Source organism: Amblyomma maculatum, chromosome 11 (genome assembly GCF_055883805.1).
Source record: "Amblyomma maculatum isolate TAMU_Amacu chromosome 11, ASM5588380v1, whole genome shotgun sequence".
NCBI lineage: Eukaryota > Metazoa > Arthropoda > Arachnida > Ixodida > Ixodidae > Amblyomma > Amblyomma maculatum.
In genome coordinates this window covers 113,162,199-113,234,074 of record NC_139354.1, presented here as the reverse complement: position 1 = coordinate 113,234,074, position 71,876 = coordinate 113,162,199, and the positions used below count along the sequence as shown (strand labels likewise).

General features: G+C 46.3%; 3 protein-coding genes across 3 annotated transcripts; 1 reads left to right on the top strand and 2 right to left on the bottom strand.

The window, feature by feature from the left end:
- The first annotated feature begins 43,699 nt into the window (after positions 1 to 43,699).
- LOC146174693 (THAP domain-containing protein 11-like) lies at positions 43,700 to 45,482 on the top strand. The gene is made up of 3 exons (XM_084585592.1): positions 43,700 to 44,020; positions 44,978 to 45,139; positions 45,320 to 45,482. The coding sequence occupies exons 1-3, from the start codon at positions 43,839 to 43,841 to the stop codon at positions 45,402 to 45,404; spliced, it is 429 nt and encodes a 142-aa protein (XP_084441718.1). The 5' UTR covers positions 43,700 to 43,838; the 3' UTR covers positions 45,405 to 45,482.
- A 4,355-nt stretch (positions 45,483 to 49,837) lies between these two features.
- Positions 49,838 to 51,295, bottom strand: LOC146174692 (uncharacterized). The gene is made up of 3 exons (XM_084585436.1): positions 50,626 to 51,295; positions 50,329 to 50,393; positions 49,838 to 50,224 (listed from the first exon to the last, which is right to left on the bottom strand). The coding sequence occupies exons 1-3, from the start codon at positions 50,789 to 50,791 to the stop codon at positions 49,838 to 49,840; spliced, it is 618 nt and encodes a 205-aa protein (XP_084441562.1). The 5' UTR covers positions 50,792 to 51,295.
- Positions 51,296 to 51,337: 42 nt separating this feature from the next.
- On the bottom strand, positions 51,338 to 52,981 carry LOC146174691 (uncharacterized). Its single transcript, XM_084583893.1, has 2 exons — positions 52,637 to 52,981; positions 51,338 to 51,667 (listed from the first exon to the last, which is right to left on the bottom strand). Exons 1-2 carry the CDS (start codon positions 52,832 to 52,834, stop codon positions 51,428 to 51,430), a joined length of 438 nt encoding a protein of 145 aa, XP_084440019.1. The 5' UTR covers positions 52,835 to 52,981; the 3' UTR covers positions 51,338 to 51,427.
- Positions 52,982 to 71,876: the final 18,895 nt, after the last annotated feature.

The window sequence follows — 71,876 nt, the reverse complement described above, 5'->3', positions numbered from 1 at the left end:
AGCCCCTCGCTGACGAGGAGCCCATCGGCCGAGGCTTGACGACGGCCTCTATCGCCACCGTTCACGGTTTCTAAACACCACCTTACAACCTATCGTCACGGTACCGATGACATCTTTGGTATGGGGGCTAGGGATTCGGGGTACCAACACCTCGTTAAACAAGGTGACCCTACGGGGTCACTGTATTAAAGTTCAAAAGTGGCTCATATGACGCGCAGCAAAATGACTAAAGGAAAAAAAAAAAACGTAAAAACTTAGTTTTTAATCTGTATCATGTAAAGGGTAACTCCAGAGAGTTTTCGACATTCGCACCTTGTGGTGAAAATTTGAGTGTAGACTTTCCTCTCTGCCCTGAAGCATTATGCCTAATTTGGGCGCCGCGCGACATTTCCATCGTGAACTACTCAATTTTAAAATACGCACTTTTCATGACTTCAGTTCAGACGATTTCCGCGGGAAACACTGCGTTTGTAACGTCGCAAATGTAATGTGATAGTCAGCACTCAGCCATCGACATGCACCAGTGCGTTGTGCGACGAAGACAAAGAAGAAGTACACTGGGCTCGCCGTTGCAAAGTCCTCTGCTCACAGCTCTCCATCTGAGCGTCAATAAACGCCCTATTACAATTGGCGGAGGTGCCGGAAACGATCCCATCCAAACTGGAATTGCGAAACCGTACACTGCCCTCTACGACCGCCATGCAAGACGAGTCCACTTCGACGCTGCCGGCCGTTCCACCCACGATCATGTGTTCTGGCGTCGTGCGCCAGCGTGACCCTTGCATCTTCAGTGGCACAGCCGATCAAGATGTCGACGACTGGCTGTCATCGTATGAAAGAGTAAGCAGCTACAACAAGTGGGATGACTCATACAAGCTCAGTAACGTCATATTCTATCTGACGGACGTGGCGAACCTCTGGTTTCGCAACCATGAAGCTGACCTGTCATCTTGGTCGACGTTTAAAAAGAATTTCGCGGAAGTGTTCGGCCGCCCGGCAGTGCGTAAGCTTCGTGCCGAACAACGTTTACACAATCGTGTTCAGCGCGCTGATGAGACCTTTACCAGTTACATAGAAGACATCGTTGATCTCTGCAAACGAGTCGACCCGGCCATGCCGGAAGCGAACAAAATCCGCTTCATCCTCGAGGGCATTACTGAGGACGCCTTCCAGATGCTGGTAGCGAAAGATCCCACCAGCGTTAGTGAAATCGTCAAGCTTTGCCAGAGCTACGACGAGCTCCGCAAGCGGCGCGCTTCTAGGCGCCGCTCCAGTGTGTGCGACGAAGGCGTATCCGCATTAGCCCTGGGTGGTTCGCCAAATTCTGAAGGGAGCCCGCTGAATCAACAGATCAAAGATTTTATTCGTGAAGAGGTCGCACGTCAACTCTCACTCCTTCCCCATTTTCAAGACTCGGGCCGCCTCGTTCCTGAACTGGCTCCATCTTTGGCCCCTACTATACGCCGTGCCGTGCAAGAACACGTCGCCGATGTCTTGCCGTCCAACCCCGTGCTGCCGCCTGTGACGGCACCTCTCACGTATGCCCAAGTAACGGCTAGGCCACCACCTTCGCCCACGTCTGGCTCCTACGTGCAGGTCCCTGCCTACCGTTCACCGCCGCATGCTGAGCCTTCGCTCCAAGCCCCGCCCTCAAGGTTCCGCCCACATCCTATGAAACCTTGGCGTACTACGGACAACCTTCCGATTTGCTATGCCTGCGGTCGCCCGGGCCACGTTGCACGCCTTTGTCGCCAGCGCCTTCAACCTTCACAGCCTGACATTCGACTTTACCCGTACGATACCGACTCACGCTCGCAAATGATTCCGCCCGGTTCTCAATTTGTCTCACAAGATCGCCAAACCTATGCCACTCGTCGATCACATTCTCCTCGGCGCCGATCGCTTTCTCCAATGCTGCGACGTCCTACCAGCACCGTTGAGGGAAACTAACAGTCGCAGTTCCGGGGGCAAGAACTGCGCTTGTTTCGAATTCCTCAAGTCCTCCGCGACGTCCCGCTAATGTTATCAAAGTTTCTGTAGAAGGCGCCACAGTTCTCGCTCTCGTCGATACCGGTGCAGCCGTCTCCGTCATCAGTGAAGCACTCTGCCGCCGAATTCGCAAAGTTACCACTCCGATTTCTGACTTTTCGCTCCGCACCGCCTCATCACAGCACATTCACCCCACCGCATCTTGCACAGCCCGTGTGCTCATTCAAGACGTCTTGTACCCCATCGAGTTTATTGTTCTGCCGAACTGCTCGCATGATATCATCCTCGGATACGATTTTCTATCGACTCATCAGGCCGTTATTGACTGTGCTCGTGCGCAAATTGCCTTGGCCCCCCTCTGTGATGCCCCCTTTTGTGATACCCCTCCCCGCACTGCAAAACTTCTCGTCGCCCATGACACCGACATTCCTCCGTTTTCTGCTGCCCTCGTACCACTGTCTTGTGAGTGGGTAACTCCTTTGACTGCGATTTTTACACCTTCCGAAGCCGCCTCCCGTCATCCCTGCCTCCTTTTTCCGTTCGCAGTTCTCGAAATTCAAGACGGCAAGAGTGCACTTTACGCCTCGAACCCATTTTCTTGCCCAGCAGTTCTGCTCCGTGGCGAATGCATTGGACGTCTTGAAGAGCTTGATCCCGGTCATATCACCACTCTTGCTGACTCAACCCCCTCCTTCGACGTTAGTCTGTGCTCTTACGATGTTGCGACCGCTTCGACACCCTCCGACGTTTTCCAACATGCTATTGCTGCTGATCTTCCACTTGCGCAACGTGATCAACTTGTCGCCCTCTTGCAGAACTTCGCTTCTTCATTCGACCTTCCTCAAACTCACTTGGGCCGCACGTCTGTCGTAGAGCACACCATCGACACCGGTAAAACCGCACCTTTGCGCCAGCGCCCCTATCGCGTGTCGGCTTCGGAGCGCCAAGTAATTGCTGATCATGTAGACGACATGCTCCGTCGTGGTGTCATTCGGCCATCCCACAGTCCCTGGGCGTCTCCAGTTGTGTTGGTACCTAAGAAAGATGGCTCCTTCCGGTTTTGTGTCGACTACCGCCGGCTCAACAAGGTCACGCGCAAGGACGTCTATCCTCTGCCACGCATCGATGACGCACTGGACTGCTTGCAGGGCGCCGAGTTTTTCTCCTCGTTGGATTTACGATCTGGCTACTGGCAGGTGCCAATGGATGACGCTGACCGCTCTAAAACTGCCTTCATCACACCAGATGGATTATATGAATTCAACGTCATGCCCTTTGGGCTTTGCAACGCCCCGGCCACATTTGAACGCCTCATGGACACTGTGCTTCGCGGATTCAAGTGGCGAACCTGTCTTTGCTATCTCGATGATATCGTAGTCTTTTCTACCGATTTTCAATCGCACCTGCTCCGACTGAAGGACGTTCTCACTTGTCTCGCTACCGCCGGCCTCCAACTGAATCTGAAGAAGTGCCGCTTTGCTGCTCGCCGACTAGCTATTCTAGGTCATGTCGTTTCTAAGGATGGCATTCTTCCCGATCCCACCAAACTTCGTGCAGTTGCCGAATTCCCACGCCCAAAATCACTGAAGCAGCTACGAAGTTTCATCGGCCTGTGCTCCTACTTTCGCCGCTTCATCTTAAATTTCGCCTCTATTATTGCTCCTCTCATCCAGCTCCTCTCCGGTAGCTCCGACCTTTCCGCCTGGACACCTGCTTGTGATGACGCCTTCAACACTTTACGCCGTCTTTTGGTTTCGCCTCCCATCCTCCGCCACTTCGACCCGAATGCGCCAACTGAGATTCACACTGACGCTAGCGGTATTGGGATAGGCGCCGTTCTCACCCAACGCAAACCTGGTATCCGAGACTATGTGGTGGCGTACGCAAGCCGCACCTTGACCAAGGCAGAGTCCAATTATTCTGTTACGGAAAGAGAATGCTTGGCCATTATTTGGGCCATCGGCAAATTCCGTCCGTATGTCTATGGCCGACCATTCTATGTGGTCACTGATCATCACGCTCTGTGCTGGCTGGCGTCCCTCAAGGACCCGTCCGGCCGCCTTGCTCGCTGGGCTCTTCGCCTCCAAGAGTATGACATTCGTGTCATATATCGCTCAGGCCTCAAGCATACTGACGCGGACGCTCTTTCGCGCTCACCGCTGCCTCCCTCTTCGTTGTCTGATGAGGTCTGCGCCTACGATTTGTCTTCGCTTGCCACTATCGACATGGCCACGGAACAGCGGCGCGACCCATGGATATCTACACTTCTGGACTTTCTTTCAAGTAACTCTCCAGGTCGTTTGTCTAGGGCGCTTGCCCGCCAAGCTCACCATTTTTCAATTCTTGACGGGCTGCTCTATCGCCGCAATTATCTTCACGACGGACGGAAATGGCTTTTAGTCATCCCCCGTCATCTCCGCGCCGAAATTTGTGCTGCTTTCCATACTGATCCGCAGTGCGCCCACGGCGGAGTGTTGAAAACCTACACACGCTTGCGTCTACGCTTCTTCTGGCGTGGAATGTACCGCTTTGTCCGCCATTTTGTCCGCTCTTGCCAGTCTTGCCAACGCCGAAAAACTCCTCTCAAGTCTCCTGCTTCGTTGCAGCCGTTGCCCTGTCCTGCCCGTCCGTTTGATCGTGTCGGCATAGATCTATACGGTCCCCTTCCTACAACTTCAGCTGGCAACCGCTGGATTATCGTGGCAGTGGATCATCTGACCCGCTACACTGAGACATCATCATTGCCCTCTGCTTCCGCACGCGAAGTGGCTGCCTTTATTCTGAAAAACCTGGTCCTCCGCCATGGTGCCCCTCGCGAACAGCTCAGTGACCGCGGACGCGTTTTCTTATCAGACGCTCTTGAGGCTCTCCTGAAAGAATGCCGCATCATACACCGCACCGCTACCTCGTACCACCCTCAGACGAATGGACTGACAGAACGTTTCAACCGCACTCTCGGTGACATGCTGGCTATGTACGTGAACACCGACCATTCCAATTGGGACCAAGTTCTACCGTTTGTTACTTACGCATATAACACCGCGAAACAGGCCACTACTGGATTCTCTCCATTCTTTCTCCTTTACGGGCGCGAGCCACCCTGTACTATGGACACACTTTTTCCCTACCGCCCTGACGTTTCCGAATCTTCCCCGCTATCCGATGCCGTCACGTACGCAGAAGAATGCCGTCAGCTCGCCCGCTCTCTCACAGCAGAAAATCAGTGGCAACAAAAATACCTCCGTGATACCGGCGAAGCTTCGTCATATCTCCCGAACTCTCTGGTGTGGCTCTGGGTGCCCTCCACAACCCCTGGCCTTTCAAAGAAGTTTGTTGCTCGCTACCACGGGCCATATAGGGTTCTCCAGCAAACATCTGCAGTCAACTACGTAGTTGAGCCCGTCACGCCCTCTGCGGACTTGCGTCGCCGTGGTCGTGAAACAGTTCACGTGAACCGATTGAAGCCATTCTATGACCCCGCTGTGCTTTCCGCGCCATGAGTCGCCAGGATGGCTCCTTTTTTTTACCCGGGGGGAAAATGTAATGTGATAGTCAGCACTCAGCCATCGACATGCACCAGTGCGTTGTGCGACGAAGACAAAGAAGAAGTACACTGGGCTCGCCGTTGCAAAGTCCTCTGCTCACAGCTCTCCATCTGAGCGTCAATAAACGCCCTATTACACAAATAATATACGCACATTGCAGCGCTCTCCACACTTAATATAGAAGGCAGGTATTGGGCCAGATAAGGCCTTTTATGCACTGCGGCATGATTTCTAGTCTAATAAGGGAGTAATTACTCAGCGACATCCACCCAAGCGCAGCCATACGGCTGTAAAGGAAAGCTGTGAAAGTCTTTATTTTGAGTGATTTTGCAACACTACGTGTGCCGTCACTGATTCATTAACTAGAATGTCTTTTCTGGGCAAGAGTAATATTTTCGGTTTTGATTTCCTCTTATTTATTTTTGAAAGACTGTTCTACATTGAATTTATAAAAACGGTTTGCTGTGCCGGAATCAGGGCGAGGACAGCAACGGAATCAATATCTCAAAATGATGAAAAGCCATCGAGTTGCCTGTAAATCCAATCCAAGAATGCATGCGTGTAGTTCACAATTTTCATCTCATACATACGCATGGCACCTCAGCAGAAAATGCTATCATGTAAGAAATCATTGTGCACCGGCTTCATTTCGACACTTACAAACCGCATGGCTGCAGCAATATAACGCAGCTTTACGACTTCGAATCCTATATGCCGTAGCGTATATATATATATATATATATATATATATATATATATATATATATATATATATATATATATATATATATATATATATATATATATATATATATATATATATATACATTGTTAAGGAAAGAACACAGCGGTAAACGCTAGTTCACTCTTAGACGCACACCACACACCGCACACCACAGAACGAAGTTAGCTAGGCTTGAGCGTCGTCTTCTTCCCTACTTCACATCAGCACGTCGTCGTCGTCTCGATATACTGTGCTCCGTAACAGTTTTCCCCGCGCCGAAGAAGCACCGTCCCGGTGCGTCCTACACAGGTGAACTCGAATGATATGGTTTTAGACGGGCGACATGCACGAGTTCTGGATGAGGGGCTGTGGAAGGATTCTTGGGCTGTAAAGGGGCGATCTCATAGGTCACATCGGTGACTTGCCGCAAGACGGAGTAGGAGCCCACGTAACGAGGCAAAAGTTTTTCACACATACCTACACGGCGAGTCGGGTGCCAAAGAAGTGCGAGGGAACCAGGAGTGTAGTGAACGTCTCGGTGATGAAGGTCGTAACGACGTTTTTGAGAGCGCTGAGACGCTCCAAGACGCTCTCGAGCTATGTGGCGGGCAGCATCAGCGCGGGCGATGGCATCCGAAGCGTAGCTGCAGGAAGAGTCGTCAAGAGGCAGCAAGGTGTCGAATGGGAGTAAAGGGTCACGGCCGAAGAGTAGGTAAAAGGGAGAGTATCCGGCGGTGTCATGGCGTGAGGAGTTATAGGCGAACGTGACGAAAGGTAAGGAGACATCCCAGTCACGATGGTGATCGGACCCATACATAGACAGCATGTTGGTCAGAGTGCGAATGAGGCGCTCAGTAAGACCATTCGTTTGCGGATGGTAGGCCGCGGTGAACTGGTGACGAGTAGCGCATGAGCGGAGAAGGTCATGAACCACTTGAGAGAGGAAACAGCGGCCACGATCTGTGAGCAGTTGACGTGGAGCGCCATGAATCAAGATGACATCATGCAGAAGAAAGTCGGCAACGTCGGAGGCGCAGCTGGTAGGGATAGCCCTGGTTACAGCATATCGGGTGGTATAATCAGTCGCCACAGCAATCCTCTTGTTTCCAAAAGTCGATGTCGGAAGAGGCCCAAGAAGGTCGAGGCCCACACGAGAAAACGGCTCTGTCGGCACTGGAATTGGTTGCAAGGGCCCACTAGGTTGAAGCGAGGTTATCTTACGGCGCTGACACAGCTCACAAGCGGCGACGTAGCGACGGACAGAGCGGTAGACCAGGCCAGAAAAATCTGCGTCGCACACTGTCATAAGTGCGTGTGACTCCCAAGTGTCCTGCTGTAGGAACGTCGTGAAGTTGGGCGAGGACACTAGAGCGCAGATGAGCCGGAACGACCAGTAAAAGGTCCGCGCCATCTGGACGCATATTGCGTCTGTATAATATCTCGTTACGGAGTACAAACATGCTGGCGGAAGAATCGGGGATGTTGCGCAGCTGGTCAATAATTGGTTGCAGGGAAGGATCACGACGCTGTTCGGAGCCGATATTGATAAAGTCCGAGATGGACAAAACATAGTCGTCAGCAGTATGGTCGGACAAATCAGGAGGATCTACGGGATGGCGGGACAAACAGTCAGCGTCTTGGTGCAAGTGGCCGGACTTGTACACCACAGTAAATTCATACTCTTGTATTCGTAAGACCCAGCGACCTAAGCGGCCAGTGGGGTACTTAAGTGAGGACAGCCAACACAAAGCATGATGATCAGTCACTACACAGAAGGACCGCCCAAACAAATAAGGGCGGAATTTGGTCAGCGTCCAAACAAGTGCAAGGCATTCCCGCTCTGTGATTGAATAATTGCGCTCAGAGGACGAAAGCAGGTGGCTAGCATAAGCAATGACGCGGGAGGAACCATGCTGGGACTGGGCAAGGATAGCACCAATACCATGTCCGCTAGCGTCGGTGCGCAGTTCGGTAGGTGCAGAAGGATCGAAGTGCGCCAGAAAAGGTGGGGTGGTGAGGGCGGAAATAAGTGTCGTGAAGGCATAGGCTTGGTCAGAACCCCATGTGAAAGGTACGTTTTTTTGCAGAAGAGAGGTAAGTGGGCGAGCGATGTCTGCGAAGTTTCGAATGAAGCGGCGGAAGTAAGAACAAAGGCCAAGGAAGCTTCGCACGTCACTTGAGCTACGTGGGGTAGGGAAGTCGCGCACGGCTCGAACTTTGTCAGAGTCGGGCTGCACACCATTTGCGTCAACCAAATGACCCAAGACTTTGATTTGGCGCCGGCCGAAGCTGCATTTTTTGGCGTTCAATTGAAGACCGGCGCGGCGGAAAACGTTCAGGACCATAGAAAGGCGATCAAGGTGGGTTGCGAACGTGGAAGAGAAAACGACGACGTCATCCAGGTAGCATAAACATGTTGTCCATTTAAAGCCACGGAGGAGTGAGTCCATCATGCGCTCGAATGTTGCAGGAGCGTTACAGAGTCCAAATGGCATCACCTTGAATTGATAGTCCTTCGGGGTGACAAATGCGGTTTTCTCGCGATCCCGTTCGTCGACAGCAATTTGCCAGTAGCCTGAACGCATGTCGATAGAAGAAAAATAGCTGGCACCATGCAAGCAGTCAAGCGCGTCATCAATTCGCGGAAGAGGGTAAACATCCTTCTTTGTTATTTGATTAAGGTGGCGATAGTCGACACAAAATCTCCAACTTAGGTCTTTCTTTTTGACCAATGTGACAGGAGACGCCCAGGGACTGCAGGAAGGCTCAATAACATTTTGCGCCAGCATCTTGTCCACTTCTTTTTGTATAACATGCCGCTCAGTAAGGGAAACACGATAAGGCCGTCTGTGGATGGGGTTGGCGTCACCCGTATTGATTCGATGTGTCACAGCGGATGTTTGGCCCAATGTTCGGTCACCGAAATCAAATATATCGCTGTACGACAGCAAAAGGTCGCAGAGAGCTTTGGCTTGGTCATCTGGAAGATCCGCGGCTATCATGCCTGAAAAGAGGTTCGAATGAGAAGAAGCCGATATATGCTGCTCCGACAGATACTGAGGGGTTAGAGCCGCAATTTCGCAGTCCGCCAAAGGAAACAGATCAGCGAGTGCGATACCATGGGGTAAAACTTGAGTCGAACGGCTGAAGTTCAGTACGGGAAGATAGGTGCGGTTAGCAGTGACAGTCACGACGGTATGGGAAAGTATGACGTTGTGACGGAGAACAACATCGGTAATTGGGCAAGTGACGTATGTGCCGTCAGGAACTGCGGGGATTGGGGCCAGCGGGACATAAATAGCAGCTTCGGGTGGTAGGCGAACAAATTCGGCGGATCGGAGGCGGGGCTTGACATCGGTGTTTTCGGAGCAGTAGGGCAGGTCTAAGCGAAGAAGACCAGTTGAACAATCGATCAGGGCAGAATGAGCCGTTAAAAAGTCGATGCCGAGGATCACGTCGTGAGGGCAGCGGTCGATAACAGTGAAGAGGACAGGGGTAGTGCGACCGGAAATACTCACGCGCGCAGTGCACAGTTCCACGACGGCAGCGACGCTTCCATCGGCAACACGAACGGCGGATGAAGCGGCGGGTGTGACAACCTTTTTGAGAAGGCGGCGAAAGGATGAGCTGAGGACTGAAATTTGGGCACCAGTGTCAATGAGGGCAGTAACAGGGGCACCATCCACATAGATGTCTAGAAGGTTGCGGCGATGAGCGAGGGTCAGCAGAGGATTTTCGGGCCGGGTCGTCAATGCAGCGTCACCTCCGGGAGCTGCATTGGTTAGTTTTCCGGATGAGAGCCGGAGAAGTGGGGAGATGTGGAACGACGAGATTGGGGCGAGCGGGACCTCCGGGTCTGAGGAGACGGCGAGCGGCTGGGCATGCGCGGTGCTGGCGAGTTAAATTCACGAGTGCGCGTATCACGGACATAGGTTGGGTGTGGAACATATTCGGCGCTGCGATCAGAATAGTAGCGAGGTCGAGGTGGCGGGACCCAACGGCTGCGGCAATGGCGGGAAATGTGGCCGACACGTGAGCAGTTGAAGCAGATGGGTCGGTCATCCGAGGTTCGCCATTCGTCCGGGTTGCGGTAGCGGTAGCGATACCGCGTCTGAAAGGGCGTGGCAGGAGCCGCAGTAGCTACGACAGGAACATTAGGTTGGAGCGAGGGCTGTGCGGAAGGTTGGCCGGAGTTGAAGCCCACGTCCGCGTTGAGGCCCACATTTGCGAACTCCTGGCGAACGACAGATTGGATTAAGGCTATAGTAGCATCCGCTGGTTGAGGAGCGAGCGCAACGGGTGTCATAGCCTCTATCTCTCGACGAACAGTCCTGGTCAAGTTGGAGGGATGAGATGGCTGCTGTAAGGTTGGACTATCTTCGAAACGAGGACGTAGCAGCTGTGTTTGGCAAGCGTTCGAAGCGGTGAGTAATACGGCGGTGTTTTGCTTGTTCAAACTGGCGGCAAACTTGGATAACTGAGTCGACCGTTGGACAATCTTTGCAAAGCAGCAGATTATAAACATCGTCTGCAATTCCCTTTAATATGTGGCCCACCTTGTCTATTTCGGACATGGCGCTGTCCACCTTTCGGCATAGTGCTAGAATGTCTTGGATATAAGACAAGTATGATTCCGTCGAAGACTGGGCACGGGATGCGAGGTCTTTTTGTGCGCCAAGCTTGCGTCCGATCGGCTTGCCAAATAGGTCTCGAAGTTTCTCCTTGCACATCTCCCGCGATGTGATATCGTCTTCATGCGTCTCGAACCAGACGCGCGCCGTACCTGCCAGATAGAAGATTACGTTGGCGAGCATGAGGGTCGCGTCCCAACGGTTGTGCTTGCTGACCCGCTCGTACATGACGAGCCAGTCTTCTAAGGCGATGTGGTCGGTGCCGCAAAAGGTGCCTGGATCGCGAGGCTGCGTCATGACGACGGTGGGAACTGATGATGCCGCTGAAGAAGGTGTCACGTCTTATTGCATAGTGATTGTACCAATCTGGCGGCCACTACGGAGATCCAGGTTTGGCGACTTACGTACTTCCAGCAATCCTCCACCAAATGTTAAGGAAAGAACACAGCGGTAAACGCTAGTTCACTCTTAGACGCACACCACACACCGCACACCACAGAACGAAGTTAGCTAGGCTTGAGCGTCGTCTTCTTCACTACTTCACATCAGCACGTCGTCGTCGTCTCGATATACTGTGCTCCGTAACAATATATCCGAAGTGCAAAGGCGTTGGATCCAGATTAAGAAAATAACTGAAGATGGTCACGGTGAAAAACACTTTAATATTGACGTTTCGGCCGGGGACCGGCCTTCGTCGGAGTGAGCAAATCTGAAGTTGAGAAAATGTTTTTAAGCCAGCATCTATTAAGAAATATGATTCGTAACAGAGCACAGAGCACACACTGCGCGTTTACGCTAGTTACATTCTGCCCAGATCTGCGAAGCGACGTCGGCAGGTTGGAAACGTAGCCTTCGTTTGTAGTTGTAACAGACAAGCATGTAAAATCAACGCCCTTCTGCGCAATCACTGCCGCAAATCGAGACATGTTTTGTTCGGATTTGAGTGGCTGCCACCGCACCGCGTTCTCGCGGCTGACGGTCTCCACTCCAACTTCGAAGGAGTAGGTAGCGCTAATAGTGAGCCACCTTCGGAGGCTATCCTTCTTGCCATCCAGCAGCCATTCCTCGTTTTCGTGGTGCGGTTCGGCCGTTGGTGCTCCTGCTGAAATTGATTGGGTCGTTGCTGGTTCTGCTGAAAATGACACTGGTTCAGCTGCTGATCAGTCATTGCCTGGTACCCTTTTGGGACACGGATCAGCCTCAGATGCGCAGCTGGATTCAACGTAGCACTGGCCTTCTGCATTGCCCGGCCTTCCCCCGCCAAGTACCTAAAACTCGGCATTGCCTACTGCAGCTTACCTATTGAGCCTATATGGAACCGCCGGGCTTCACACCCCCTTGAGCTGCGTCCATTACAGCGGGCCCTTCCAACATGCAGACGGAAGCAGTTGGGGCCCAACCTCCCCATAAACGACTGCGAGGTAAGCATACTTCAACCCATTATTCGGGGCCACGCAGCCCTTCTCCACGTCGTCGAACGTCTAGTTCTACTGTTCCTCGTTCCTACAAGTCATTTAGTGCTCCTGTCGCCACCACTCGTGCCCCTCCAGTTCCTGCGCTTCAACCGTGTGCAAGCCCAGCTGCGGTGTCCAAGTTTCCTACACAGAACTGAATTGGTCCTAAGCATTCTTCCGGTACCACCCTTTCTACTGGCCTTAATAGCAATTTCTTTCGAGCTCGCAAATATTTAAGAAGAAAGTCCGCTCTAATCTGCATGTGTCTACTTTAATGACGTACTGACCTAGCTGCATTCCCTGCTCCTAAAGGTCTCTCCATATTTAAGAAGCCTGCTGTAGATCTTTACTCTGCCAACCGTGCGACATGGGATAATACTTTGAAGAAAGCCTCCCTAGAGCTTACTCGTGCCACTTTGAGAATTCTGCTAAATTATTGTTAAATACAGAAAACCAGATACTTTCTCAATCGAGATGGTCAGATCAAGAAATTGCGTTGTTGAACACATACCGTCTAAAAACAGAAGCTGAAATCGGCGTGGTAAAAGCAAAAAGGCTTTTTCGTGATGTTTTGCCCATGTCTGAGTATTCACGGCCTTTGGAAGTAGATGAAAGAACCTTAAAAATATCAAATAAACCAGCGAATTTCTATAATATAATCAATCTGTCTAGCTCTAACTTATCCAGTGAGGAGATTAGTGCTTTGTAACGAGGGTTGAATTTTTTGTCCCATGCACCGGTGGTTTTGATGAATTTCAAGTTTTGAAAGACTTGGATAATTTCGCCAGATATCTGCGACTACGCGAATACTTTTATCATCGAACTGCTTTAAACAACACGATTTGCCGTTCAGTGTGAACAAAGAGGTGGAAACCTCCAAGCCAACGCGACAGATGCCTTCATCTTTACATAAAGACAGTGCAAAACCACATCCTTGGCGCCTTTAACAGGTAGCGTCGGTTTAAGCGCAATATATCAGCCCGAGAAAGGAACGCGAGTAAGAAATTGGCGAACAGCGACATAGGCATCAAGCCCGTCGACAAGGGTGGTGTGATCGTCATCATGAACACGACTGACTACATCGCGGAGGCTCACATGCAGTTGGCTGATTCCATGTTTTATAAGAAACTGGTAAATGATCCCACTGAACAGTTGTATTCAATCATCAAAGAAGCTATTCACAAACTGTGCAAAGAAAATAGGAACACTGATAACGACAAGCATCCATTCTTGCACTAAGCCCGATTCAAGGCAGATTCTATCTTTTGCCGAAGGTGCACAAGCCTGGCGTCACTGGACAACCAATTGTCTCAGGCATAGGAACTGCAACGGAAAATCTTTCTCGCTTTGTCGATTCCCTCATCAGCCATATTCTCTCCACTTTTTCTTACATAAAAGACAGCAACCACTTTTTGCGCGAAAGTATTGACCTTCACGTCCCTTGTGGCTCTCTCCTCGCTACTTTAGACGTCTGTTCGCTATACGCAAACATACCCCACGAAGATGGTATTCAATCCGTATAGCATAGCTATGAATCTTCATGCACTAACGATCGCGTCGATGGAGTAACCATTGCTGCTTTGCTGAAATTAATTCTTGAGCTGAACAAGTTTGAATTTAACAACGACTATTCCGTTCAAATCAGCGGCACGTCATGGGCACACAAATCGGGCCTAACCATGCACACATTTTCATGGGCGTATTAGAAAACAAGTTCTTGTCCGATTGCTCACTCAAGACTTTAAATTATAAACGCTATATAGACGACACATTCTTTATATGGGAGCATGGTGAGACTGAACTTCTTTCTTTCATTGCTGCTTAATCACGTACACAGTTCGATATCGTTTTCGCACGTTTAATCAGCTGATCGTATTACATTTCTGGGCGTGACTGTGCTCTTACAAGATAGCAAGCTAGTCACAACGCTCTACAGAAAACCTACAGATCCTTCACCTCCATTGCAGCCACGTAAAACTTTGCAAGAAGAGTATTCCTTTGGCCAACCACTCCGCTACAAACGAATCTACTCCGGTCAGTCTGGTTTCAACCATAACTGTTTGGCCTGAAAGAGGCATTAATTGAAAAAAGTGCCCCGCTTTACTAATTCACGACGCGTTTGCACGTGCGGATTAGCTTCATCGAATGGCATTCTTGGACACATGCCATCGCCCTAACTCAGTCCGACAAACAAGCTTGATACTAACGCATTCGGCTTCTATTCCTAATGTGACTGGCACCCTTCGCAAGCATCACATCATCGGACAAAGCGAACGTCTTAAAGTGATATTCCCTGATCCGCCTAGGGTAGTCTATAGGCGATCAAAAAGTTTACGTGACATGCTAACTTCTAAAACTTCAGACATCTTGGAAGGCTTTCACCCGTGTAATAAGCCAAGATGCAAATTTTGTGCACAGATGACCACCTTAGTAACATGTACTAGCACCGCCTCAAAGTATCAGAATAAAATAAGTGGTACCTTCTGCTGCGACACTCCAAACGTAATCTATCTGTTGGAGTGCTCAGTGTGCAATAAAAATACATAGGGCAAACCGAAACGTCCTACTGTTTACGCTTCAACAATCATAAGGCTCACTGCACATCTTCCCCCAATCTTCCGCTTTACAAGCAAGTGAGCATCCTCGGCCATTCATTAGACAAAATAAGAGTAGCCATTTTATAGTCCGGTATTAGGACGCATCATGATAGAGGAGCCCGTGAGTCATATCTTGAGGTCTTGAGGTTTTACTTGAGGTCAACTTTTATTGTTCTTGACAACCTGCCTTATTTGCAGCGCGATGGCATTTGTATTGGGTCCTGCGTGGCTCCCACCCTGTGTGACATTTTTTTATCTAAGGTCGACAAAGTTTTAGATAAGCATTTTAATGGGGGAAGGATTTTAAAGATTTTTAGATATTGTTACGGGGTAGTTCAGCTTGTAGCAGAGGGCGGACACCGAAGACAAGGCTTTCCAACGGACGTTCTCTGTAGGCACCAGCCGACGCTGTTGAACGTCGTCTTCTCTCCAAAAACTCACGAGTGTCTTCTTCTTCTTTCCTTATGCGTATGCGTTCTTCTTTCCTTATGCGTATGCGTTCTTCTTTCCTTATGCGTATGCGTTCTTCTTTCCTTATGCGTTGCACCGCCTAATGTGACACTACCCCGGCGGCTGAAAAGCACCGTCCCGGTGCGTACTAGCGTCCAAACCAGGGTCCATGTAGTACGGTTTTAGGCGTGCAACATGGACCGTCTCGGTGCGTGGTGTAGAAGCATGGCGGACGGGATGCAAGGGCGCAATTTCGTATGTCACTGGTGTCACTTGTCGTAAAATACGGTAGGGTCCTGTATACCGGGGCACAAGTTTTTCCGAGAGGCCAACGCGGCGAGCTGGAGTCCAGAGCAGCACGAGAGAGCCGCAAGAATACTCGGTGTTGCGATGACAAGAATCATAGCGACGTTTCTGGGAGTGCTGAGAGGCTGCGAGTCGGTTGCGAGCAACAACGCGGGCAGCATCAGCTCGGGCTATGGCGTCACGAGCATATGAGCTGGCAGTGGTGACAGACGGGAGCAGGCTGTCAAAAGGAAGCAGAGGTTCACGGCCGTATAAAAGATAGAAGGGGGAGTAGCAGGTAGTGTCGTGACGCGACGAATTGTAAGCGAATGTCACAAATGGCAGCGTTATGTCCCAGTCGCGGTGGTTATCAGAAACGTACATAGACAACATGTCAGTCAGTGTCCGGTTAAGGCGTTCGGTAAGCCCGTTCGTCTGTGGATGGTAGGCGGTCGTGAACGAATGACGAACGTTGCACAGCCGTAGGATCTCGTCGACTATACGAGCCAGAAAGCAACGGCCACGGTCGGTGAGCAGTTGGCGGGGAGCTCCATGGACGAGTATAACGTCGTTGAGGAGGAAAGCAGCGACATCAGTTGCACAACTGGTTGGTATTGCTCGTGTGACTGCGTAGCGTGTTGTGTAATCAGTGGCCACCGCAATCCATTTGTTCCCGATGCGGACAGTGGAAAAGGCCCTAGAAGATCCAGACCCACTCGAGAAAATAGGTCTATGGGGATGTCGATTGGCTGCAGAAGTCCAGCTGGTAAAAGTGATGGCTTTTTCCGGCGTTGACAGCGGTCACAAGCAGCTACGCGATATCATCATCAGCCTGAATATATCCACTGCAGGGCGAAGGCCTCTCCCATATTTCTCCACTTAACCCGGTTCTGTGCTAGCTGCATCCACTTGACCCCTGCGAACTTCTTAATCTCATCCGCCCACCTAACTTTCTGCCGCCCCCTGCTACGCTTTCCTTCCCTTGGAATCCAGTTTGTTACCCTCAGCGACCATCGGTTATCCTCTCTTCGCACTGCATGTCCTGCCCATGACCATTTCTTTTTCTTAATTTCTACTAGAATGTCGGTAACTTGAGTTATTTCTCTGACCCACTCTGCACGCTTTCTATCTCTTAATGTTACCCCTACCATTTTTCGTTCCATAGCCCTCTGGGTTGTCCTCAACTTAAGTAGAACTCTCTTGGTTAGCCTCCACGTTTCAGCCCCATAGGTGAGTACAGGCAAGATGCAACTGTTGTATACTTTCCTCTTGAGCGATACCGGTAAGCTGCTAGTCATAATCTGCGAGTGCTTGCCAAATGCGCTCCATCCCAATCGTATTCTTCTTGTTATTTCCTTTTCGTGGTCCGGGTCTGCGGTTACTACCTGTCCTAAGTAGACATATTCGCCTACTACTTCCAGTATTTCGCTACCTAATGTAAACTGCTGTTCCTTCCCGAGGCTGTTGAACATTACCTTAGTCTTCTGCATATTGATTTTCAAGCCTACCTTTCTACTTTTCCTGTCTAGGTCATCAATCATTATTTGCAGTTCATCCCCCGAGTTGCTTAGCAAGGCAATGTCATCAGCAAATCGCAGATTACTGAGGTATTCTCCATCTACCCTTATCCCTAACTGCTCCCATTCCAAGTCTCTGAATACTTCCTCTAAACAAGCTGTGAATAGTACTGGGGAGATTGTGTCTCCTTGCCTAACACCTCTCTTTATGGGAATTTTGTTGCTTTCTTTATGCAGAACTATGGTTGCTGTGCAGCCGCTATATATATCTTCCAGCACTTTCACGTATGGCTCGTCTACCCCCTGATTTCGCAATGCCTGCATTACCGCCGAGGTTTCAACTGAGTCAAATGCTTTTTCGTAATCAATGAATGCTATGTATAAGGGCTGGTTATATTCCGAGCATTTTTCTATCACCTGATTGATGGTATGGATATGATCGAGAGTAGAGTACCGTTTCCGAAACCCTGCTTGATCCTTTGCTTGATTGCAGTCTAAGGTTGTCCTGATTCTATTAGCGATTACCGTAGTAAATACCTTATACGTAACAGACAGTAAGCTGATTGGTCTGAAATTTTTAAGGTCCTTAGTCCCCTTTCTTGTGAATGAGGATAATGTTTGCATTCTTCCATGGTTCCGGTACCGTCGATGACACCAGGCACTGCGTATACAGGGTGGCCAGCTTTTCTAGCACGATATCCCCCCCGTCCTTCAGCAAATCTGTAGTTATCTGATCCTCTCCAGCTGATTTTCCCCTTTTCATAGTTTCTAGTGCTTTCTTGACCTCGTCCTTCGTCACTGGTGGAACGTCTGACTGTTTTTCCTTACCGCCAATCTCATTACGGTCCTGACTACTTTGGCTACTGTAGAGATATGTATAGAACTCCTCGGCTACTTTGACTATCTTTTCCATATTAGTGATGACGTTGCCCGCCTTGTCCCTTATCGCATACATCTGGTTTTTGCCTATGCCCAATTTCTTCTTTACCGCTTTAAGGCTTCCCCCGTTCTTTACAGCATGCTCAATTTTCTCCATGTTATACTTCCTAATATCGGCCACCTTGCGCTTATTGATTAGCTTTGATATCTCGGCCAATTCGATCTGGTCTGTTGGATTGCGAGCTTTCATACTCTGGCGTTTATTAATCAAATCTTTCGTCTCCTTTGACAGCTTACCGGTATCCTCTCTAACTATCCTACCGCCTACTTCTACCGCGCACTCAGTAATGATATCTCTGAAATTATTGTTTCTTGCCTCTAGGGTAATGTCGCCATCCTGAGTTAGAGCTGAAAACCTATTCTGTAGCGAGATCCTGAACTCTTCTGCCCTCCCCCTCACCGCTAATTCGTTGATGGGTTTCTTTCTTACCAATCTGTTGCGTTCCTTCTTCACATTTAGGCTAATTCGGGACCTCACCATCCTGTGGTCACTGCATCGCACTTTCCCGATTACCTCTACATCTTGCATAATGGCGGGGGTTGAACACAGTATGAATTTCGTTTTTAGTCTCTCCGTTAGGACTTTTCAATGTCCATTCCCGGTTCTTCCGTTTGCTGAAGAAGGTATTCATGATTCGTAAGTTATTGCGCTCTGCAAACTCAACTGGTAACTCCCCCCTGCTATTCCTAGAACCAATGCCATAGTAACCTACTACCTTGTCTCCTGCCTGTTTTTTCCCTACCTTGGCATTGAAATCGCCCATTAGTACAGTATACTGCGTCTTTACTTTTCGTATTGCCGATTCTACATCTTCGTAGAGGCTTTCAACTGCCTGGTCATCATAACTACATGTAGGTGCATAGGCCTGTACAACCTTCAGTTTATACCGCTTATTAAGCCGAATTACGATGCCTGCAACCCTCTCATTAATACTATAGAATTCATCTATATTACCCGCTATATACTTATTGACAAGGAAACCTACTCCTAGTTGTCGCCTCTCTGGTAAGCCTCGATAACACAGTACATGCCCATCTTTCAGTACAGTATGTGCCTCATTCGGCCTCCTAACCTCACTAAGCCTTATGACATCCCATTTCATGCCCTCTAGTTCCTCTAACAGCCCTGCTAAGCTAGCTTCACTAGCTAGGGTTCTAGCATTAAACGTTGCCAGGGTCAGTTTCCAATGGCGGCCTGTCCAGCGGAGCCAGACTTTCTTAGCACCCCCTGCGGCGTCATAGGTCTGACCGCCGCCGTGGTCAGTTGTTCCGCAGCCGCTGGTGACTGAGGGCCGGGGTTTTATGGAGCTTATCATAGGAGGTTGCGGCCAATTACTGCACCAGAGTGGCCAACTCCTGTTCCGGGGAGGGAGTGCGTTGCCGGAGGTGTTCACCGGCATCAGGTCGCACCCCAAACCTGTTTATGCAATTCCATCAACACGCGGATTTTTTTTTTCTTTCATCCGGTGGAGAATTGCACGGCACCGGGATTTGAACCCCGGTCCTCTTGCATGCGAGGCGGATGTTCTACCGCTACGCCACCGCTGCAGTGCTACGCGATATAGGCCTGGCCAAAAGAACCGACGACGCACACTGTCGTATGTGCGAGAGACGCCTAAATGACCCGCTGGAGGAACGTTGTGAAGCTGTTGAAGGACGGCTGAGCGTAGGTGCTGAGGGACTACTAGTAGAAGGTCGGGACCATCAGGTCGCATATTGTGCCGGTATAAGGTGCCGTCGTGGAGCACAAACAAACGAAGAGAAGGGTCATCGCAATCGGCGCTGAGGCGATTGATAATTTCGCGAAGCTGAGGGTCCTGGCGTTGCTCATGGCGAATGTTGGAGAAATCAGAAATAGAGAGCACGCAAGCGTCATTGTCACATTCAGGTTGGCTTGGCGGGTCGACTGGATGACGGGACAGGCAATCGGCGTCTCGATGCAACTGGCCAGACTTATAAACTACTGAAAAATTGTACTCCTGAAGGCGCAAGGCCCAACGTCCAGGGCGGCCAGTAGGCTCTTTGAGTGTAGAAAGCCAACACAGTGCGTGGTGGTCAGTGACTACTGTGAATGGCCGCCCATAGAAGTAAGGGCGGAACTTTGTAATGGCCCAAACTAGGGCTAAGCACTCACGTTCAGTGATGGAATAATTTTGTTCGGCCGCAGAGAGGAGTCGGCTGGCATAGGCGATGACGCGGGGTAACCCGAGCTGACGTTGTGCGAGAACGGCACCAATTCCATGACCACTTGCGTCGGTGCGCACATCTGTGGGCGCTGACGGATGGAAGTGAGCCACCACTGGCTGACTGGTGAGGTGGGCAATAAGAGCGACGAAGGCGGCCGATTGTTCGTGGCCCCAGGTAAAGGAGACCTCTTTTTTCAGAAGCTGCATGAGCGGACGGGCTATTTCTGCGAAGTTTGGTACAAATTGCCGGAAATATGAGCAAAGACAGAGGAAGCTACGCACGTCGCTGCTAGATTTCGGTTTAGGGAAATCCCTTACAGCGCGAATTTTGTCGGGATCCGGCTGGATGCCATGGGTGTTGACTAAATGCCCTAGGACCTTGAGTTCCCGGCGACCAAAGGTACACTTCTTGGAGTTCAACTGAAGGCCAGCTCGTCGGAAGACGCCAAGAATAGCCGAAAAACGATGGAGGTGGCCTTCAAAGGTTGATGAAAATACGATGACGTCATCGAGGTAGCACAGACATGTGGTCCATTTGAGCCCGCGTAATAGAGAGTCCATCATACGCTCGAATGTTGCAGGGGCATCACATAAGCCGAAAGGCATCACCTTGAATTGGTAGAGGCCATCCGGGGTGACAAAAGCCGTCTTTTCACGATCTCTTTCGTCAACAGAGATCTGCCAATATCCAGAACGGAGATCGATGGAGGAGAAGTAGTTAGCACCATGCAGGCAGTCGAGAGCGTCATCGATCCTTGGAAGAGGGTACACGTCTTTCTTTTTTATCTTGTTTAGGTGTCGATAATCAACGCAAAACCTCCAGCTGTTGTCTTTCTTTTTGACGAGTACTATCGGAGACGCCCAGAGGCTGCTCGACGGCTCAATAATGTTGCTTGCCAACATTTTCTCTACTTCGTCCTGAATGATCCTGCGTTCGGAAAGAGCAACTCTGTAAGGCTGTCGATGAATAGGTCGGGCATCTCCAGTATCAATACGATGTGTGACGACGGACGTTTGGCCCAGGGATCCGTGACCGAAATCAAAAATGTCGCTGAATGACCGCAAAAGGTCGGCAAGGGCGCTAGCATATTCGGGACGCAGGTCAGAGGCAACCAAGGCTGAGATGCGGTCCTCCGGACTATGTGATGGGACAGGTTGTGCAGGTACGTCGGCGTGACGGTCGGACAGCGCTGCAGAAATGGTAAAGGTGGACAAAGGCGACAGCTCGGCAAGGAAAATGCACTCCGGGAGAACTTGTGAAGACATGCTGAAGTTGAGTACGGGAATGTAGGTGAGGTTATTCTCGACGTGTACAATGTTATGAGGTAGGACGATGTTGCGCTGTAGAGTGACGTCGACGATGGGGTTGACAACGTATTCGCCGTCAGGAAGGGAGGGAAAAGGTGACATGGGCACGTATACTGCTGCCTTGGGAGGTAGGCGAGTAAATGTACTGGAGCGGAGGCGAGGCTGGGATTGGTCAGCACTGGGGTCGTGAACACAATAGGGCAGGGTTAGGCGCAGAAGTCCGGCGGAACAGTCAATGAGAGCGGAATGGGCTGTTAAAAAGTCTAGGCCTAAATTACGTCTTGAGGACAAGTATTAAGGACGGCGAAGAGCACAGTGACATAGTGGCCGGCGATGCTAACGCGTGCAGTGCACATTCCGATGATGGCAGCAGTTTTTCCATCAGCAACGCGAACTGTAGAGGTGTTAGCGGGCGTAAGAACTTTTTTGAGGCGCTGGCGGAACGACGAACTAAGAACTGAAATATGAGCTCCAGTGTCAATGAGAGCGGGCACAGGGACTCGACCTACGAGGACATTGATCAGGTTGCGGCGTGGTGCGATGGTCGAAACACAGTTGGCTGTCCGGGTTGGTAACGCAGCGTCACGTCCGGGCGCTGCGTTGCCTAGTTTCCCGAGTAGGTGCCTTGGTACGTTGGGGACAAGCTGCGGCGACGAGTAGGTGATCGGGAATGGTGAGCTTGAGGCGATGGAGAACGGCTAGGACGACGGTCTTGCTCTGTGTTCTCAGTACGAAGATGTGCTGGGGTGACAGAAACGCGTCGTGGTGCATAATAGTTATGGCGGGCAGGGCTGTAATAGGGTTGAGGGGGGGGGGGGGGGTAGCCGGACGACTGCGGCAACAGCGGGATGTATGGCCAGCTCGACAGCAGACGAAGCAAATAGGCCTATCGTCAGATGTGCGCCACTCCGCAGGATTGCGGGTAGGGTAGCGTGGTGTGTAGGGCGGGGTTGTGGCAGCAGCAGCAACCACTTGGATTGGCTGTGGTGCAGGGGGTGGTGGGGCAGGATTTGAAACGAGGCCCACATTAGCGAATTCTTGGCTTGATACAGGTAGCCTGTATCATAGCTATTGTTGCCTGTGCAGGAGGTGACGTATGTGTAACAGGAGTCAAGGCCTCGATTTCTCTGCGGACGATGGTAGTGAGGTTATTCTGACCTGAAGGCTGCTGTAACGTGGGCAAGTCGTCACATGAGGATGTAGTCGCCGTGTTGGGAAGGCGCTGAAACCGATGGACGATGCGGCGCTGCTTCGCCTGTTCGAAACGGCGACAGACTTGCAGGACTGAGTCCACCGTAGAGCAGTCTTTGCAGAGAAGTATATTGAATGCGTCATCGGCGATACCCTTAAGTATATGGCCCACTTTATCATCTTCGGTCATGGAGGTATTCACCTTTCGACACAATGCGATAACATCCTGTATGTAGGCCAGGTATGACTCGGTTGACGACTGAGCCCGAGTAGCCAGGTCTTTTTTGGCTGCCAGAGCTCGCCCAATTGGTTTGCCGAATAAGTCCTGCAGTTTTTGTTTGCAGATGTCCCACGTAGGCATCTCCTGTTCGTGATTGGTAAACCAGGTCTTCGCCGTTCCCGCCAGATAGAAGATGATGTTTGCCAGCATTATGCTAGCATCCCAGCGGTTATTCTTGCTGCACCTTTCATATTCGTCGAGCCAATCTTCAACGTCCTTGTTGTTTTCGCCGTTAAAGATAGGCGGATGACGGATTTTGGTAAAAACCATGGGGGCAGCTGGAGTTTCCGTAGCGGGTGATGCGTCCTGGGATGCCATGCTTACTGCGGTAGTCGGTGGGGTGAGCTCAGGGAGATGACGTCCACTGCGCAAATCCAGGTTTCTGGCGTGAAAGTACGAGGAGCTGTGGCAAGGGGAATCGAAAGTACCTCCACCAAGGTGTTGCGGGGTAGTTCAGCTTGTAGCAGAGGGCGGACACCGAAGACAAGGCTTTCCAACAGACGTTCTCTGTAGGCACCAGCCAATGTTACTAGACTAGGTTAGTTTTCAAACTGCGGTGTTAGGCGCGGGACTGCGCTCCACGCGTGCTAATCGGTGGCGCTGTAGTCGCAACAGGCTCTTAGCTGCAAGAGGCTCCCAACTCCGGCAAGGCAGTCAACCCAGTCACGTAGTTATCGAGGCCGCGGCGTTCAGTCAAGTCGTGAAGTTTTTGCGTGTGTTCTGTGAGAGTGTGACGATTTCGCGGTTTGTGCGGCATAATATACGCACAGTGTAACTATGCCGACGTGCTGCTTGCCCGGCTGCACGAGCGGTTATCGGAAAGACAAAAGCAGCTCAGACCGGCATTTCTTTTTCGCTCCGAGCGATGAAGGACTTCTCGCCGCATGGAATAGAGCTGTTCCACGTGCAGACAAGAACCTTTCTGCGAAGTCACGAGTGTGCGACCTTCATTTCCATCATCAAGATATCCAGAAAACCTACGTTCACATAATCGAGGGCAAAACGGTAGAAATTCCTCGTGGTAAGTGGAGCCTTACCAAGAATGCCGTCCCGAAGGTTTTTCCCAACCTGCCGTCGTACTTATCAAAGCCACCAGAAAAAAGGCGCAGGGAAAGGCGAGGAGACGCTATGGTGGCGCATAAAGCTCATGAAGAACATCGAGGCGACTTCGAAAAATCTGAAGATGGGCTCTGCTTTTCGGGATCTCCCGGCGTTGATTTGCCAACTATCGACGACCTGAAATGTATTCAGTTGCCTCCCCACTGGCGAGTGATAACGCTTCACGACAGTAACGTTGAGTTTATTGCATTTTTCTCTTTGAAACTTGTAGAGAACGCATTGCAAATTGAAAAATGTGTTGTCGTAAGCAGTGACCTGTTGGCTACGGCAAGCGCCTACGGTTGTGCAGCGACAGCTTTCTCAAGTGTGACCGTCCTCTCGCCGGATGACCTGGCGGCTTTCCTGAGAAAAGTTGACAAGCTTCATGTTTGTGAGGGATGTCGAGGCCCTTGCAGCCACTGGAGTTCATCTAAGTGCAAGGTGCTGTCACCACAGCCTGTGTGTGCGTCCTGCCGGGTTCGCAAAAAAAGGCTCCTGAGAGAAGGCACGCGAAAACGAAGTGGAATTGCCCGAAGACATAACAAAGTGAGGAACTTACAGAAAAAGCTTATGAGAGCTGCTTCAAAAAAGTTTCCTTCATGCAAAGCATCAAGGAATTGAAAAATCAGCTCACAGTTCAAAAGACCAACTCGATTAACGAGGCATTGAGTTCACTCCCTCCTCTTCAGCAGCTGGCATTCCAAACATCACTTAAGCAATTGCAAACAAAGAGTCCTAGAGGGGTGAGATACTCCAGAACATGGTCATTGAACTGCCTGCTCCTCCGGATAGCAAGTCCAAAAGCCTACAACATGATCCGGAATATGAAACTGCTCCCCTTACCAACTTGCAGCCGATTAAGTCAGATTATTTCAGGAGTGCCAACCGACTATGGATACAACGAGGTTGCCCTAAAGACAATCCGAACTTTCTTCAAAGACAAATCGATTGTTGAGAGGCGTGGCACACTTATACTAGATGAAGTCAAGCTGAGACAATCAGTTGAATTCAATAAGTCAACATATAAATTTGATGGCTTCATTGACTTTGGAACTATCACAGCACAAGGCAATGCTGTGGCAGCAGACCATGCTCTGGTGATTATGTTTGTGCCGCTCTTTCATAAGTGGGTGCAGCCAGTTGCAAGCGCCTCACATTGTGAAGTGCGTGCGAAATAACCTGTTGACTCCCACTTTTGCAAAGGTATGATATATTTATTTTCCTAATAACTTATTCACATTACCGCATACTGTTTAGTATTGCTGTTCTGAACGATTTCAATACTTTATTTTTCACAGGCTGGCTCAGATCTGATAAACTTTGGTCATTATCGGCTACTTCACAACACTGAAAAGTACAAGCAGTTGAAGATTGTACCAAAACTCACTGCATCTCATGTAAATCCAGGGAAGATAGAGAAAATGAATGTCCGGCTGGCAACTCAGGTATGGTACCAGCACCTTTATATGCCTGTCACGTAGTCTCTTACCATATACAAAAGGCATTATTTACTCAACTCGTCATGCATCTGAAGACATCATATTTTTATGTTCTAATTTCAGTTGTTTAGCAGGAGTGTGGCCATTGGCATGAAGTTTTATCGAGAACAACACCACCCAGAGTTCCATGATACAGTGGGCACAGAGAGCTTCACTCTCCGTATGAACAACTTGTTTGACGCGCTCAATGCAAGGTGTCCTGAACAACACCACCCAGAGTTCCATGATACAGTGGGCACAGAGAGCTTCACTCTCCGTATGAACAACTTGTTTGACGCGCTCAATGCAAGGTGTCCTGCTGAAGGCATCCGGAAAGGTTCTTCTAAAATCAAGGTGAGGCAAGCTTGAATTTCCCGCTTACATCTTGTAAAAGGGAATTATTCTAACAAACATACTTTGCTTTATTGCAGGTAATTAAAGACTTCCTTGAAATGCTTGATGCCACTGAGAGGAGCAGCATTGCACAAAACACTAGAATGTTTGCCTCCCAAATGACTATGGAGTCCCTCAGAGTGACACTGTCGTCAGTCTTGGATATAATTGCTCTTCTCCATAATCAGAATGTTACATATGTGCTCACTGCGAAACTAAATCAGGACCCTTTAGAGGTATGTGTAGAAATGCCTTTTCCTTTGTTTTAGATATCTTGTGTACAACCACTAAAAACTATGTGCCACTGATATCATGAAAAGCGCGATGATTTAGAAATTCTCGCATCCAAACCAATCTGGTCTTTTTAAGCTAATAAGTTTGCATGTACTTTCTGTGTTTTCAGTACTTTCTAACTTTTGGTCATTGCTATGTAAGCTGCACAGTTGCGTGTACTTGTAATCTACATGTCTAATTTTTTTTTCTATTTCTAGCGCTTCTTTGGAGTTGTGAGATGCTTTGGAGGGCATGAAGATCACCCCACAATTACTCGTTTTGGACAGATTTTTAGACTTCTTAGCCTCTACACACCTCTCAAGGTGGCCATAAAAGGCAACTGCACAGGTGAAGTGGACCCTGTCCTTGTTGCGGTTGACGAAAACTTCAACAGCATGAGGCTGGACGCACTTTCCAAGAAACAAGCCCATGAGAAAGAGCTGAGGAAGATTATCAGTCAGATTGACTTGAAAGAAGCAACGACTGACGACAGGCTCCAGCACAGTTATAGCCGCCCCACTGCGAAAGAGAGTGCCCTGTATTATCTTGCAGGGTACATTGCTAAGAAAATTCGCAAGTTCAGTACATGTGATGATTGCCTGATGACCTGTGTGTCAACGCAGTATGTGCCTCCAGCCGCTGTACTGACCGAAATGAGGTCATTCAAGCCTGGCGCTCTGCAGCATCCATCGGGTGCTTTGTCCAGCATGATCAATGCTATCGAATGTGTCATTGAAGAAAAGGCGAAGACTAATGAGGTTTTCGGAGATCTGTTTTGGTCTATTTTAGAGCAACTTTCAAAAATGGCTCTGGTTAAAGTAGGATGCAGCCTTCATTACGAAGAGCTGAGTGCTCGCGTCATCAAATTCTATTTGACTACTCGTATGTATTTTTATTCCAAGTTCGTTCAACAGCATCAGAGCTCCAGCATACAAGTAAAGGCAGCCAGGAAGCGAGCCAAGCTTCTGCAGTGTTTCTCTGAAACTGCTGCAAGGTTGTACGCACAGTACAAGGCCATGTACTATGTCTTTTATTATGACCTTGCGTAATAAAAGGATTGTGTGCCCAAGGCCAGTGTATATAGTATCTGGTCCGCATGTTGCATGTTATGCACGATTTCTGAGAAAGAATGTGTGCCAAGTGTAAATGCTGTGCTTTGCTGAATTAAGGAATGAAATATTTTGCAAAATTATATTTCATTTGGCGAGCGCCGGCTATTTCCCTGTATTCTAGCACGCTTGAATATGCAGAAAAAAGACGACCAAGCCGGAGGTAAGAAGCGAGGTGAATGATGGCCCTCTCCTTGTCTCGCTACACTCGTTTGCTATAGGTAGCTGCAAACAATTCGAATGGCGGTAAAGATGCTCTAAGAATTACCTACTGCGGTAGCCCAGTTGGTGTCGTCGCGCTACTAATTCTGAGATCGCGATTGTAATTCTCGGCCGCATTTCGGCGAGGCGGAGGGCACGCGTGTGTTGCGTTTAAGTGGAAACTCGGGCCAAAACCACTAGTGCCGTCGCGCTACTAATCCCGAGATCGCGGTTTTCATTCTCGGCCGCATTTCCGGGAGGCGGAGGGCACGAGTGTGCTGCGATTAAGTGGAAACTTGGGCCAAAACGCCTAAATATTCGCAGTATATTCGCAGTCGAGCAGCGAAACCACTCCTTTGCCATGCAGACGATGCGAAGTTCTTGGAGCCTGATTTGACGCCACTGCCATCTCACGGCGGAGCAGGAAAGTGTGCCATTTGCTATGCATGGCTGGAATGGGGAGTTTGAAAACTAACCTAGTCTAGTAACATTGGCACCAGCCGACGCTGTTGAACGTCGTCTTCTCTCCAAAAACTCACGAGAGTCTTCTTCTTCTTTCCTTATGCGTATGCGTTCTTCTTTCCTTATGCGTTGCACCGCCTAATGTGACAATATGTTGACGACTTTTTAGTGCTTTTAAGAAAACAGACTACCTTCACCTACCCCTCTACAGTATGTGAAGTTTTAATAGCTTTCAAAAAGCATGGACTTGGGCTAAATTTTACCCATGAACTACCTGACTCATCTGTTTTACAGTTTTTAGATCTCGAACTTACATTCTGCGAAACACACGTTTGTTGGTCTTACTTCCCTCGAGCGAAAAAAGATCTGCTGCCATATGACTCGGCGCATTCCAAGACTGTGAAGAGAGGGATAGCATTGCAATGCATGGAATCTGCTCTCAAGAAATCGTACCCGCATCGAATGCAAAATAGCTTCCTTAATCAGATAAGCCGACTTTTAGCGGCGGGGTTCCCCTCTTCGATCTTGATTGCTGTATGTGAGACCCTCCTCCAGAAGTTGAAGCATGGAACAGGAAAGAGCGGCTGTAATCGGGAAAAGGCCGAAAAACCTTTGGTTGTGCCGTACCTACACAAGACCACTCACAACCTAAAAAAAGTGGCCAACAGGCACGGTGTGCCGGTTGTGTTTTCGGCACCCAGTAAGCTGGGAGGGCTATGCCCCCTCATCTGTGGCCAGAAAAAGAGTGGGTGCCAAATTAATCATAAACGTCGTTTTGTGACCTGTTCCACGGGAGTGGTCTACGCTATTTCCTTGACGTGCGGGAAGGTGTATATCGGCCAAACCGGCCGTTGCATCAATGATCGATTAGGGGACCATTCAAGAAATGTTAAGAATTTTAAAGACAAGTACGCAGTGGTTGCGCGGCCCGATTTAATGAGACAAAGATTCTCGGCAAGAGCATTGATAAGACAGCACGTCTCAGCTTGGAAGCCTTTCATATCACGAAATATGGCAACAGATGCATTAGCAAGCCTTCGATATCTCTCCTAAACGCTGAGGTCTGTTTTTTAGATGCGACTAATATGTTCACCCCTTGAGCATCTTGTTTTTTTTTGTGTTTTTCGTTCTTTTCCCAGTGTCTCTTGCTCGCACGTGCGTTACTGAAACTCCTTATCTTATGTAAGCTGCTGTGTATATAGGTGTTGCCTTGCTCCAATAAAAATCAGTTGACAGTCGGCGCTTGTGTCTCGTCTCTTGTCCTTAGTGGTCGTGTGTGTTTGCGCTCTTTCAAAGTTTTCCAAAAATGAATCATAGTCTGCCAGACATGAAAATTAATTTTGTAGGAGGCAAACCAGTAAATGTTACAGTAAGTTTACGGTCAACATTATTTCTGTTAACTACGCCGCACAATATCTTTAGCAAGCCTGATAAAGACGACGCCACCACAGTGCGAGCCCATTGGAACACATCTGGCGCCTTGCTGGAAAGGCTGGCACCTTCACAGCTTGTAAGTTGTAGTCCCATCAGCTTTTGCGGTGGCCGGATATCGTAAGTTAGGGATGTGGCTTCGCTTCCTCTTTTATCACTGCGAGGCACATTTTGTTTCCGTGCTCAGTATTATAATACCTGTTTCTTTTTTTTTAAAGCCCACTGATGAGGAAACATTATGGGCATTTATACGGGTCATCATACGTCTACAGGCGGCACAGATGAAGCGAAGTTTTTCTTGCCGTAAACTTTCATAGAGGAGAAAAGCTAGCACGGATTATTATATTTCTGTGCTATTGAGAATCCCACCTTCTTATCGGCAGTTCGCGTTCTCTCTTCTGGATTTTGAGTCAGTCGCATAGTCCGCGATTTGTTTTAGATCATCGCTCAAAAACCGAATATTCAGTCACTGTTTTTTCCCATCAGAGATTCGGTACGTTTCTATATTGCCCAGATCCGCGCTAAGTGGCATGATTATCTCGTTATGCTTGGATAAGATACGCGAAATGCAGGCGCCCCCCCAAAAAAACGCGAAGAAAAGGTGGCGAAACGGTGCAATATACTCGATAGCGAGTCACTATTTACTACCATGCCGCACGCGTTCCAACGCGTGCTCGCTCTCAAGCAGCGGAGCTCCGCTGCGAAACATGCAGATTTACGACGTGTAAACTGCAAAGCTCTCCAGTACTGCCGAGTAGGGTTCATAAAACGACCGGCTTTACGATACCAATCTGTTACACATGGCGCTCTCTTTTCTCTGCGCGTTCTAAGGCCCACATCTCACCCCGTGAGTCTTCGTCCTTCCTGCTGCGTTATACTTTTCTGAGCCAGCTTCTTTACACGCTGTGCAAGAAAGCTTTTATCGTTTTCTGGAGGGGAACAGCCCACGAACCCTCGATGTGAAGCCCATTGTAGTTGCACCGTCCCTGTCGGACCCATTCTAAGCTGACGGTGTCGTTCCGTTGTCGCAGTCCTTGTTGGGGCCACCGACGATGGGAGCCTCATGTCTTCTAGGACGATGTTCGGTGCAGCAATAGCTGGTGACAGATGGAGGAACCCTGTAGCATTCCGCTGGGAAAAACTTACACCGCTACTTTCGCAGCCAGACGCTGCTTCTGGTTGGCGACAGAAGCAGTGAATACCGCTGTGAATACCCTTGCAGTGATAATCCACACTGAAGATTTCCTCGTTATGATCATGCACCACTTGAACTGCGCGGAATGCTTCGTACAGAGCTACGCTGTCATGCCTCGTTCGCTGCATGTCAGACTGAAGCCGGCTGAACGAGCGGCTGGGATTGAACGTACGGTCATAAGTGGAGTGTGCGTTTCCCTGCCGCTTCACTGCCGCTTCACTGCCCTCTTCGGATATGACAGCATGTCAGACTGAGCGCTAGCTTCCAGTCTCTAGTGGAGTGTTTGTATACGAGTGTTGATACTTCGAACTTCACTTTAACAAGGGTGCTAAACTGGGCGAATCGGTGCGTTTGCATTTCGCGAACGTAGAGCAAACAAAAAGCAAGAAACAAAGAGTTGACGCACACGAGCGCTTACTCAAAAGGAATTTTTATTGAAAAGGCTAACGGAGTGTATACTGTGATAAAAAAGAACGCAACAGAAAACATGAAAACAGAAGACGAAGGAATAAATGATATGGAAAAAGCAAGTATAGAAAAAAGAAAAAAAAAATGCGACTCTAGTCACTGACTCACAGTAAGCAATCTCAATTTTTGTTCAATTGATACAGGTTTAACTACACACTGATATGATTAACTTCAATAATTTTTTAGGAGAGTAGATCTGCAGGCCAGTTGATATGACATCCGGAGACACAGGATAGAGGGAGACAATGACGCGGTCTTCTCTCGTGCGCCGATTACGGGCTTTGCCAAGCACAACAGTTTTATGAAAAAAAGAAGGGGCGGTATTTGCTTTCGTGCTAACGCTTAGGCGGGTCTATACTCGCTTTAACAGTCTACTAACAAACACAGAACTTTTAGTGGAGAAGAAAACGGATTCCTTTGATTGTGGAGCACTAGCCGGCTGAACGAGCGGCTGGGATTGAACGTACGGTCATAAGTGGAGTGTGCGTTTCCCTGCCGCTTCACTGCCGCTTCACTGCCCTCTTCGGATATGACAGCAGTGTGTAGTAGCAAACATGTGAGTGCTGGTTTTACAAGTTACAGAATCAGGTCACCGAACTGTTCGTTCTGCGAGTATATTATGACGCTGGTGCAGTAAGCTCCTTTATGATTTCGCCGGCTTCAGCCAGAGGTTGACGCCACGCGATTCAGTGCACCATGCATTCGCAACCGCAGATAACGATAATTAGAATAACTCACTATGAGTCACCATGTTTATAGCGCTGGTTTTTCAGCACATGAAAATTGCGCCAGCATATTGGTCTAACCAAAACGGTCGTGTTGTTTAATGCGTACGCGTATAGCGTGAGAATATCGAAATTATAAATATTTAACGATAATAGAAAACCAGCGGAAAGAAACATCGCAGGTGTAACGTTAACAGATGAAAAACTAACTCGTAATGGGTTTTCTCGGAAAGAGCAAATTCTGGATGATTTACCCGAAGTTATAAAAAAAAAAAGAATTGATATTCATCAGTAGTGGTATGTAAGAAACGTTAATAACAACAGTGGTGCAGTCACAGATGGTGCACTTGTAGCCGAGAAAGACGATTATATACAGAGCGGCATAAATCTTGTGCAGTATTGTGGTAGCGAGCAGTACAAACGAAATGGTTTGTTTGATACCGCGCCGATATATCAGAATCTACCCGGTTCACTTTAATATGAACTAAAGCGGAAAGCCAAACGCAACGACGCCGACATATGTCGGCCAGGCGGAGACAGAGCTCCGTAGCGCCGGCGCTTGGAAAAAAAGGGACACCGACCACAGAGTCTGCTGCGCGTAACTACGTTGTGCCGAACACACTTGTCTCCCTTGGGATTTCCAATAGCTCAAGGTAAGGTTCGCCCTCGCTAAGAAGGCGCCCTTTTCTCCTGATTAGGAGCCATTGTCGATGAAAGAGCAGACGCTCTTTTGCGTCGACGGGATGTAGTCGTGGCAGACGGGTGGGCTTTGACGAAGCAGCCTGAGAAACTTATTCCTTATTTAGCCAGCCTGGTAACGTAGGCAAGGAAGAAAAGCCAAAGGATCTGATGTAAAGGTTCTTCACACATTTGTTTCAATTTTCAAGCAAAAGCTTCGCTACGCTAGGTAAAGCAGTCGCCGCTCAAGCCTCAGTTTGACTTTCAAGTGACCTTGAAAGACACTGCGCTTTCTTTTCCTATACGCCAATTTACAATTGAAGCGAAAGCTTTACTAAGCTAGGCAAAAGCCGGTCGTCGCGTGGTACTGAATTTTCTTTCAGAGTGACCTTGACCTAATTAGGCGTGGGTGTCCACGATTCCGTGGGGTCCACCCCAAAGAATGCTGTGCCTTCTTTTCTTTAAAACCTAACATGAACGGAAATGATTGTGGTTAAAACATTTATTAACCAATTGAGGGTTACAGAGAGGTGATTGGGATTGAGCCTTATTGGCCTCCTCGCCTCACAATACCAGGTGCAGCCCCTATTCCAGAGCCTCACTGGCAAGCAATACCGGCTGCGTCTGTTGAACCTTTTTGAGCCTTGAGGTCTCGACAGCCGATCAGGGCCGCCTCCCTGTCCTCTCTCATTGGATTCGGGTTGGGAGGAATAGATGAGTTTGATTGGCACGCCCAGAACATGTGGAAGGTGTCAGCCACCTCCCCACAATACTGGCACGTGCCATCAAAGGAGTATTGGTATTGGGAGTACTGGTGAAAAGTTTGATGAGGAGGCGCTCATCAGCGCAATGCATTCCCTTACAAGGGGCCAGGTAGTGCCTCGGCTCCTCCTTGTAGTAATCGATGATGTCTTTGAATGTAGGGACCAGATTGTTTGATTGGGAGTAGGCTTCTAAGTACAGGGGCATAACCCGCGGAGAGAGTGCGCAGGCGGCCTGATCAGCCTGTTCGTTTCCTTTGAGTCCATGGTGAGCGGGGCCAAAAGGAAGTTATGCGACGTTGGGTCTATATATCGGCAGCTAGACTGCAGTGTGCCCAGGGAAAACGGGGGAGCCCACCCCATCATAGGCCAAAGTGAAGAGGAAAGGAGGAAACAACTATTCTCTGCAGTCCATGACATATACGCTTGCATCAATGTTAAATAATTTTGATCACCGAAAAATTAATATCACTCGTATGTCAAAGAAAGGCCTTCGAAGTGTTTTTATTTGATTATGACTGTATTCTAGTGTTTCCCCGATGTCTCTCGTGCTTGACTGTTGATTTGGTGTTTGTGTACAATTTTGTGTTTTCTTACTCTCGACTCTTTCTCTCTTTATCATGCCTGTATATAACAAGCGTGTAGTTGATTTTGTAAACTGTGCAGTGTATGCAAAGCAGAATGTGTATATCATTGTGAACTGAAGTGTTTAAAATATGCTTGTTTTTGTACTCCTCGATGTACGCCCGCCGTTGCTGTCATCATTTGTAGGGGTAGCCGCCTCGTCTAGCTGCCGCGAACGGTAGCTTTTTGTGGCTGCTCCTTCCTTGCACACAAGGAAAATAAAATGAATTTGAATTTGAAAAAAAAGGAGACAAGACCGCGCCTTGAGGTTTTCCCCTCGAGACGATGGTGTATGGCCCGTGTTCTGAATCCTGTAGGCATATGTAGGCTTGACAGTTAAAAAAAAGTATCATGTAATGGAATGTTTTGTGACCAGAATTGGTGTGACGGATGTGATCGAGGATTACTTCGTGCTTGACGTTGTCGAACGCGCATTCAGGAACGAAGGCCAGGACCACCTTGTCATTGTGAAGAAATTTGACAGGACCTAATATGTCGTGGCGGAGCTGCACAAGTATGTCTTGCGATGATTTAGGGGGCTGTAATCGAACATGGTGTCTGCAAAAATGCGCTGTGTTTCGAGAAATTTGGAGAGTCTGTGACGCAACATCGTCTCCATCAACTTGACGACACAAGAAGTGAGAGAGTTGAAGGAGAATGTTCTCCACATCAGAAGGTTTGCTGGCCTTCAGGATGAAGGTCACGAGAGCCAACTTCCCATTGGGAGGGACGGGAGGGTAACGGGGAAGCAGCCCTGCATTGGAAGTGGAAAGCAAGGTGTCCGTGTGCTATGTGATGTTAGTCCACGTTGCGGCTAAGATGAAGCACAACGTCTTAGCCGCAATGTTGGCAAAGCACTTCCATCACTAAAGTATTTACTGAGTGTCTTTTAGACACTCATTTTACGTAAACTTGAGTACTCAGCATCAATATAAGTAGAACATCATAAAAATTACATTCCATTCATTCTCTTTACAGCAGAACTGCGAGCGTAACTGGTACGAAAACTATCCTTCATCTGCAATTTCTCGCGTTCCTTTGTTCATGAATATTTTTCCACCATTCTTATCGTACGATGAACGTAGTTCCCCCTCCCCCCCCCCATTTCATGATATTACGGATCGACTATGCCCATCAGCTTAGGATGCCATTCTGCAGAATAAAACATATTTCTATTTTATTTTACGCCGTACATTTGTCGAGTGCAATCAGCTGCCTACTTCACTGAGACTAAATGATGATTACTGATTATTTTAAGAATGTATAATCTAACATTGCGTAGCCAGCAACCGTTAGTAAAATTACCCTCATATTTTTATGTTTTACTGCATTACTCAGTATAACCACACACATGTGAAATGCCTTATGACCCTAAGGCGTTTTTCAATTGTAAAAGAAGGCGAGGTCGAGACGGCGAGGTCGTGACGGCAAGGACAGCGAAGCCTTGTCTAGCGTTTTAATCCGATCACGAACCCAGGCGCGCGCCGGAGCCGGCGCCGCGAGACGATGATGATGGTATGTACAAATGAAAGAAGAAGATCATGGCCTGTACAAATGAAAGAAGGTCCACAGAAGGCTCACACAATGAATAAATACCACAAGAATCGGGCCTAGTCGGTTGTTCATAGTGGTTGATCATTATCCGTGTTGATCAATTATATGAATATAGGTTACTACAAATGATGTATTTTTCGAAGGCATCCGTTGCCGAATTTTATTCTTCCTTAGCATCTTTGGAGATGCATCGTGATAACATGCACACAAGGAGTACTAATGCATGGAATGTACCACGTTTTCGCACTGATTATAAATTACAAATGCTATCTTACAACCTGCCCCATGTTTTAAACATTTATCAAACTACAACAGGATACACAAAAGCCGAGCTGCGCAAAATATTTTGTTTAAATGTGATTTTATGCTTCTGTTTGTAGATAGCTGAATGTTTACTCAGTTGACATTTTTCTCTTAAATTATTGCGCATTTTACCTGTTTTCACCTTTATGCCATTTAATGTAAAGCTTATTATTGAGTTTGCATGTGCATTTAATTATTTTATTGAATGTGACTACTGTATGTATGACAGATTTGGAGATTTCCTTCACCACTCGTCTGCTGCTGCTTGTATGGGTTTCCTGGACGCTGTCAAGCTGCGAAGGCAGCTTTGATCCGGGAAACCCTCCAGTTGAACCTGGAAATAAACTTATTATTGTATTGTATTGTATTGTTCGCGTTCCGTGGTGTTGGGGTTATCGCCGTTCTATGTGTTAGCGCGGGGAACCACTATGAAATACCACTGCCGCAAAGTAAAATATTATCTGTTTGGAAGGAAATTATAATAACTGCGCTTATGCTTGAAAATATTGCCGTAAATCAAAAGGTAAAGATGTGAAATAGCGCATAAAGATGTGCACAGAATTGATTTTATGCTCGAAAAGAACATAAGATATACTGTAGGTATTATTGATGAGGTAAATGTCCGTACATGAATAGAAGAGATTATTTTTTTTTTTTTAGTTCTGAAAGCGAGAGGCGTGCACCGTTTATGCCATTAGAGCTGGGAGGAGTATTTAAAAGAACTTTACAGCCATAGTTCGGGAATGAGAAAGTATCGTTCAAGACTATGCTAGAATGACATGTTTTATGTATCTTGTATAGAGCCCGAACGTAGGGGATATGAAAACCTGGAAAACTATGAATTTGGGATATTGCTTTAAATTTAACAAGCAGCTACTTTGTTGACCAACTTGAAGTTAATATTTCTGACCCAGCCACTGCCTGCCTTTTTCAGAAGGGCGCTCTGCGCATGCGCGCCTTTCCCGGTTTAAAACGAACAACCAATCCCAGATGCGCATGCACAGCTCCTGGCCTCCGCAATCAGCGCCGCGGGAGCTGATCTCGGAGGCCATGTGCAGTTAATATTCGTGACAGGCGTATGCGACAGATGGCAGTAGCTGTCAAGAACAAAAATCGTTTTTTTCCAACTGGCTGAGTCTCTCAAGGGCGGCAAGTTTCAACCAGTAGCAGGCGAATTGTCAACCACTCCCAGAGGACGCCACATTTTGAGAGAGAAAAAAAAAAGTGGATAGTGGTGTTTCCTATGAATCTGTTTTAGCGCCACTGCTTTTCATTATACATACTAATGAACTCCCAAACTGTCTCACTAATTCTAATTGCATTCTTTGTGCTAGTAATACGACTATATTTTCCGGGGTATCAATATTTCTAACCTTTCGTCTAAATTAGGCGAAGACCTTTATCGAATTGGACTGCGGTATGCGTAAAAAATTTACTTCAGATTAATCTTCAGGAAACTAATTTCATGGTGTTTTAATTAAGCAACAAAAATATCAGTTACCCGAAAGGTTCATACTAATACTTACGCTACATATGCACCAGATGTAGCCATTTTTCATGAAATTGTCCTTCTAGCGTAACTTAAGTTGTACCCCCATATTACATCTGTAACGTCTAAACGTGCCTTTTAGAATTCGTGTATCGTTTATAATACGTCGCTATTTTCAGAGGCATGTCTTTCTCTTTATTATTATTTGGTACACAGCCTTCTCATTTATTGCTTATCATCGTGAGGAAGTACAACACTCACATTTCTTGCCTTCACCATTTGCAAAATAAAGAAATTCAAATAATCACCTTTACTCCATTCCAGTTGACTATATTAAATAGACACTGTAACCTAAACATTCTTTCTCTCGACCTTCAACTTAAAATTAATTTGCCACTGCATATATATTGCCCTGGTAATTACGAATTAAACGCAGTTGCTTTGACACCGCTACCTGTCAACACAAATATAGCAATGCTTTCAGAACATGCTAACCTACTTTTTTTCAAAGATCTCTGCTAATTATGGTGAGCAATCATGTTATTTTCGTCGATACTCATCTGGAATTCTTAACCATTCACCTGAAATCCTTACGCACCTCCCGCTCATTTCATCAGTCATTGAAGAGCTAATTACGCTGTTATAGTGAATATTTTCCTATTTAATGCTAGTATCTGATATATTATGCCCCTTAGCGATGAATATGGCTTCATGACCTTATCACTTTGCACTTTTTTAGGCAACATTGATAACATTCCTTTCCTTTTTCGATATATTCCTTGATAGTGGTATTGATGACTGTAATCATTGCTTACATATGTTTTATATGCTTCTCGATGCACACGGTAACGACGAATTTCGTTCATATATTTCTCGCAATTTTTATTTTGTGCAATCAAGTCATTTATGTGCACTCACTTTACCTTTTTGTTTTACTGCCTTACCATAAAATTTTAGTAGATGCATTCACTCACAGGAGGTCCCGTTTACGGTTACTACCTTAAGACCTCGTTTTGTTTTTTGAGGTGTTTCGTATATACCAAATGAAGACAAAAAATCATTCAATCAATTATTCAAAGAACATACACACTGTGTTTATACTGTGCAAGCCGAGATTTTCTTATATGCCCTGCCACAGAACATAAGTATCAATGCATTACAATTAGGCAAAACTGAAGGAGTATCCAAAATATCTCCGGAGCGTGAGAAAATGAAGTGTTAGCTATGCTTTCGCGGTTGTTGCTCTCGTGCTTATTAACAGAGAGATTTAGCTTACCGTGATCCGCGATCCGCCACCGTGGCTCTCTACCGCGCGTGGGCGGGGCGATCAAGCTGATTGGTTCCGACGCGGCAGGTCTGTGTGCCGACATTCAGTATGTGGCGCCATCTGTCGGCGTCAAGGGGGGTCTGGGCATGAGCAGTGGAACGCGCGGTGGCGGATCCCAGTAGCGGATCGCGGATCACGGTAAGCTAAAACTCTCTAATGACGCGAGAGAATCGGTAGCTTTTGTGGAGGCGGTTTGAGCTGCTTGCGTCGGAACTTTTGGCGCTTTACCTACAAAAGGCCATGTGAAGATAGACCTAAGATGGCTTAGTGTGCGCATACTGTTACCGGAATAACTGAACAGAACGCTCCTAGCTAGAAATGAAGGGCGGGAACAAGACGCCTTAGGTTTATGAACCACATGCGCAGCGCATGTATTAGGGATATCGGTTTCCACGCCCGCGAAATAGGAAAAATAAGTATGTTTTAGGCGCAAACATTAAAAACAACATTTTCGGGCAGGCGACAATCTTGTATGTCGCCAATTTTCTCTCATAGTGTACATGCACTGAAAACACGTACAAAAAGATGCGCGTAATCCGCTCTCTAGTTATCATAATCGTCATCGGCCTTTGAGCGGTACTAGTAATTGCTGCCTCAACTGCAAAACAAGGTACCGAGCATTGACGTCGGCGTTGCCTTTCCTGTCGGTGCACAGAAAATTATCCTTGAGACTCACCTCTAGCTTTTCGCTTCGCGGCTACGAATCCCTTCTACTAAAACATGTGCGTCTCCAAGAAATATTAGATTATGAATACTTCGCAGCATGATGTCCGTCAAAATTCAATAATTCCTCTTTGATCTCTTCCTCTTTGTCTCAAGCGAGTTAAGCCCGGAGCCAAACGCCATTAGTATGGCTATTTATCCACGCAGTGCTCCACAAATTGCTCGTCTCTCTGAAGCGGAAAAATGCAAGTATACATACCTTCATCCCGTTTACCCAGCCTTGTTTTTTCTAAGGACAGACTGATCATGTGCACTTCGTTAAGTAATTTTTTTTTATTCCGTAACCTATCGCTTTCCACCAAGCGGAGGGATGGTTATAGAGCGTCATCAATTGAAACACTGTCGTTCATCATGATGGAACTTGAAACTTTCGTGCCTGGCATAACGAGGGTTACTATCCGGGTTATTGTGAATCTATATCCTTCAGGCACGTCCTTGGATGCCTCAGTTTCCACCATAGGCGAGAATGGTGGTGTGTCGTCGTCGCTGGGTTCCGTCGACTCGTGTAGCCCAGTAGTGGAGCGTAGCGTGACCCTTGCAAACATAAAACTTTAAAAATACAGCAATAAAATACTCCATCATTAAACCTTTCAATGAGCATGATCTAAGCAAAGTATCTTGAGGAGTGATCAACTAAGAAACTATGATGTTTAGGCTTGAGATGACTGCAGTACGATCCAAAAAACTTCTTATACCCATCTAAATTATTCGCCACACTCAATTGCAAACCAATGCTGCCGACCAAGTACACATTTCGTAAAATTAGGGGAGATCTTGTCAAAGGACGATCAACATAAACGCGCAAAGGACGTCGCAGGAGGCCCATGATAAGGAACTCCTGATCCATGGCGACAAGGTGAATTTCAGGGCTAACATTATAAGTAGAGCGATTTCCTAATGGCTTAATTCCTACCTCCACATTGCCGTGCCTCAATAGAACCCCAAGGAGGGATTAAACATAAAACGGTGTAATAGTCAACCAGAACGGGTCCTGCTTTCAAGCTTCCTTCTATTCCAGCCTCGCGCTCGTAGTTCCAGTCATCTTTGGCGTCTTCTTCTATGCGGCATATCTATTAACAAATACGCAGGTGTGCACAATTTGAAAAACAAGGCATTGCATCTGCTAGATATAAATTTATTTTATTCGACTCAAACTTGGCATATAGCAAGCGTCTATTCGAACACTTTCAAAGATTCCTAAAGATTGCAGTTTGTAATAGAAAACAATATTTGGGAGAGCAAACTCTCAGCCATTTCGGCCGTAATTAACTGGAGAAACTCATTAACTTACAGTACTACTAACCAAACGTTTTCCCTTAGATTTTTGATTAATTAAGTTTAATGGTTGATGCCAGTATAAGAGCCGACGACAGCACAGTGCCGTACCAGTTTTCGGAAGTGATTAAAAATCACTTCCTGAAGTCTTGAAAGTGAAGAATTCCGATGTGCACTTCTAGTGTTTTGTCCTTGCAGTATACCCTAGAAGAACATTCACCGCCAGTGGATTTCGAATCCAGGCCGTGCCTAAGAGAGGAGCTTCAACGTCTGCTGCCCTAGAACACTGCGTAGTTTATGTTGCCGTTTTTCTTTAATGTTCATCACTCCCTATCCTTCCCGCTGTGTTTCGAATGTTGTCTTCATCTCCCCTGACAAACATCTACTAAATACCTTACTTAGGCTGGCTTTACAAACAGAAACTTTAAAGCATCTCTTAACTAATTAGCTAAAAGCATTTGACTCAGTTGAAACATCGGCGGTGATGCAGGCATTGCGAGATCAGGGGGTAGACGAGCCATACGTGAAAGTGCTGGAAGATATATATAGTGGCTGCACAGCAACCATAGTTCTGCATAAAGAAAGTAACAAAATTTTCATAAAGAAAGGTGTTAGGCAAGGAGACACAATCTCCCCAGTACTATTCACAGCTTGCGTAGAGGAAGTATTCAGAGACTTGGAATGGGAGCAGTTAGGGATAAGGGTAGATGGAGAATACCTCAGTAATCTGCGATTTGCTGATGACATTGCCTTGCTGAGTAACTCGGGGGATGAACTGCAAATAATGATTGATGACCTAGACAGGAAAAGTAGAAAGGTAGGCTTGAAAATCAATATGCAGAAGGCTAAGGTAATGTTCAACAGCCTCGGGAAGGAACAGCAGTTTACATTAGGTAGCGAAGTACTGGAAGTAGTAGACGAATATGTCTACTTAGGACAGGTAGTAACCGCAGATCCGGACCATGAAAAAGGAAATAACAAGAAGAATAAGATTGGGAGGGAGCGCATTTGGCAAGCACTCGCAGATTATGACTAGCAGCTTACCGGTATCACTCAAGAGAAAAGTATACAACAGTTGCATTTTACCTGTACTCACCTATGGGGCTGAAACGTGGAGGCTAACCAAGAGAGTTCTACTTAAGTTGAGGACAACCCAGAGGGCTATGGAACGAAAAATGGTAGGAGTAACATTAAGAGATAGGATGTGTGCAGAGTGGGTGAGAGAAATAACTCAAGTTACCGACATCCTAGTGGAAATTAAGAAGAAGAAATGGGCATGGGCAGGACATGCGAAGAGAGGATAACCGATGGTCGCTTAGGGTAACAAACTGGATTCCAAGGGAAAGAAAGCGTAGCAGGGGGCGGCAGAAAGTTAGGTGGGCGGATGAGGTTAAGAAGTTCGCAGGGGTCAAGTGGATGCAGCTAGCACAAAACCAGGTTAAGTGGAAAAATATGGGAGAGGCCTTCGCCCTGCAGTGGGTATAGTCAGGCTGATGATGATGATAAGCCTTAAAATACATGGAAAAGCAAGGTTAAGCACAGCAAAACTTATAGCAAAAGTGTAAACAGACAGTGTATATCCATGCATAACAGCACTGAACAGCCGCTTAATGTTCTTTTAACGCTGCAGGACTTTAGAAAGTGAGTAAATATTTTTCGTTAGAAAAACTGCTACGGCATTGTGTTTCCCACCAATTTGAAATCATTAATAATCACGACATACGAGAGGTCACAAACCAAGGATGATGTGGAAAGGCTAGAAAACACAACACGAGGTTTTTGTTTTTGCGCTTATTTCGCGCGCTATCTTACGTGATGAACCAATACCTGCTTGTCCAAATTCCCCCCCCCCCCCCCCCCCCCCTGTCAATCGGTATTCGTCCTAACAACCCAGTTCGACATATAAAGCACTAAATAAGAAAGTTGAGCTACTATCCACGTTTTTGAAGAGATTTTGTCGTAAACTATGTTCGCGTCGATTGCAGTTAAGATTGCTCCAGAAAATATGTTTTGTATTAAGTATTCTTTATCTTTACGTCTTTTTTGAAAGCGCTAACTGAAGCTCTGGGAATATATTTCATTTTCCCTTCACATATGCGCCGGCACTCAATACATGTTCAATATTTATTCTCCCCTTCAGGATAGCATGTGCTAAGCAGAGATTATCAGCCAAAAATCGACTGTGGACATCTATGGCCATGTCAGCCTCAGACGCTTAATTCTATTACCTTCCCTTTGACTTGTTTTCCTCCCGCACATGCATATTAAACAAAAGGTAAAAGACTTGCGCAAAAAGTAGATGAAGAAAGAGACGTGACGACAAGACAGAGCGCACTCTGTCTTGTCGTCACGTCTCTTTCTTCATTTACTTTTTGCGCAAGTCTTTTACCTTTTGCTAATATGAACCAACTCGCCCAGAAGAAAGTACTTATTGCATATTAAACACAAGCCTATCACAATTTAAGAAGAGGCACTTTCAGCGTTGTTAAATATACTTCGGCAATAGACCATAGCCGGTCTGCGATGAAACTGCTGTTCGGTGCTCTGTCAACCTTTCTGCTTAGTACGTTCAGTTAGGCGCATGTAGTTTGCCAAACGAAAGAACAGTGGTTCGCAGTTTTTTACCTGCGTGCCTCGAATTTATCTTGCGTTTCTTGTATCAGCCTGGTTTCAATTCTGCAGATGCTCTTCAGCTTCTCAGGAGGCGTGATCAAAACGCCGAGATCACATTCCTGTGCCACATTTTACACTTGGTGCGAAGGGCAATGAATGGGGATTGAAACCCATCGCTTCCTGAATTCCTTCAACCTGTCACTAGTTTGTTACCCCGAAAATAAGGGTTAAATTCGTTAATGAGCGAGGGTAGTCCACATTGACCAAATGCTCCACATGGTCTCATAGACGGGTTTCCATGGTGTGCGGACATTTTCCAACTTTCGCACGCAGGCTTGTTTTATTAAAATGCTGCACTTTCCTTGCTAAGACTGGTGCTGACTCTGACTGAGAACTTATTTTTGAAACAAGACTCATATAGGGAGCCCAAGCTCAAGTTTGTCGGCGCGACGCCAGCGCCACAGCGGCGAGCCGTGGAAAGTCGGGACGTCGCCGGAGCAGACGCTCTGCTAGTTTTGTTTGCACGTGCGGCGGCAGAGTTGCGCGAGGCACAATATTCGCGATGACTGAAGTGGTCCCGCCAAAGCGAAGTGGTGGTACGAGGTATTGTTGTGTCGTGGGCTGTCACAACAATACACGGAACACTAAAGGACGTGATCCACCAGTAAAACTATATAGATTCCCGGGCAAGTGGTACGAGAAAGAAAGGCGGCAAGCGTGGGTTACTGCAGTAAGGAGAGTCAAGTAAGTACTGCCGGTTTTATCTCGCTTAATGTTCTGGCTGTTGCAGCCTTTTGCTTTCTTTGTCTGCACCCACTCAACTTAGTAACGGAGGGCATGAATGCACGCCACGACTGCTGTAACTATTGCTCACATTCCCTTCTTCCTGTAACAGTGTTGTAAAAGTGGAGTTAGGGTTGCGTGGAGAGAACATCGCGTTTTGATAACAAGTATTTTATAAGCCATCGCTACTCGCAGTTTTCTTTCATTCTCCAGTAAACATATGTCCAGGCTGTTAAATATGCAGGATGGCGTTCATCTTTAAGGAACAGACGAGGCTGCGGGCGAGGGACGCCCGGCGCTTTCGATGTTTTTCTTCGGCCAGTTCGCGCAGCGCGTTCTAAACGATGTTTAGTAAATTTTGCGTTATACTACAGCGTATATGTTGTCGAAGGCTCAGCTGCATGCACTTACTTCTTGAGAACGCTGTTTATTCATGTTGAAACTGATTGACGTGTAATGTAAGCTTTTTCATTTGTTTCTTAATTTACTTCGTGTTTTTTTTTTTTTTTTTTAGAATTGCGCAGACAAATTACTTGGTTTTTCAGTGTTGCTACCTTTCGATTTGTGCACATTAGTCTGAACATACTTATGCAGTACATAAATATAAAGACTAGGGTCCCATAATCAGCAGACTGCACAGAGAACCCCGATGGATCGTTACAATAAAAGAAAACAACATAATTAGCTAATGGTTATTTATACAAAACAAAGGTAATAACACATTTATTAGACGTATAATAAGCATAAAAAATCAGCAATTCAACAAATACATCTTCAAGTTATTCTTAAATAACAAGATTTTTTTGACACTGTTTCACACATAAATATTGTTGCACTTAACAAACTACAACTATTAGATTAGCAGAAACTTAATTACATAACTGAAAATTAAAAGCCATTATATTTTTTCTTGTCCAGTCCTGACCGCACTGCGTGGGAGCCCAAGGCACATACACGAATCTGCAGTACTCATTTTGTGGGAAACTGCAGGAGTGATGTTAGCGAACATCCTGCCTACATCCCAACCATTTTCCCACCAGCGTACAGAAAGAAGGCACCTGACCAGGAAAGGGCACAAAGGTATGAAAGCAAAGGTGAAGCTTAAATTGTAAACTACAAGCATGGATATCTTGTCAGCATACCGAGTTCCCTTATTGATGTACAAAATGAGTAAATGTTCATATTACATTTATTTAAGCCATGCCCACTATTATATGATTCCATGGCTGGCATTGATCATGCTCGAACTGTGCAATGCAGGTGGCAAAGGCGTTTCAACCAGGCAACCTCGTCCAGGCATCTCGATGCAGCAGCTGAACATCCGTCGCTGCCACAAATGATGTAGAGACGACACAGGTGTCAGAAACGTCTCCTTCAGAAAAGCTACAGCTTGACCAAACAATAGTGGATTTCACTGACGCCTGTCTGGAAACAAGCACAAGCCCTTTACCCCACAGCACCAATGCTTCAGATCCTTTGGTGCATGCATGTGGCTCAAGAAATGATGGCCAACACACTACAAAGAGTGATGCTGTAAGGCCATCCTTTAATTACAGGGGAATGTAAACAGTGCATCTGCCTCTGCTATCACTATTTCTTTTCATTAATGCTCTTTCAACTGACTCATGCAGTGGTAAAAATTCGACTAGTGTCCCATTTTTACCCCCCCCCCCCATTTTTTTTTCAGACAAGCCAGACTGAAGAATGTGCAACTTCAGGCAAGCTGAGCATACTTCTTTCGGCAACAAATGACACCGAGGCATCAACTCAAGTCGAACACAAAGAAATGAGCAACAAGGTTGGCCTTTTTTTTTTTTTTTGCAATCTTGCCCTAAGGAAAATCATATGAAGTGTTTTCTTCCAGAAACTGGAGGAGGCTCTTGCCTTTACACTGTGACATTGTCTTGCTTGTAACAAACAAAAAAGACATTGCAGTTCACTGGCAGTATTATGAAACATTAATTTTGAATTTCCTTTTTCTGCCTAATTTACTTAGTTTTACATATCATGGCAACATGAATTTTCTTTTGCAATGAATGCTTTTAGTTGCAGTATAGGGAAAATATTTTTAATTTGTTATTGCATCTTCTAATTGCCCTTTCTTTTTCATTTCATCTTAATGCTTTCTTGTTTGTCTTTCTCCTGAAGGTCGCAAGCACAGATGGAAATTGGAAGAGGAGCTGCGGATTTCGTGGCTTTGAGTCCCTAAAGGAAAAGGAAGAGGCACTACAAGATTTGTGTGGTGTAACGCTGCAAGTCTTTTGCCTTCTCTTGAACTTGTTGCCTCTACCAAAGTACAGATACAATGCCATATCAACTGAAGACAAGCTTTGCTTGTTCCTCACCAAGCTCCGACTTGGGATAACATACAGTGCCTTGGGAGCAATGTTCGGCATCACAGCCACAATGACATCAACTGTGTTTAGGAAAACACTCAGTATTTTAAGTGTTTCTCTGAAGAATTGGGTGTTTATGCCATCACGAGACATAATCAAACTTTCTCTGCCTGCCCCATTTAAAGAGAAATATCCAAATTGCACGCTAATAATAGACTGCACTGAGATCCGAACAGAAATGCCCTCGAATCCTGATTGTCAGCACATGCTGTATTCTCATTATAAGGGGGGATACACTTTAAAGGTCTTAATAGGAATCATTCCCAACGGCATGATAAGTTTTATATCCAAGGTGTATGGAGGGCGGCATACTGATTCATTCATCACTCAGGACTCGGGCTTTTTGCCGCTTCTCAAACCAGGCGATTTAGTTCTGAGCGACAAAGGGTTCCCAAGCATTCGTACAACCATGGAAGGCAAAGGTGCTGTGCTGCTCACGCCTCCCTTTAATTCAGGAGGAGCTCAAATGTCAGAAGAAAATATGGAAAAAACGTACAAGATTGCTTCTGTACGCATACATGTAGAAAGGGTCATACAAAGGTTGAAGATTTATCATATCCTCAGTAACAGAGTACCTCTAAGCCTGGTGCCGCATATGAACAAAGTCATTTCAGTTTCTGCTGCTCTTGTGAATATGCAGGTGCCAATTATTAAGGAGTAGAAGTGTTTAGCTTCATGCTGTGCCCATGCAAGATTTGTGATTTCATGTTAGGAGAAAATGTGTTACAACAATGTGTGGCTCGGATGATGAAAGGAGCCAACAGTCTGGGCGCCCAAGGTAAACATAGCGGATATCTTTTTTTTTATTGTTTTTGTAGCTGATATTGGCCAGAATTAGTTGTGTAATGAGTTTAGGGAGAAAGATAATTAAATGAAAAGTGGAAGAAAAACAATGGGCTGACCATAAACTCATTACACGACTAATTATGGTCAATATCAACTACAAAATAATTTAAAAAAAAAACATCCCATACGTTTACCTTGGACTCCCAGACTGTTGGCTCCTTTCATTGTATTACAATGAGCCCCTCACTTCCCCTTCAATTTTCGGATGATGAAAGGGTACATTAAAGCACCAATGAGTTTTTGGTGACTGACTCAATTTTTGTAATGATGCCTTTCACACTGTTGATGCATGCATTTATTGATACATTCAGCTGTACAAAGCTGTCAAATTCTGTAATGAAAGCACTAGTAAAAGGCAGTGTGCAGCACACATCACAACACAAGTTTATTGCACTTCAACATGCAAGCACGCTCGGCGCTTGTGAAACACTTAAATGACAAATGATGACTAAATTGCGATGAAAACAGAGCATGTGTGTCTATCTGACAAAAAGGTTACGACAAAAATGTCCAGTTCACTAATGATACACAAAAAAAAAAACTTTTGTGCAATATTCATTTCGTAACCACTGTACTTTTGAAAGCACTTTGATTTGATAAAGCATGAAGGTTATTTCTCCCTCAGTGCCTGTATTGTTTCAGTGAGTGAAAACACATGACAATGCCATATGTTAACAATACATTTTGTTGACATTTCATTCCTCATGAAAATGCTTTGGGCTGGTAATTTAGATCACAACATATTGAAGTGCAAGATGTAGTACCTGCCACATGTTTTATTAATGTCTGTTCTACTGGATTATATTTAGCGTGTCTAGTAACCCCTCAGGTTTCATGATTGCTCGTGGGTATGTGACAAATGGTGTGCATGGAAGATATCCGTAGCATATAGTTGCGTGAGATGAGTGTCGCCAAGTATGAGTGAAATCTCAGTAACTTGCATCACTGCAAGGACCTTAATTGTACTAACATCATCACCCTCCGTTCACTCCATAACTCCCCTTTTTTTTTCCTTTCTCCAGTTTATAGTAGACAAGGGTCTTTACCGCCGGCCATCCTCTCCATCTTTGAATAAATAAATTTCCCTCTCAGAGGTACTTTGCTCGGCTGCTGACTGTGGCCGCAGTAGCCTGTGTACTGTGTGTTGTCAGTGCAAGTTAAAAAATGTCGAAATTTTCTTCAGCCCTTCACTATTGGTGCCCATCATAGCCTCAAAAAAATCCTATCAATCTCTGTACTTAGTCTGATATCTGAGAAGAGAGCAGTGCTGTCTACATAAAAATTAAAAAGAACTTTGCCTGTCGAATGAGGCCTTGGAGAAAGCCAAACACTGCTGATGCGGTAGTGTATTTAGGAATTGATTGCCTTTTCTGCAGGTTCGAAAGAATGATGTCATGTAGGTGGCAAAAACCATGAGTAGTAAGCGAGCTGGTCAGGGTTACATGTCAACCTTGTCATTGTCTTTTTTCACTGAATTCCTTCATGATTTCTTAAGAGTTACTACAACAAATGGTGATGTTGCCATATTGTGTGTTTGCACAATTACTAGTATTAGCTGCTACCACTTGAAGTAGATAAACTGTTCTTTGAAAGTAACCAACAGATGCAAGTGACCAACTTGCATCCGTCAAAGCATAAAACGTCAAAATTTTTACAGATGCATGTGTTCAACATGTCACAGCAGCCAAAGAAGCAGACACTTTACTTTATCAATGACATGAAAGACTCGTATAACAAAATGTGAAAGATGTATCTTACACAAATGCTAATTATCACAGCTCTAAATGTCTAAAGGAGTAAAAAAGTAAAAAGATGTATCTTAAACAAATGTTAAATATCACAGCTCTAAATGCCACAAGGAGTGAAAAAATCAAAGCTGATTCTTCTTTATCTCTCCTCACTCAGTAAATTTATCACTTTGTGTTTATCTGATATTGCACAGAACCAGAATGCAGAAGACAAAAAAACTTGTGAGTGCTGGCTTAAAGAGCAAACAGAAACTGCGAGATTAACACTTTTTCATCCTTTCAATTAATCAGAGTTGCTTCTGAAAGTCTTGTGACAAGTAGCAGCTACCACACATTTCTGCTTGCCATCAGTCAAATGCCATCGCGTATAGCAAACCACAACATGCAATAATGAAAATTGTAAATGTTCACAAAGCTCCAGTTGAAAGCGAAATGAGCACCTGACAATATCATACCAACTCTAGCGGGCAATGATGTCTAGCATGATGCTTAAACAAAATAACTGCCAAAGCAAATGAGGCCACTTAGATCACCCAGACTAGCAGTTGTGCAGCGCAATATTTGTTCATAAGCCAGGTACAGCCACAATTACAAAGAACACAAATTCTGTTAAAAAGGCAAATAAAAGTACCAAATGCATAAATATTTACTGGTACAGGACAACTATAAAATGTTCGGTCTACAAATAATTCGACTTGAACAAAGCAAAAATCGTAAGAACATAAATATTTAGAAAGCCAAATATGCAAAGCAGCAGAAACGTAAAAAAAAAAACAAAGCATTGCAACCTAGAACAAAGAATTAATAAGGAACTTGAAATAAAAGTATTCAATTTTAGGTATTAGATTCCATAGGAAGGGCTCATCTCGAATGACCTTAACCATTACAGAATGTTTTGGGGTGTAGACATACAACAGGGCCCATCGGAGATTGAGAACATACAATTGCACCTGAATTTGGGTATAATATGTATGTGTCTTCTTCAGTTCAATGATGTCATCAATGAATGTCAAGTACGGAAGGTAGCTGCTCCTTTCCTCGTAGTTTATGAATAGCTGGTTTCTGCACTTGTACGTGCATTTAATTTCAATTAGCACTGTTTCTCCATTTATCTTTGTCGGGCCGTCTGGACTGCAGCATATCCATGGCTGCTCCGGGAGCACCACAAGTCCAGTCTAGAAAATGGGGAGTTGGAATTTGCTCTTAAATTGAAATGACCGAAAATGGGAAAGTGGGCATGCACGAAGTAACTCATGTCATGTAAAACAATATAACTTACCTGCACAATACGTACGCCGAGCTTTTCTTGAAGCTCTTCACGTGCTGCGGCTTCTGTCTTGATGCCTAGTGAAATATATTTACATGTAAAATGTCAGTGCAAATGCATTAGGAAAATTTTTTTTCTTTCATTTATTATCTCTTTTATTTTCTTCTTACATATTCCTTTGTGCCCTGATGAAATAAACAGCATTATAAAAAATTAGCTTTAAAACTTCAGCTTTTTCTCGTAGTGCATCTTTGCCACCAATAAAATTAATGCATTTTTTTATACATTCGATGGTGTTTTAGAACATACCGTAGTGCATTGCGGCACTTCTGTAAAATGATGGTTTGCCCAGCTGTACAGCAGCTCTTTTCAGATCATCATCACTGTTTCTTGACTTGATCGTGTGTGCCTTTGTGCTGCTGATGCGAACAGAACGCTCTTCATGCCACCTGAAAAATGTCGAAATTGCAAGCATGAAGCCATGTAAGGAATATGTGCTTGCCACCTTATACTATATTTTGGTTACATACCGTGAGCAATTTGCCTGACCGAGTGTGAGCAGGCACAGGTCAACAGGGGTACCTTGAAGGGCTACCCTTCTATTGTAGGTTTGGGCCTTCTCAGGACTCAGCTCTACTACAAAATCTCGCACTTGTGCTTCTTTGGTATCTATAACATTAAGATACCTGTAAACAGGTCTGTTCAGCATAGGCTGCAGTAAGTCCCTCAGGACTTCTTTTTCTAGTGTTGTTGACACTGTTTCCACAATTCTGTTCAGTACTTCAGAACAGATCATGTCGTCAGCATTGCAGTTTTGCAATGCCACTATTTCCTTCAGAGGGCACACAATATCGGGGTAGTTTAGCAGAATGCTGGGATCTGCAGGCTCTGCATCTGCTACCTCTGTGTCCAGGGCTGTTATAGAAGATAAGATAAAAACAGGTGCACATCTTAATATTTCATTCAATTAAAGCCCAAAGTTAACTTCTAAGGTGTGGAACACTGGATATTCAGTGTTAGAAAAAGAGGAAAACTATATTGCTGCTGCCTGGAAAGCATCATCAAAGTATTCAACACTGATACATTTAGTGACACAGTGCAGTCTACCGCATTAAGGGTTTCTTAACTCACAAGGGAAGAGATCCAATACATCCTGGTTCAGGCGTCTCTTTGGCTTGCCACTTGGCTTGCCCCATTTCTGGAGCTGGCTTGTGCATGAATGAACTTCCTCTTTGTTAGCATAGAAGCACACTGCAGCAGCGTGCTTGCATTGGGCTTTGATGCCGGCTTTGCAGGTGCATTTTCCTTTTTCAATAAAAAACTCCCGCTTTTCTGGGCATGACCAGGACAACTAAAAAAGAAGAGAGAGGTAACGAAAATTGACCACTGTTTCGTAGATGTAACTGCTTACTCAAACTTGCTCTTGGTGTTTGCAAAACAGCCCGACATACATAAAATATGTTCCAGCCTGCGACATGACAGCACACATTTTATTTTAGTCCGCATCTGTGGCACAATGTTTCGGGAGCGTCAACAAAGCGAAAGTACAAGCAAGAAATGAATTTACGTCTTCATAATGTAACATAATATTATTTGTACAATGTTTCGTGAGTGTGTTGACATCCACGCAAATTATGCTAACATGTCGCATGAGCGACGCAAGCGCGCCTGTGGTTTGGCACCACTCACATGAAACACCACATTCGCGCCACACTTGTTACCAGTACAAAGCTAATATTCTCACAGAAATTAAGTACAAGCATGGCTTAAGAAGTGAAATAAATTGGAAAAGCAGTACGCCTAGTTTCACAGAGATCGAAGTTCATCTGCTTCACGACTCAGTGAGCGCCGGGGTTATATGTCACAGCCCGCGAAGCATGTCTCATACTTTATCAGGCTTTCCAGCCAACTGGCATTTCTTCGCCGTGCATAAACGTTTTCTCCGCTACGTATACTTCCTTCTCCGGGCGTGCAGAATTTGCTTTAAAAACCAGTATGTGCACGGTGATCAACCCTTAGCGTGAGCGCAAGTGTATGTGTCTATCATGTTCGTGCATAAAGTTAAGCGGCAGACGACGCGAAGCACCACCACCAGATCATCCTGCTCGCAAGCCACTTAGCTTGGATGTGCGGCCATGTGAAACGCACGAGCGCTCTGAACAGCGCGGCCTCACGCTCGCGTGTTAATCATAAGAGTGGATCACCATGTACATCGCATACAACGACCGACAACTACGATCGAGTCGCTTTCGAGTACTATCAGCGCTTTGAAAAAAGCGCTAAGAGTACATTGAAAAGTGTAATTAAACATTACACTTACCTCTAGGCACACGTCGTATACGATGTTATCATTCACTTGGGAAACACATTTTGCAACCAAATTCGCCTCCTTGTCGTCAAGCGTCTGTTCCACCGAGTAGACGTGGCTGATCAGCTTCTCCCCCTTAATTAAATTTGCTTTTCGGAAGAATGTGTCAATTCGAGCGATCTTCTTGAAGCCGCAATGCAGGCGATACATCGTGACAGCGCGAGCGCGTGCACGTGCGAAGAAGCGCACCAGCAAGAAAGCGTGGGGAAAGCACCGCGCGCAGCGGTCGACGTCCCATGTTTTACTTTTCGTCCTCAGGTGGCGCTGGACACTAGGCGCAGCAGCGCCGCTCAGCGATGCTTTGGTAGCCTATACCCAACCGATCTCTTCCTTTGTTGCACAGGGGAAATTCCAAGATCTGGACAGTGTCGTTCACCAGCGGATTTTGAGAATCCTGCAATCTTGCTAAAAGGGCTGAATTTAAGGATTTTGGAGGAAAAGCTGGACAAATATTTGAGGGTCGAATTTATACCATGACCTTTGATTACGATGTATCTTTTGAAGTGGAAGCTTCATTATGGACACGACGAAACAACTTTATTAAACGCATTGCATTAAGCGTTAAGAATGTCCTGGGCCAGGGTCACCAAGGCCAACTGATCTTGCAGCTGGTCAGAGGCTAACCAAGCCCGCCACGTTGGGGGAGGAGGGTGTGGAAAGTGAGGAGATTGGAGGGCGACAGGGCATGAAAAGATACAATGCTCCAAGTTTGCATAGTGTTCTGGGCAATTTGGGCATGCAGGGGAATGTATGATTCTGTATAGAAAAGATCGGGCAGGAGTAAGCAGTGTATTTAGTTGTATGCGTCTAAGAATGCGGATTTGCTTGGTAGTGAGAGATTTATCAGGAAGAGAAAGTGTACGGAGTGTTTCTGTAATGTTGTCGTAGTGAACGTTGATTTCTTTTTTGTAGTGAAGGGTAGTGTCCCACGTTGGTGGATAAGGCCAGGGAATCCCAGGCGCCCGGTGTTGAAGTTCGCGGGCGAGGCGATGCACTACCTCATTGCCTGGGATTCCAGCGTGACCAGGAATCCACCTCAGTGTTACAGTGTGGGGACGTAGTTTGGTAAGGGCTCTTTGTAGATCATCGTGTAGTTCTTCAGGAATGCGACCCGTGTGAATGGCGCGTATAGCTTGTATTGAATCAGTGTATATGGTATATCCTGAAGGGTTAGGGGGTGCTTGTGCGAGGTTTTGAATACTGGTAACTATTGGTAGGGACTCGAGAGTCGCTGTAGGAGGAGGATCTATGTAAGGACCGAGGGTATGCGTCACTACATCGCTACAGCTCTGAATTGAGTAAGCAGCCGCTCCGACGTTAGTTCGTGATGCATCTGTGTAGATGATCGTGGAATCTGTCGGGTGAACATGGCTGGAAACGCGAGCGCAACGTCTGCCTGTGTTAGTGTCGGGTGCAACGTTTTTTGGAATGGGGATTATTCTGAGGTTATCCGGGAGCGAAGAAGGAAGGGTAATTATAGGGAGGTCTATAGGTTTGAGTGCAACCTGCTGTAGTATCCAATGTCCTTGTTTGGTGCTAGAAAGATGTGCCATTTGCCGGTCGCGATGTTGTTGTATGAGGTCTCCCAGGGGCAAGAACAGCCCCGTAGAGTATAGGCGCTCCGTGGACGTATGTACAGGGACGTTAAGGGCGGCCTTGTACAATATGTGAAGCGCAACCTCAATCTGATGTCTTTGGCGACAAGTTAGTGTAAGGTAAGGAATCGTATATAAAATTTTGCTAAGTGCTAATGCGTGGACAAGCTGCCTGACTTGACCCTCTCGCAGCCCGGCGTGCTTATTGACTCATTATGGACACAAACAGAGCCTTCAGCGTCAGTGTCGGTGGGTGCCTGAAAGAGTGCCAACTCGGGCCTTTTCTTTCAAGTGTGAGAGCGACATTAGAAGCTGCCTGCCATGATATCTGAATTCATGTTACCCCTATGCCACGGGCAGGAGCTGCCAACTCGGGTCCGTCCTTTCATATGGGAGGGTGATATCAGAATCAGCCTGCCAGAACACTTTGCATTAACGTTACTCCTACGACACGCAGGCACGTCCATACGGACTCTGTTAAAGCGGGATTTTATATGTGCACTGGTAGCTTACGCTCTCGCGTCATACCCTTGAAGGCTGAGCTAAAGTGTTCCCAACAATGTAGTGCCCTACACTGTTAGGCTTGATAGGAGAATAATGTAGCAGGCAAAAGAAGCTTTAACCAGAGCTCAACTACAGCTAATTTTAGTTTAACATTTCTTTCTTTTTTATTTATTTTTTGATAAATATTTAGCGTGATGAGATATGTAAATAAAAACTACTAGTAATTAGATCCCCTAGCCCTCGCTCCAGGACAGCGAATCATTCTATATGGAATTTTCATTACAATGCATGTCGCGATATTTTTATTCCTGTTTTATAGACACACTCGGGGCCAAGACTTTTACGCAAACGTTTGCGCCATTTCGTTAGAATAGAGCTATGGCAATTGAGGATAATGGAAACTGTCAGCAACAAATTAGCGAAAAGGGAATTCTAGTTAAATTCACATTTCGTTGAAATGGACTTCATTGCCTGAAAGTATTATATTCGAAAACACTATTAGGCAGACACCACCTGTCTGAAACTATGTAGCACAAAACATACTCATATTAGTGTTAGCAAAATGGGGGCTACTGATTACGTGCAGTTCTTGGGGCACTAAACGTGCTCACGAAATTGGGTAGCTGGATGGCTGTTAATCTTACCTGAGACTCAGTTCTTAAATAATGCAAGGATGCTAAATTTCCACCTTGCTTCAAATGTTTAGAATCCATACTTCAGCATTAACTCAAGGTGTAAGACATATCAGGATATTTTCTTTACATTTATTATCTTACGGGTCCTACAATTCTGCTGCATATTACAGTTTGAATCTAACGAGAAAATTAAGCACGACCAACTCTATATTTTTTTGAAGCACCTTCAGACTTTCCTTCATTCAGCCGCAATTTCCTCATTACCAATGAGCAGATATAGGAAATGTGCGGCGACAGTGATTGACAACTAAATATTTATACTACCCAATTTTCAAAAAATGCAATCACATAAGAAAATTTACTGGGGCATTTCTTCTTTTAATTCGAAGCAGTAAAATGTTTTACGTATTAGCATTTTTGAACGCTTGCACCAATAAGTAACTGCTTTGGTTAGATCTCTACAATGCTTCACGACCCACATGTCACAACATGTTCTTCAAAATCACGGATTCCTCGGCGAAGATTGCTGAAAACGTATGCTGGAGGAACATATCAAAAATGTTGGTTAAAATATGGTTTTACCGCAGACTCTCTCGAAACGGAGGAAAATGGCAAGCCCCAACCGGCAATTAACAAATTTCATGACCTGTTCCCTGTTTCTGAGGTAATCGAAAACTCTAGCATTGCTAAGTGCAAGCCTCACATTCCTTGGTTTCTGCCCGAAATTTAGATGGGGCACCTTGTAAAAAGAAAGGACATTACTGGTTGGCGGCTGTGGACGAGTCGGCGCTTTTGAACACTCTCAACGTTCGGTTTTACTCAACCTGAATAGGCTCAGAAGGAGGTGTTTGGGCAGCCGCCACCATTGTTATGAGTTTCAGAGCCCTGTGCTCATATCAAACTTGCGGGAAGTGAATATTTTTGTCCATATTCTGTTCTATGGTCAGTCAGCCATAAAAAAAAAGGAGTCAACTAAAGATTTTCTGCCTCGAAGAAAATCGTAAATTTAAAAGCAGACATTCATCTACGATGTTTTAGTTTTACCAGGTCCTGAACACCAACATTGTTAGCCTTACCACACCACTGCAGGCCAAGCACCTCCCCCATATATCTCCAATTAACCGGGCCATATGTGAGCTGCAGCCTCCTAAGCCCTGCAAACTTGCTCACCTCAGAGACCTAACAAATATTGTTCCCCCCCCCCCCTTTGCCTTTGCTAAGCTTGCAGTCTCTTGCCTTCACTTCAAAGTGGATGTTGAACTGCCTCAAAGGTACTTGCGGTTTCTTCCTTCAGATGAAATAAAGTTATCTCAGTTCTACCGTTTGCTTGTACAGGATAAAATTTTGCACTGTAGTATAGCACTCAGAGGCTTTTTTTATTTATTTATAGATACTGCGATCCAGTACAGATCATAGCAAGGTGGGGGAAAAATGAAATACAAGCATATAAACACAGCTTCAAATTCATAAAATTCATAACATTTGCAGCACTTTTCAAATATTACTACACTATTCTGAGTAACAGTCCCACTCAGTAATTGTCCTAGGAAAAAAAAAGAATACTTAAAGCAGTTATTTCGCGTTTTGGAGAGCACAACATTTGGCTGGCGAACATGCCTAATTCGGTGAGAGCCATTAAGTAACCGTAAATGCGCCGCAAGCCCAACTAAAGTTGCAAGCTTTGTTGGCGGGGTATTATTATTATTATTATTATTATTATTATTATTATTATTATTATTATTATTATTATTATTATTATTATTATTATTATTATTATTATTATTGGCAGCAATGGTACCTGGGGCGCCACCTCACGACCTCCGAAGGAACGAATGATCTAGGGTAGGTAGAGGCCACTGGAGTGGCTGCCGTAGACAGCGATGAAAAGGAAGGTAGAAAGGAGGATGTAGGGCATCGGAAGCCACGATCTCAATTCTGCCTTACTCCTGACTGGCCCGTCACATCGTGCCGTCATAGTCCGAACACTCCCTCTACTCCTGTGTGTGCAGCCGCCCAGTCCAGTCACTACATCCTTCCCTTCAACCCCCTTCTGGAGTGCCTGGCTGTCATCGGCACAGATGGAAGACCAGCTTGCCTTGTCGTGCCGCGGGCAAATCGAAGTTTTCGCGTGGCATCATCAATTGTGACGGCTCGTGCTCGTGCACGAGGCTGCGGACGTCGATTAGTGACTTTTCTTGGACACTGCTGACCGTGCCAGGCTGGCGCCGAGTGGCCAAACTCTACGCTTGCCCATACTTGGTATCGCGGCGCGGACATCTGCTTATATATGGACAGCCACCGACGACTCCCTGGAAATGGGATCTGCGGAAGCTGCGAGGGCAAAGGCAGCCGGCGACCGCCGAGACCTCTCAACCCGTTCGGCGGGGAAGCGCGACAATGGAGAGAAGGGCTTTAAGGAGGAGAGCGAGGAGGGAATCGCAGGCAGCGGACGAGACGGTCTAATGGAATACGAGCAGGGCAGAAGACTGTGGCTGCGCCACGACCTGCGAGCCCGGGGTCTAGCCGCCGTTCAAATTCGGCGCCTGTCGTCCCGCCTCAACGCCTCACAGCTTATCCCACCGCAAGCTGGGGACGAAGGCTGCAGCGGTAACCTTCGGCATTCCACCACTTGGCCGTGAACAACGCCCAGCCTTTCTTCGGAACCCTTGCCGCACTACACCGACGCAGCGATGCAGCCAAGATACGGCGTGCCGTAAGCGATATTGAGCCAGCTTTCTTAATTAAATACGTTTAAAATAATATCCCGAGACTATATACCTTCATCTCCTCATGTCCCGTGTGGACCCAGTACCACTTTAATGTTGAATTCCAATGGCAGATCGCGAGCGCTTGGCTGGATCCCAAATGGAGCGCATCGCTCCAGCCTAGTTCCCGTCCTCCATATTTGCCATGGAATGCGTTCGCTTCCGCTTCCGCTAAAGCATGCTCCCTGGTGGACGTAAACCAATTAGCGCGCACACTGGTTCTCGAGTGCCTGTCCTCTGCAATGACTGCCGTCGCCTTTGCTCTGTTGTGAGCATATTTGTTGCAACTGTTAGCAAAACAAGCGTATCTTATGACGTGATAAAGTACATTTCTGATAAAGCATAATAAAATTTTGGATCGAAGCTAACATATGCCTTTGAAGCGGCAGAGGTGCCGTTTGAAAATGTTGCGCGACGCCGAGCGCAGTGCGACGGCAAGTCAAGCGAAGGAAACGAACGTTTTTCCTAGCTGCAGTAATTCAAGAGCTCGCGCGTCTTAATACAAATACCGTAAATGATGCTTGGAAACATTGTTCTTGCGTCGATTGAGATGCGGAACCATTTACGAGATCCGAATGCGAAAAAAGTGTGCTTCGAATGTCGACGTCATCATGGCAGGGTTTTGTTGTCTTGCTGCCGCCAAAGTGTGGCAGGAATAACGTTGAGAATCATGCATAACAGCTCACGTGACGTGCTTTGCATGGTTAAAATAAACGAAAGCTTACGACAGACCAGTTATTCCGTCTTATGCTGTAGCAGCAGTTTCGCGACCGGTAGCCACTGCTCGTCTATACAGCGTCGTTGCAACGGCTACACACTGCGATAGGCCCGATGCCGGTGCTTGACGGTGGAATCCGCTCCTTGTTCGATTTCGATGCAGCCCGCCGCGCAAGATTTTTCAAAGCAAGGATTTCGCTGCGAAAGTTGCCTCCTTGGAGGTCGGCAACCAAGCGCAGCTTTCATGTCATCCACAGCTGCTCGAACCACTGTGCTGCGACGAGGAAGCGAGAATGCGCCGGTCGTGGCAGGGAGCAGAAGCGGAAAGATGAGACGCGGTATACGCGCTTCCAGCCAAATCTCCCGATTTCGGCGAAGAAAATACCGTTGCTCCACGGAGCGATCCAGGATCCACACCTGATCCCAATCTTCAATTGGAACAGGCAGCTCTTGCTCCAATCTGCCATTGGAATACAACAGCCCCAAAGAGAGCAGAAAAACTTGATCCGGCTCTGCCATTGGAGTTCAACATAAGTAACTCGAGTCATCACCCAGTCTATCCAGGTTGAACTTGATATTTATTGAGCGAAAGCACTACTTAACACGATGAAAACCAAGAACTTATTGACTTGCAGATGCCGAGTTCGAACGAAAAGATAACAAACGGCGCCGGAGCTGAGCAGATTCGAACCCAGAAATTTCTCGCGTAACTCTAGTACAAAGCGTCATAGACATCGCCGCTTTTCTTTTTATCAACACGGTATTTATTACACTAAAACAGCGTTATTTGTACATGAACTATGATACAGATTATTAAAAAAAACAGCATCAAAACCAGACAATGCGCACTAAGGCATCTTAGTCAGCAAAACTCTAGAGAAGAAGCAATACAGATCACATCATTAAAAGAGTGTGTGCCTCTCCGGTTCGGGCCCCACCTGTGCATATAATTCTCTTAAATGAGCAATTATTCTACAGGTATTGTTCTTTGCAAAAGCAACACATTCACAAGTACGGCCCTTCATGCGCGTTTTATACTAGAGGCTGGGTGATCGAATGAAAAGGAATATGTCTAAGGACTATCCGACGAATGGCAGTGAGGTGGTGTATATTGCAGAATCCGGTGTCAACTATTAAATCTTTTTTTCTTAAGATTCGTTTAGCAATATCCCAAAAGAGTATCGCGTCTCTGCAATCGATATAAATAGTTAGCAGTGGTTTCTGGAGAATCACGCAGGCGCCATTTATCGCAGATACAAAAATGTCCTTTTTCCTCACCAAGATTAATCAGGCAGGTCCTCAGTGCGTAGGTTATATAAGATAGTCTTCGTACATCACGATAGAGGCTTTTTTCGAAGTTTTTGAACTACATCAGGTTCTGATAAATGAAACACCAGTCGTACATGGGTGGAGAGAAGATGATAGAAATTAAATTCTTGTTGAAATGCTTCTTCGGCACGGAAACCAGGTACTCTGGGGAGAAATGTAGAAGCAGGAATCGAGCACCCAAATACACCTCATGCACCCATAAAGAGGATAATCAGAAACGTTACATTAAACAATACGATTCGGTAAAACAAGAACCAGCCCATCGCCTCGCGTGCAGACTGTAGCTCACTCCAACTCTGTGCACGTGGTCGTAGTCGTCGACATCCATCTTGGCGGAAAAGGTTCTTCACTTTCTATTTGGTGTAAGTACCTTTAAACCCTACTTTTTTACTCTGGCTAATGAGGCGTAAGCGAAAGCCCTTTCAAGCTAACGGCGGAACCACATTCTGATCTCCCGCAGTTTCTGTACAGCGCTCGCTCCACCAGTTTTAGCGAGGTGCTAAAGTACGCTAAAAGTACGGTTGCTGCTGCGAAGCCTTGCTGTTCTTTTTACCGTTTTCACCGACAAAAATCACTTGAGAATAATTCTGATTGTAACGGGCAAGTACCGAAGCGGTTGTTCACAATCAACAAACACCGATATAGGTCACATGGTTACATTATGGAAAGGTGCCGGGTATGTTGGCACATCATTTCAACGAAAACAACGCACCCCAATGCGACAACGAACAGGACACACACACACACACACACACACACACACACACACACACACACACACACACACACACACACACACACACACACACACACACACACACACACACACACACACACACACACACACACACACACACACACACACACACACACACACACACACACACACACACACACACACACACACACACACACACACACACACACACACACACACACACACACACACACACACACACACACACACACACACACACACACACACACACACACACACACACACACCCACACACACACACACACACGCACACACACACACACACACACACACACACACACACGCGCACGCACGCACGCACTAGCGCTGACTAAAAAGTGCGGGTGCTATTGCATCTGCTTCCCTATTCTCTTATTTATTATTTTGACTGAGGAGGAAGAAAATGCCATATAATTTTCAGTTCTTGTACGCGCAGTGTCTGAGTTGCTGCCTTCTTCTCTTTGTCCAGTTTGTAGTGCGCTTTTTTCGTTGAAAGCATGGATACGTTTAGTTAAAGATACTTGAGCACCTTGGTGCTGAAGTTTAGGTCAACGGCACGAAGTGATGCTAGCTAAGTACAAAAAAAAAACACCACAATTGTAGGCCATTTATGCCCGCCGCCTTTCGTCAGCTGGCGCTGTGGTTTTCTGAATTAAGTTGTTAGCTTACTTGCCACCGACAACGGCCTCTCCCTTGGTGTCGTTGCGGTGCTGCGTCCTGAACGCAACCAGTATCAGCACAGCGAGTAGGAAGCAGGCCACAAGGATCATCACTAGCGGCCACATCGTCGTCGAGTGCTTCGTGATCAGCGCGGCCGCTGGCCTTTCGCGGTGGTGGTCTACCTTGCGTCCATCGTCTTTCCCGCAGTGCTCCTTGACGCCTTTGCCTCCCTTTGTCCCTTCGGCCACCTGAACCCCGGTAGTATCACAGAGATTAGCTGTTGCGAAAGCTGCTACAGCTCCAGCACTCGAGATAACTCCAATAGTAATGCCAGGTGCGACCGCTGGCCTCCCCAACAGGTTGCCATCAGTTGCAGTGGATGAAGCAGCGTCGACCCCTACAGAGCAAGGCCATGGTGGTACTCTGTTAGCTCTGGAAGTGCTGGGAAAATACAAGCACTATCAAATACGATCTATTAGCGCTTGTTTGCTTGCATATGCAGAAATGATGAACCACTTCCTGCATGCTATTTGAAGAGGTGTGCTTAAACATTTGTAATCATATTTTGAAAAAGCCCTCCTGTAGCCCGACTACAGAGTGTTTGTTATTGTATGTCCCGCATGGTGCCGGATAAATTTAAAACTAAGTGGCGCATAAATGAATGAACTGTCCGAAATCCATATGTCTGTCTTTCTGCGCCATGTTTACGGGCTTCGTTAGTGTCAAGCTCTCGGCGCTTGCTATGTAAAAAGTCGAAGAGGTGCATCATGAGTCTCAGGTGAAAGGATATTATCTAGAGCACCTTTCAGATGGCGCAACATGCCTGCCGTGGAGACGCATTTCCGAAGTGGCGGCTTGCTTGGACAGCATGGATTACCATTAGAGTTCCTAAGATATACATATATATTTTTGAAATGGCCTTTATAATGTTCTAGGTATTTTGTAAATTCTAAAACTAACGACAAACCCTTCTTGGCGCGTATAAAATCTCATCTTCCGAAAGATAGGAGATGATGGTTAGGACACATCCTCACGTCTTTATCCAGAGCATTTGCGCCAAAGAAATGCTGCTGGAACTCTTTTTAGCGTTATATTGTAGGTCTGGCACGGGCGTTATATTGTCCGCTAGCACTGATAGTTGCCACATGACATGGCCGGAAACTGATTGGTTGGTGGGCAGTGGGACTCTACGGGACCGCATAGACCCAGTGGACATGAACTGCCATCTCGGTGTTCTCCTTTGGGATGGAATCATGAAATGGGGATAACATCCTGCGGGACCCTGGATCCCGAATCAGACATGTTCCTCCTCGGACGCATATTTATGTATGTGCGTTAGGTTAAAGCGGGCCTATATATCTAAATTGGGTGGCCATATAACATAATGCGGTCGCTTACTTTTCTATGCTAATAAGTATGTGTCCAATGAATTAAACTCCACACCACCCCCATGCGAAACCACCCCTGCGGCAGTTTAATCCACATGTATAGCGGTGAACAGAAGCATGACTCTGCACTGTGCATCAAATAACTGAGCTCGTGGAAATTGCGAAGAGCACGAATCATAAAACGTGTCGCTTGTGCTTACCGCGAAAAGATAAATTTTACCTGGCCTACCCTGAATGATGCGCGATGTTTTACGGCTGATCGGCGTGGTCGTGACAAGTCCTTCTATTTCCTCCTGTAAGCTTTCGTTTGCTTATGCGACATAGTCTTCAACAGATGGTGAAAGCCAGCGCAGGCTGTGTTTAATTCTATTCCCATGATCTCCACTGGATTCTTCAGGAACTGTCCGACCAGACGCGACGCACGTCTAGAGAATAACTGTGCAAGCTGGGTGTCGCGTGCAAAGTGGTTTTAGAGATCAGCAGTTACCTGGCTTCGGCACGCACGAAACGGGTATTTCGACCTCAGAAGGACGGTTGAGAACATTGGACTTTGGAATCAGCAGGATCGTTGCAGTGCATTCTCTTCCGTCTTTGACGCGTTCGCCGCTGGTATCAGGCTGAAAAAAAAGTTGGCCTCGCTTTAAAGGGCAACATATGTTATTGCGTTTATTGCGTCTGAACGAGTTCTTTTTTTTTCACGAATTATATTTCTTTAATTCTGGATACGAAAGTTCGCACAATTCAGTTGTCATTAAGTAGATAACACGAGCGGTCACTGTAAAAAGGACACATTGTTTGTGCCAAATTAGGGTAATGAAGATTTACTTAAATTGAACCGAGTCCTTGAAAGCCAGATCTCGTTTCTGCAATCATTATTTGTAAGTGAAACCTTTTCAAAGCCGGCTTAATTTCCTGTGACTAAGTACCTGCCGAGTCGGTTGGGGTGAATGTATCAAGTCACAGTGAACCTTTTCTAACCCAACTATACATGACCTTAGGTCAGTAATTTGAGCCTTGGATAGTCGTGCCATAACAATTGCTTAAAAGGGAACAGCGCAAACATAAGACAAAGCGAGAAACTAAAGCACATGCGCTGACTTCCCTTGCTTTGTCCTGTGCTGTTTTCTTTTAGGCAAACCAGCCCGCAACAACACCCTAATGCCTCAACAAAGGCGTTATTAATATACACGACCGCTTTTGAACCAGTCTAGTTTACAAAAGCCCGAAACGGGATGCTTGCGAATCATTTATATTTGCTTAAGCTTAATTCGGCTTTCTTGCCGGTATTATATTGTCACGTACTCATTGACTTGGGCGGACACGAAGGCATGGAACTTTGGGGAGGTCAGCCCAGAGGAAACGACAGAAGCAGCACAGACGCGAAAGCGCGACCAACACTGCTTCGTCCTTTCTCGTTCAGTCATGCACTACCTGACAATACTATAGGTGGCAATCTGGATTTTATATCTACCGGCTCTTTCATCTCTCGGAGTACAGCGAAAAAAATTGATAATCAAATGTCGCCTTTAAGCGTGTACGGCGCGACCATGTTAGCATCCCTCGTTTGCCAGCCCCTCTCGCAGATCCTCGTTCGCATCCAATCACTTTTCTGCTCGCTGATTCATTCATGCTTAACTTATGCCTCAGTTAGCTTACCATATTCCAGCACAGAGTCTAAACTATCTCAATGTATTAAATACTATCTGTCATAGATACAAAGCTCAGCATAACCAAGACATTCGAAAGTGTCTGTGTGTCCTAGGTTCATCATGTCTGACTCGGAATGAGGAGTCATGGAAGGTTCGATAAACTCCCCTTCCAACCTGAATGAAGGAACCTGAGTTGGCAGCTCCTGCCAAATTGGCCACCTCGCATCATCACGTGACACCGCTCAACTGTACAACGAATCGGGGCCCGGCCATGCGGCCATGTCAGCTGCCTGCTACCACATGGCCAGAGACGTGCACATGATTTCTAGCTGACAACCTTCACAGAACGCCGACGCTGAAATTTCTAAAGAAAGGATGCTTAAGCTACCTCGTTGAAAAATTCCACCGGTCTAATAGTTTTCTTGTCCTTGCTCACACTATGCGTAGGTGGACATCATTGATAACTAAGAAGTAATTGCTAGATACGGCCAGAGTTAATCTTTAAATATACGCCGTCTACAACGATGGTGTAAAAAGACCGCGAAATTTCGAAGACGTGGTGCCCGTGGAGCCATTCGCGCCATTTGGAGGAACGAACACGCTAACTGCAGGAAGCTACACAATCCATGGCCTCCGAGATTACCCCCGCGCGCGTGCGCGCAGAGGTGATCTCGGAGGCCATGCACAGTCAGCACTCGTTCATCTCCTTGGAGTTAGATGGCGCCACTGGTACTGCTGCTACGAAGGTAGTCTGTATTGCTCTTTTGGCTCCCCTTCGCGAAACAGCCCCCCAAATTCCACATCTATGCAAAATGTAGGCCAGGTTAGAAGCGGCTGGTTAGCCTAAGCGAATTTTCGGGGTTGTACTGGGAGGGACAGAACAGTGCGCTTTAATAATGCGGTAGGTTTAAGGTTCCTGTTACGCGGAAAAGAGGCCGTCGACCTTCTGTCGAAGCTATCACGTCTCGCCGCCGTTGTGCAGAAAAACCTACGACACATCCAAACTGTGTCGAGAAACCCATGTCACGCGTACAAGTCCGGAATGAAGATGAACTAATACTTGTAATGTGAACTAAAGGTCTGCGCATGTGACAAACGACTTCACTTTATAAATTAATATGGTTTTACGACAATAAATGTTTCCGTGTGGATTAGTCGGAATTCGAGCCCATGATGCTTCGACCACCAGTAAGCATAGCGACCACTAGACCACTAAAGCTCGCTTTTATGTCTTCGGCACAAACGGAGATTTGTATGCATCGTGTTGTCTGTCACGTATAGTTGTATGCTACGAGTGGATGGCAATGAGTACGTCCCAGAGTTTAGAGGAAGGAATACCGGGAGTATTTATTGCGAAAGCAAAATGCAATTTGGGCTTTTTTATCGACTTCGCTTGACGCAACATAGTGGGCGGCCACCATAATACACCGCAAAACTCATGTTCACTGCTGCCCGAAAATATGGAGCAAGAGAAAAAAAAAGTGCTTTTTTATTTTTAATAAAGGTAGCGCTTTAGAGAAAGAATGAAATGCGTGGCGATACAGTTGTTCGCTACCGGTACTAAGCCCGTATGTATACTTTCGAGAAACGGGAATAAAGCAGTTGTATAGTAGCGGTAATCTTTGTGGTGTCTTCATTGTGCATGATTTTGTTTTCTGGTGAAGCGCTACCCTTAATTTGAAAAATATAACTGACAAACTGGCCAAGCACCAAGTTCCGGTGAAGAATGAAGTTTACTCTGCTAAGCCTCCGTCTTAAGGGAACGTTCCTACCTAGTTTCAACGTTCTCGGTTCTAAGGCGGCTTTCGCAGCGTAAACTTTGAACGACGTGTCACATTACCCTGATGACAATGCTTACATGTACCCAATATCTTAAATATAGGTTTTCGGGAACACACCCATTTGAAAAGCAAAAGGTCGTGGTATACTGATCGGAATGTAACTACTACTCCCTACAATAACTTTGAAATGTCATTCTTTCTGTTCAGCCTGCTTGGAACGTTGCAGATGCTCATTGGAGATCCGACGGGCCATTTAGATTGTCGAGAAATATTATTTGCTTTTAGCCCACCGGGGTGGCGCAGTGATTGGGGCGCTCGATTACTGTTCCCAAGGATGCGAGATCGATTCCCGGCCTCGGGGGCCACTTTTCGGTGGACGCGAAAAGCCAGGCGCCCGTGCGCTGTGCGATGTCAGTGCACGTTAAAGAACCCCAGTTGGTCGGAATTTCCGGAGTCCTCCACTACGGCGTCTCATAGCCTGAGTCGCTTTGGGACGTTAAACCCCTCAAACCAATCCAGTAGTATGTTTTTCGCTCGAAGGACGATCTAGGTAACGGCGCCAAGCGTTTTTCTATTTGTTTGTGCACGCTCAAAGCCGTTGGGAACGTCTTTATCACTTTATTTTTAGCTCAAGATGCGCCGAGATTTACTTCAAATGATTGCCGCCAAGCGCGACAGCTTTCAGATTGTTCCAAATTGTTCTAGTTCCCTATGGCCGTTTTATAGGCAGCCTGAAATGAAGTTTGCTGGGTCGATGGCCGCGCCGTAACACATATCCTAGCCGGAAGAGTAAGTATTTTTAGGGCGGCTTCGTACGGCGTTTTCACGCCACCTGCATGAACTTACCGGAATCAGATTGCATGCGCTTTCGAAGTTTTGCTTTGCGTAGGTCAGACAACTGGGCTACATTGAGAGCGCCTGGATAATGACGTTATCTGTCAAACGCTTATCTAAAATGGCGCTGAATATGCTCGGTCATTTATCGTGAAGCAAACGGCTAACAGCAGTATTTTTGAGGCACGCTGTGGTACAATTGCGGAGCCACCTATGCAGTTCAGGTTCTCTATAGAGATCCTTCTTTGCTGATTTTAGATTGAGTACTGCCGAGAGCAACGGATAATCGTAGTTTGACTAGCGCCGAGCACGCTTGCTGCTATCACCGTCACCAAGTACGATGTTTAGCTTTTTTTTTCGGGCGCAGGTGAGCCCAATCAAGAGTTTATTTGAACGCCAGCCAGTCTCCTCTTTTGTTGCCTACGGCGTTGTCACAAGCACCTGGCATGTCCTCCATGATATAACAAGACGCTGGCTACAAAAAAGGTCGGGACTCCGCCATCATTTGTGAAACCCCGTGCAGTGTCGGTGCAATTTATTTGCATGCGTGGTCGTAGATGTGCACGCATTTTCTTGGCATTGGTTATCATACGACGAAGCTATAGACCCTTTACAGCGCTCACGCATGTAGGCTGCCATATTGTATCACGTTACGTCCGAAGCCATCGGTGGCCTTTATTCGTCGCTGTCTGCCCGTACGGATGCTGTCTGTCCACGCGGACGCTGCCTGCCCGTGCGGACGCTGGACCTGCGAGTCTGTTTGTTACTGCAAGTACATCTGAAATATTGTTATTTCTTCCCAAAATGGATACGACAGGATGGATTGATGACACGAAGCTTTGGTCAAACCTTCAGCGGCCGTGTAAGTGCGCTGCCTTTCTGGCTTTGTTTTCGAGCCTCTCTTCGGCCTTCACGCCTCCACTTTGTTTGAAGATAACATTCTCACTGTTTGTTCCCTTTCCTAATTTTTCTAAACTTAAATGCACTGCTAGAAATTTAATGCCTGCTTGTGTGTTTGCGACAGTTTTGGCATATGCATGTACACGTTGTAGGAGCTGTTGATAAAGCGCGTCTAGTAAAGCTTTAAAAGTTTGTGTTTTATGTAGCCGGCGCGTAACTGCCCCAAACTACGAGAAATTTCTCGCAACAGTGCACAAGGTGGTAATGCATATTGAGGATTAATTACATTGCGCCTTATCGCACAAGCCTTTCTTCAAGTTGCTGAAATCTTGGTCTGCGTGCGACCCACCGCAGATTGGTAGAACAATTAACAAGCCCCCCGACGTTAGACTGCGCTTGAGATTGATTTTTTCGCGCTTGCGCGGGCAACGTGCTCGAATTCAAGCTTTTCTTATTTTCTTACGAGTGCGATATTCAACACGTACTGGTTCAGGTGCGTTTCGAAAACCGTGTTTGCGAGATCTGCTGCCTAACCGGCAGTTGCTGCTTTACATGCCACGATGTGTTGCGGTAGCTTTGCGTGTGATAAACTGAAGTTGCCAGCGTTGACAGCCATAAGTTACAGCCGTCAGTAAACCGAAGAAAAATGACAGCGCAAGCATTATTCTTCATTGCATGATTTACCTGGATTGCGGCGACCGTGTTTCGATGGAAGCGGAACGCAAAATGTGCCCGTGTGCTTTGCGATGCCAATGCACGTTAAAGAACCTCAAGTTGTCGAAATCATTCTAGAGCTCTCCATTATGGGGTTCCTCATAGCTGATACCCAATTTTAAACATTCAGTTCAGTTCAGTTCAGTCGTTCAGTCGTGTCCGACTCTTCGTGACCCTATGGACCATGTCACGCCACGCTTTCCGGTCTCTCACTATCTTCCTAACATCACATAACTTCATCTGCAGTCTCACTATCTTCCTAACATCACATAACTTCATCTGCAGTGCCTCGAGGATGCCATCTAACCATCGCGTTCGCTGCCTACCCCTTCTCCAGCGACCCTGAACTTTTCCCAACATCAAATTTTTCTCCAGCGACTCCTCTCTTGTCATCAGATGACCAAAGTAGCTGAGATTTAAGTTTAGAATTTGACCTTCCAATGAGCAGTCAGGGTTTATGGTCGGCAATATCGACTGATTTGATCTTCTGGCTGTTCAAGGAACTCTCAAGAGTCTTCGCCAGCACCACAATTCAAACACGTCAATTCTTTGGCGGTTAGCCGTTTTCACAGTACAACTCTCGCATCCATACATCACAACTGGAAAGACCATAGAACGAGTTATACGGATCTTGGTTGGCAGACTAATGTCTCTGCTCTTTACTATCTTTACTAGGCGGTCAAGGCTAACCATTGTTCTCTTTCCCAGAAGCAGGCCCCAGTCGGAAAAAACTACAGAACATTTTCTGATGTTACAACAGAATTTCTGTGCGGTTTTTGAAGAGAAACCTGTAGTGACAACAGAACATTCTGTCGTAACATCACAAATGTCTGTAGTTACAACAGAAAAGTGCTACAGAGCTACAGACAACAGAAATATACTACAGAAAAACTACAGAACTACAGAAAACTACTACAGAACTACAGAAAAATTTGATGGTTACGACAGAACTACAGGATATTTTGTCGTATTTTTGACACAGTTCGGTAGTTTTTTTCGACTGGGGCGTCTCCTAATTTCATGGCTGCAGTCTCCTTCCGAGGTAATCTTGGAGCCCAAGAACAGAAAATATATCACAGCTTCCACTTCTTGTCCACTGATGCTCCAGGACCTGATAGGGCAAGGCGCCATGATCTTTGTCTTTTTAATGTTCAGTTTAAGCCCAAACTTCTCACTCTTTTCTTGTACGCGCATCAGAAAGTCTCTTGAGTTCCACTTCACTTTCTGCCTTTAAAGTGGTATCATCCGCATACCTAAGGTTGTTGATACATTTTCCAGCAATCTTCACTCCAGCTGAAGACTCGTCCGGACCGGCCTTCCTCATGATGCACTCTGCATATAGGTTAAATAGACAGGGCGACAGTATCCAGCCTTGCCTCACTCCTTTCTCGATCGGAAACCAATCAGCAAGACCATGCCCAGTTCTGACTGTGGCCTCTGACTGGCCATAGGGGTTTCTTGGCAGGAAATGCTGGAGTGGGTTGCCATTACCTTCTCCAGTGAATCACATTTCGTCAGAACTCTCTGCCGTGTCCCGTTTAATTTTAAACATTAAATCCGGCAATTTCCAATTTTGTGCCTATTTCTGCACCTGTGAGGTTAACGTTTACAAAAACGCGAGATCTGCTCATGCGATCACTAGTTCTCAGTTTCTGCTATTTTATTTGGATGTCTATTCCTGCTCAGAGCATTAAGTTAAGTTCAGTCGTTCAGTCGTGTCCGACTCTTCGTGACCCTATGGACCATGTCACGCCACGCTTTCCGGTCTCTCACTATCTTCCTAACATCACATACCTTCATCTGCAGTGCCTCGAGGATGCCATCTAACCATCGCGTTCGCTGCCTACTCCTTCTCCGGCGACCCTCAACCTTTCCCAACATCAAATCTTTCTCCAGCGACTCCTCTCTTCTCATCTCATTGACTTTATTTAGGTCCCTTGCAAACTTAACAGCAGACAGGGAACAACTGGCATGCACACCAGCTTCTAGTATGGGGGCAATTTTTGTATTGTTTCAAGAGTCACCGAACTATGAATGTAGTACTCACAAATGACAAAATTGATGTACATCATTTCCTTTTATTTCAGTTGTCTACAACTACAGGATCAATGCTCCAGACGCTGATGGAAAACGAGCCCTAAACTATCGAGGCTTCGCCGAGGGCAGCAGCCTGCTCGACAGTGGGCATGTTGGCATGGCACTGTGCCAGCATAATAAAAATGTGTGCAGGATAAAAGCAACAATCAGGTCATCAGAAACAGTTGACAGGATGTACAGCACTCAGACCGATTTTGGAGAAACTGTCGCAGCAAGCTGCACATGCAAAGCAGGGCTGAGTGAAAGATGCAGCAATATCTGTGCCCTATTTATGAAGATGGTTGAGGCTACATCAAGGGGACTTACTGGAGTATCAGCAACAGACAGACTGTGCACATGGAATAAGTCAACGTCAAAAAATGTGACCCCAGCAACAATGGAGACAGTCTACTGTCACAAAAAAACAACTGCAAAAAACTCTGCAGTTCCTGTCCGAGAGAGAAATGATAGAGCCTTTTAAAAAAATGTCCACTGGATATTAGCCAGCTGCAGAACCCCATGCTACACTCCGTCCTCATGCAACGCGAGAAAGCACATGCAGATGAAGATCAACGCGCACGTAAGATTTCCTTTTCCATTGTATTGAGTATAAAGTGTGCTATCAGCTACTGTGTTGAAAGCTATAAGTAACATTTCTTTAGTTAAAACAATCCCAATATATGAAACTGCTGTGATGGTTATCCGGTGTTAAGCTTTACAGTATAGCATGCATCTTGATCTTGGGACAAGAGGTATTGCATCAAGCAGACTGTTCATGCTGATACACACAATCTAAGTAATAGAATTGGATGCATTGTCGACAATGAAAATGCGTTAATGCGATATCACTTTACAACAGCCTCATTTGATATATTAGTACCACTTTGT

Coding starts and splice junctions, on each gene's coding strand:
- LOC146174692 (XM_084585436.1), bottom strand. CDS start 50,791: ATGCTTGCAATTTCGACATTTTTCAGGTGGCATGAAGAGCGTTCTGTT. Junction 50,394..50,625: donor AAGTGCCGCAATGCACTACG/GTATGTTCTAAA, acceptor ATATTTCACTAG/GCATCAAGACAGAAGCCGCA. Junction 50,225..50,328: donor TCGGCGTACGTATTGTGCAG/GTAAGTTATATT, acceptor CCCATTTTCTAG/ACTGGACTTGTGGTGCTCCC.
- LOC146174691 (XM_084583893.1), bottom strand. CDS start 52,834: ATGTATCGCCTGCATTGCGGCTTCAAGAAGATCGCTCGAATTGACACA. Junction 51,668..52,636: donor TATACGACGTGTGCCTAGAG/GTAAGTGTAATG, acceptor CTTCTTTTTTAG/TTGTCCTGGTCATGCCCAGA.
- LOC146174693 (XM_084585592.1), top strand. CDS start 43,839: ATGACTGAAGTGGTCCCGCCAAAGCGAAGTGGTGGTACGAGGTATTGT. Junction 44,021..44,977: donor ACTGCAGTAAGGAGAGTCAA/GTAAGTACTGCC, acceptor TTTCTTGTCCAG/TCCTGACCGCACTGCGTGGG. Junction 45,140..45,319: donor GACCAGGAAAGGGCACAAAG/GTATGAAAGCAA, acceptor TGTGCAATGCAG/GTGGCAAAGGCGTTTCAACC.